Source organism: Melanotaenia boesemani, chromosome 14, assembly GCF_017639745.1.
Source record: "Melanotaenia boesemani isolate fMelBoe1 chromosome 14, fMelBoe1.pri, whole genome shotgun sequence".
NCBI classification, from domain to species: Eukaryota; Metazoa; Chordata; class Actinopteri; order Atheriniformes; family Melanotaeniidae; genus Melanotaenia; species Melanotaenia boesemani.
In genome coordinates, this window is record NC_055695.1 from 3756602 (window position 1) to 3828690 (window position 72089).

The 72089-nt window shown below is 40.4% G+C and overlaps 2 protein-coding genes across 2 annotated transcripts; one reads left to right on the forward strand and one right to left on the reverse strand.

Moving 5' to 3' along the window:
- Window positions 1–1742: 1742 nt before the first annotated feature.
- Window positions 1743–39695, forward strand: rhpn1 (rhophilin, Rho GTPase binding protein 1). The gene is made up of 16 exons (XM_042006445.1): window positions 1743–1940; window positions 2099–2192; window positions 8947–9062; window positions 15587–15715; window positions 17394–17469; window positions 18445–18522; window positions 18673–18797; window positions 20508–20674; window positions 21519–21706; window positions 21909–22065; window positions 22733–22858; window positions 23787–23981; window positions 24070–24146; window positions 32488–32634; window positions 34071–34223; window positions 37006–39695. The coding sequence occupies exons 1-16, from the start codon at window positions 1912–1914 to the stop codon at window positions 37204–37206; spliced, it is 2058 nt and encodes a 685-aa protein (XP_041862379.1). The 5' UTR covers window positions 1743–1911; the 3' UTR covers window positions 37207–39695.
- A 298-nt stretch (window positions 39696–39993) lies between these two features.
- atpaf1 (ATP synthase mitochondrial F1 complex assembly factor 1) lies at window positions 39994–44414 on the reverse strand. Its single transcript, XM_042006446.1, has 9 exons — window positions 44185–44414; window positions 43407–43515; window positions 43057–43119; window positions 42845–42907; window positions 42724–42774; window positions 41657–41704; window positions 41366–41461; window positions 41096–41203; window positions 39994–41010 (listed from the first exon to the last, which is right to left on the reverse strand). The coding sequence occupies exons 1-9, from the start codon at window positions 44397–44399 to the stop codon at window positions 40828–40830; spliced, it is 936 nt and encodes a 311-aa protein (XP_041862380.1). The 5' UTR covers window positions 44400–44414; the 3' UTR covers window positions 39994–40827.
- Window positions 44415–72089: the final 27675 nt, after the last annotated feature.

Sequence of the window (72089 nt, forward strand, 5' to 3'; positions counted from 1 at the left end):
TCTGCTTGAAAAGAGAATATGAAATATAAAATTATGGGCCGTTTGAAAATGTCCCACACAGACATGACCTGATGAGAAGCAAAAAGGACCAAACTGAGGATAACAGGTGAGTTCTGCTCAGAACACTCTGTTGTTTAGCCTGTTTGAAAAAAGCAAATCCATGACTCAGGATAACTGGGATAACTGGGAAACTTTTTTTAACTGAAGGATGTTATATGAAATGCAGTTAAATGTTCATGAATGATAACTGTGTAAAGCTAGTGTAGACTCTTTAACTGATCATGTTTTGGCCAATATATTTATCAATTAAAGTGAAATGGATCATCAATGTGAAACACAATTTATCTATTTTCATTATGAAACATCTTTTATGAATCCTTGGTGTACAATAGTTAAATCTAGTGTAGAAACACATATAAAACCTAGTTATGAAGGTTAAAACTGCCCTCAAGTGGCAAAATAGTTAAATGCAGTTATGAAAAATCCACCAGCATTAAAAAAATCATGTATATATATATATATATATATATATATATTACCAAGTAATTACATCTACAATGATGTATTCATCATGTCATTTCTATGTAATAGTAATAGTTCATTAATAGTTTCAGATCAGTTATTTCCTGATATGTATCATTCAAACTGTGCATTTATGTAATTATGACCTTATTACACTTGTGTGTCATTCATCATGCAGTTTATGTGTAATTACAATTTAATCAAGTTGATGGGTGACACAGTTGACATGTGACACCGTTGACATTTTTTACATCTTTGTGCTTGCTACAGATGTTGAGGATGTCACCACATGACCACGATCAACTCATATTTTATTTGCCCTTTCATTCTTGTGCATTTTTGTATTAAAGCATCTAAAGTAAGCACACATGAAAATATTGATAACACAGTTGATGAACAATTAACCCACTCCATGTGTAGACAATTATTTTGATTAAATTCTGACAAGGAGGTGTTGGAATTTATCACTTTGTCTCCAGAGTTTCCACCAAAAAGGATGTGCCCCCTAGCAATGTGAGTCATGTGAAATTGGAGTAAACCATTGCTGATTTATAGGGGTTTTATCAGTGAGTAACACAGTTGACAAGGATTTCTTTGACATTTCATTTATACTAATGTTTTACATAGATTTGAAAACAGCTTTATAGTGTTTTAAAAATTTTTTGACAATAAATGATATATAAAAACATGTATTCTATTGTTAAGTTTTAAGAGCAAACTTGACATTTATGAAATCGGAGAGCACAAAAACTGCAAATTCCAGTTTATAATTTGCATTGTTTTGCATTGTTTTGCTAAAATACATATATTTGTTTTGCTACATATATATATATATATATATATATATATATATATATATATATATATATATATATATATATATATATATTTATAGCGGCGGTATATATGATACCAAACACAAACAAGGGAAATAGGATTAAATGGGATTAAATAAGGTAATAAAGAAACGTTTCTGTCCCGGAGTACAGAGCTCACACATGAGCCACAGCCCAATCGTTGCCATAACAACGGCCCACGGAGTAAGAGAACGCCTAAGGTAACTTGCAATTGGTCACATTTTGCTGTCCTTCTTTCCCAAACCTCCCTCTGATTTGTCAGATTTCCTGTTGCTGTTAGAAGACGTGCTATGATTGGCTATCTTTCACATTCACGACCCGCCTCTTTGAATGAGCTCTTTCAGCTGCCCCATAAGTCTGAAAACAACGAGAAGGTTGGATCACAGAGGGCTGATATTAGGCTGGCTTGTTTCAGGAGGAAAAAGTTTACTCCATGTTCATTGTTGCTTTATGATTATAGTGTATTTGACTTGACATAAGGTTTGCTGAAAAGCTTGGAAAGATGTAGGGACTTTTTAGTCGTCGGTGTAGTATGTTCACGATGGAGGAACCTGCTTCTAGGCAAGTGTTGCCGTTAGCTAACTTAACGTGCCAGTTTAACGTAGTAAGAGCTGTTTATTTCGCAGTGAGAATTGTATTTTCAGCAGACATGGGTATATGTTAAGTATGTGTAAAGTGGTACATATTTGAGTGAAAACTACTGTCTTTAATTTCCACAGAGAGTTGGAGTTGTCCCTGTCAGACGGTGCTTCGGACGACGACATGCCCTTATCGCTACCCGCGGACAGCTGCCACAGTGGGAGCATCCGAAAGGTGAGACACCTTTAAACCCACACAAACTATAGTCAAACCATAAATTAATTACTATATATAAACAAAACAAAACAGAAAACACGTTTTAATCTTTTCGCATGATGAGCTGTGTGACTTCAGTTTTTTCCTGTCTTATCAGAAAGCATAAGAATTGAATACAGATGATGAAGATGTCAGGACTGATAAATGTGAAGATTTTCGTCTGATTTTTGTCACCTTAAGCACAAGTTTGCAATGTCAAAGGTGATAAACAACAGACACAAACTCCTGGCATTTTATTTTTTTTATATTAGATGCATTTGCCCTAGTCTTAGTTTGTGTTTTGATGGTAAGAACATTTGCGACAAAGGCTTATAGAAGTCATGCAGAGATCTCTGTCAGTGCTGAGTGTTGTTAAATTTGGTGTTAGCCTAAGTTTACCTGTAAAACCACCTGGTGCTTTGTGCAACAACTAAATGCTGCTAACCAATCTGCCACTATTGTGGTTTTCTAATACTTTGTTCATGAAGAGGAAAATTGTGTTGTAATGTTTGTTATAAAGCTTTTGAAACACACTATCTGGAGAATGGCCAAAGTAGGAATCCATTATATTTGGATTTTGTTAGACTATTAAAGTAAAAAGTACAGTATTAACCTGTGCATTTACTCTCAAAGGGTTTTTAAAGATGGAGGTATAAGTTCAGTTTTATTCACTTGCTTTGAGTTTGGATTGTAAAATCTGTGACTTGATACCACCAGTTATTACTGAGAAATGTATATTTTTCTTATTTAGGTAAACCAATCATCTGGTTATGAGTGGACAGGTAGTATTATCTCACTGTTTTGGAGAGGTTTCTGGTTTGACATGAATGCGGAGATAAACAAAACAGTCATTACAGAAAAGACGCTGTACTTTCAGATGCTTCCATTCATGTCTAAACTACTAGAGCGGGCCACCTTCGGTCAGGTCTCAGTCCTTTTACTGCTGGACCTGTCTGTTGCCTTTGACACGGTCAACCATCATATACTGTTCTCCACACTCTTGGAGTTTGGCATCTCAGGATCTGTCCTCTCGTGGTTTATGTCCTACCTCACAGGAAGATCCTTCAAAGTATCTTGGAAAGGGGGAATGTCCAGATCACATAGGCTGACAACAGGCCTCGGTGCTTGGCCCTCTTCTCTTTTCACTATACACCTCCTCACTCGGTGCATCATTAGCTCTCATGGTTTCTCCTACCACTGCTATGCAGATGACACTCAGCTTTTCCTTTCTTTCCCACCTGACGACACAACCGTCTCAATGCGAATATCAGCATGTTGCTGATATCTCTGCATGGATGAAGGATCGCCACCTTCAGCTAAATCTGTCCAAGACCGAGCTTATTGTCTTTCCAGCCAATTCTTCCTTACCGCCACAGATAAGCGTGCAGCTTGATTCCATCACGCTTGTGCCTACATCTTCTACCAGGAATCTTGGTGTCATGGTAGACAACCAGCTGACCTTTAAGGATCAGACCCTACCTGACTGAACACACGGCCCAGCTCCTGGTCCAGGCTCTGGTCATTTCACGCATTGACTACTGCAACTCCTTACTGGCTGGCCTGCCTGCATGCTCAGTTAAACCTCTGCAGATGATCCAGAACGCAGCAGCACGTCTGGTCTTCAACCGGCCCAAAAGAGCTCATGTCACTCCGCTGCTAATCGCTCTTCACTGGCTCCCAGTTGCAGCACACATCAAATTCAAAGCTCTGCCTCTGGCTTACAAAACAATAACCCAAACGGCTCCTGTCTACCTTCACTCCTTAATCCAGAGCTACACTCTGTCTCCACAGTTACGCTCTTCCAGCAAAAAACGCCTAGTGCTCCCACCACAACAAGGTGCAAAATCAGTAGCTAGACTCTTCTCCTCTGTTGTTCCCCGGTGGTGGAACGATCTACCAAACTCCGTCCGATCGGCAGAGTCCTTATCCACTTTTAAAAGCAAGCTAAAGACTCAGTTGTTTAAGGAGCATTTCCACACTTAGCTTAACTCGTCTGCTCAACAGAATGAGTTAGAAAGATTTGTCCAGCTCTTTGGCTCAACCAAGTACTGAATAAGCTGTGTGCACTTATGTCTACGATGATATTGTGTGATGAAATCATGATGTAGTATTTAAACAAAATGACTTACAAAAAACTGCAAAAAAACCAAATTATATGCACTGCCTCTAGCACTACATGACAGCACCTGGGTCCAACTGGACTCAAAGAAGTCTGACTACACCTTAATTATGACGTCCCACCTTGTTTGAATTCTTGCTTGTGTTGTTTTTACTCTCAAATGTAAGTCGCTTTGGATAAATGACTTTGAAACTTTGAATTTGTGCTGAGATGAATTGTCAGTCACCTGGACCTTGAACTTTTGTACTGTTGTCGAGCAGCTTCCATCTTCCTGCTCCCCTGATGGGTTGAGCAGAGGTGGGAGCTCGGCCAGAGGCCTAATCCACGCAAACACACTGAGGATTACTTGATGTGTGCATGCTAAACACACACCGTCACAGGGTGAGAGCAAATCAGAGAGATAAAGAAGGGAAGGGGTGTGAGAAAATGAGATACTTATGAAATACATGCTCTTTACAAGCTGGCTGAGAGCAGGATGGAGAAAGTAATGAAAAAAACCTGTTGGGATAAGAAAAGGGAGTAGTCCCATGTTTACAGCATAGCTCCTCCATGTGTCATGTAACAGTACATGTGCTTACCTTTAAGTTTGAAGCTGAGGTGCTTTGTATGACACAGTGCTGATTGTAGAGAGTAGATATTTAGTAATCAGCTGTGTGGAAAGTTTTTCTTGCAAAATGCCTGTTAGAGTTGGATTTAAGAGGCCATTAAATCATCACAAAGATAAAGAGTTTCGACTTGTTACCAGGTCCTATTAGAGATGGTTCTCCTCATGCTGGAACATGGTAAGTTGCTTTCACGTCATGAATGTCATTCATGCCATGAATGCATATTTATTTTCTTCTCTAATGAGCAAAATCAAATTTCTGTTATCATACACCACCTCGGGAACATCCTGTCCAGCGCAGACTTTTATTCTGAGATAAGCCTTTCAGTAGGCGGTCTTTCTGGCTACACAAAAACTTCCATTAATAAAATCTATATTCATGCTGATGTTCAGAAGTGGGGGCAAATTTACTGTCAACACTAAACTTTGGGCAAAACGACACCTAAAGGTAGTTTGCCTGGTTATGTTCATGTTTACTGGAACTTGGTTAGAAAACACACCAAACAATTTTTTTACATTACTTCATAAGAAGATAAAAAAAAAGAGTGGAAACTTAAAGCATAACCACTGAACAAAGTGCAAAGTAAAGGCTCTTTTCAACATGCACTGCTTTCTTTTATTCTGACTGAGCATCACATTTTGCAGTGGCAATCTGATTCGGTCAGACTTCATAGCACTTTAAACAGCACAAGTCTGACCCCCAGCAGTCGTATTAACAGACAGATGACAGCGGTGGGTTTATTTGTCTTCTGATCAGCTGAATCTGACAGATTGCGTTACTCTTAAGATGAATGCCAGCGCTGTACAAACTTTTCTCTACAATCGGTCTTTGTCAGACATGTGAACTAACTAGGTTGCGTCTCGGATATAAACAAGCAACACAAAGAGCAGTAATTTAGGTAAGTAACCGTTTACTTAGTCGCCAATATGGATAAAAAGAAGAACGATGAGAGGATACTGTACAGGGACAAGCTTATCAAGGAGGCCCGGGATCAGTATTTGGCCAAAAAGTCAACAATCCTTACGACCTCAAAGCTAAGGAATGGAGCTACGATGCTACATGACTACCTCCAACCTCATCGCTGGACATAACAAGCTACCTCGTTTATGGTATCAGTGCTTACACGTATGAACAGTTCAGAAACTACAAATCTCTGGAAGCTCACGGACATTTCAGGAATGTCTGGGTGGAGGATCTGTTCACATTTCCACCGCAGGACTGAACAACAGCGTCTCACTGCAAAGGTAAGCTCACCTGCTGTTAGTGAAGTTATGATGGTGGTTAGGGTTATTTTACTTGTTTTGTCTGATTCTCTTTACTTATTTAAACTCTGAGCATAAATGATTCATGTACATTACAATGTTGTAAAAGAAACAACTTCATATTAATATTACATAACTCACAAAAAGTTTTAAATGATCTAATATTCCTACCACATGTTCATACAACATAATTACTCAGCTAACACGTCAGTCTGGCATCAGCCTGTAAAGCAGAAACTGTAATAATATAGACGTCCTTATAAATGAAGCTAAATAAAGCAAACGGTTGAACACTGGTGTAAACGCTTGTTGCGTGTCTGCCAGTGTGTGTCTACAGGTCCTGCACTCCCAGCACCTGACCGACTCTCCACTGAAGCTCTGGGTCATCATGGAGGTCTACAGCCTGCAGCAGATAAAGAAGAATCTGGATCTGCTCTCATTGGTCCTCTTGTTTACAACTTTGCACATAGTTTGCAGGTTTTAGCACAATTGCACATTATATTGCTCAAGTGTTGAAATTTCCATCCAAAGATGTAAAATTGTCAAGCTTCTCATCTGGTTAACAATCATGTTTTCTATTCAGTGTTTATCTCCACAAGATTTTTTAATGTAATTAAAATTTAATGTAATGAAATTTTCATTATCAAAACTGACACTGGTTATTTATGTACTTAAGATGCAACGAAAAGTCAAAATACTTCAAAAACACATTTTATTATTCATGTTTAAGTCGTGTACAAAAACAAAAAAAGCACATTTTTGCTGAACAAATACTATAAAAAAAACTTCCAACTGTCTGACTGTACACACACATCATCGTCATCATGTGTCTTATCCTCTGATCAGCTGATCACCATCCTCTCCAGCATCAGGTGTTCTCTTCTTGGTCTGTAGCTCTCCAGGGTCTGCATCCTGGTGGACTCCATCTCTGCTGCTCGCAGCTTCTCTTCCCTCAGCTGATCCATCTTCTTAGTCTTGCAGAGCGTGCAGCGTTTGTGGGTGTAACTGATGTGTGTCCTAGAAGCAGGGATGGTGCCCAAACTGACCCTCCATCATTTCATAAGCTGGTTAACCTGCAATCACATGTTTGTTATTAAAAAACTAGTTAACATTGGAAGCTTCCATTACATTTCACAATCTGAACCACTTAATCCAACCAGTTAACCATCACATCAGCTCTCACTGAGCACTCTTAGTATTTACCTGTATCTTTAAAATCATTCCCTCTGTGACGTTTTGATATAAAGATGATTAAATAAAATAAACACAGATCAAACACAAACAGATGAAACGTTTTTATTTCCCTCCCTCTTTGCCTCTAGTTTACAAGTGAAGTTAGCCAATGTGAATATAGACACTTTAAATAGCCAAATAAAGCACATTCATTAACATTACTTACAAAATAAAAACAACAGTAACAACAAAAAACTCTCCTACTGCCCTTTATGAAAACGCCGAGAGCCAACAAGTATCAAGGGAGATGGTGTTGAAAGTGATGTCCTTCTGTCTCACCGCTGCAACCGGGCTGTCCAACGCCTCAGCTACATCCTCAACCTGCTGTCCAAAGCCTCATTTACAAGAGGGAAACCAAAAAAAATCTAACATTGTGGCCTACTTTTCTACCTTTTTTGTCATGTGACTTAGTATGGCAGCCTTTCACACAACACGAGACTCCCATTTTATCAAAGATAATAACGCAGCAAAGACGATGCACAGTCGTTTACAACGAGGATGTAACCAACATGGCCATCGACTACGGCTATTCAGTGACATCACCTGACAAAGACCGATAATAAACCCAAGCACCTGTTTTCACTCCATTCAAATCAAAGGAACAAGACTTAACTTAGTAGTGTTTGAAACAGCCACTACAGCTTCTGCTCTGTATATTATTATATGTATATCAGTGTTTTTAGTTCTGTTTTTTTAGCACACTTAAAAAAATAATAGCATAACATAGCATTGGTGCAGAATGTGATGAATCGGTCATTAACATATCTGAGTATTTGTTTACATTTTGCAAACTATGCTATAATTCCACTAATCAATGATAATATTAAATGCTTTCTTTCCATGCAGCCTTTCTAGTTAAGAGCTCTTTATAACACTGACTGTTCAGTAACCTTTCAGCTGCATCCGTTTACTTTTCGTATGTTTTATATATCAGCTGCAGGTTTGGCACACCAATCTAATTTTTTATGGAAGCGTGGCATGTTGTGAGAAGACTGTTTCTTTTTACTTCTGTCCTAACTTACAGTGAATGCCAAATGTGGCGTACATGTTGTGTCGGGTTGTCACTGCTATAGGGACGTCTGAGTGAAGAACATCACCACAGAAGTGACCAGTCTCTGAGTGGCTGAATGTCTTTGCTCTAACAGACTAATAGAGTCATGTTTTGTCTCTTTTTGAAAATGGCTTAACTTGCCATCACAGAGGTGTGTGTCTTTGGATGTCCTTAGAAAGATGGGATACCCCCCCCTTCCAAAAAAAAAATAACAAAAAAGAAAAATTGGTCTATCATTTCTATGAGAACTTTTGTTGATTATTTCTATAATATGCGACTTTGAAGAAATGGGCTCTTGTTTTACAGTCAGAGTTGCATCATGCTGGGGCACTGCACTACGTCTGGCTCAGCTGACATGGTTAAAAGTTATTTAACAGTTGAATGGTGACCAGTGAGATTTGCTGTTGGAAAGTCATCATCTGTAAATGCTTTTGCTTGTCCCGTTTCCTTATTTCTCCTGCAGGGCTGTGATCCTTTCGCTCAAACTCAGCGGAGTAAACTGCAGCATCGACGGGCTCGCATCAACCAGCAGATCAACAAGGAGATGCGCATGAGAGCTGGAGCGGAGAACCTGTTCAGGTGAGTTGCTGCGATTGCTCACATCATCTTTTTATCTCCACTAGATCTGATGATTAAAGCACAGGTCATTTTCCATTGAAAATGGTTTTAAAAATAGGCAAAATTCTGCAGAGTTTTTTTCTGTGTAACATGTTCTCAACATTTTCATTGGTTGTTTCAGTCAGGTTTTCCACAGACCAGCTCCTTCTCTCTAACATGTAGTGAAAAATGTTATGCAAAACTCTGCTGTGTCTGGTTTTCTTTAACTTTTTGGCTTCATAACATTTGTGGTTCAGTTTGGTGACAGTGATTACTCTCCTCCACAACACAGCCACTCCCGCATCACCCACTTTTATCTCACTGTTTGTGAGGGGAAATTTGTAAGCTTGTCTGCTCACTAAACATGCTTATGTAAGCTTTTGTTTACCCCTTCTTTATTTGTCCTAAAGTGTAAATGAATGCTGCTTACTTTGGCAGCATTAGCACAAACAAGGCTAATGAAAGAAAAAAGCTGTTCTGGCCTCCAGCTGTCATTCACAGAGCAAGCAAGTGTTTTATTAGTGACAAAACTGCCAAAAGTGAAAATGTAAAAGAGCCAAAAACATAAATCTCCCAGGGAACATCATCCAGCTTCTCTTCATTTCTAATTCTCCTGAACTAAATATCTGCCTGTGGATCTTTATCATACATTTAGAGGCAATTAGCGCAGAACTTGACGGTGTTGCTGGGTGTGGATATCTTCCTTCTACTTTTGTGGCTGTTTTCATTTACAGGATGAGTAGGCCACTGTGCAAAACTCCCTGAAAACATGGGGGGGCAGCTGCTGCTCCTTTCCTCATGAAGATTCAACTGTGGAGGAGGAAAAGCAGCAGCAGGAGGAGGAGCCACTTAATTAAAGCAAGGCCTCCTCAGTCGTGCTGTCTGAATCTAATAAGATCAACAAAGAAAACAACAGTGTCTTCAGATTAAGACTCACTTGCTGTTATTTCAGGATTTGTTTGGGATCAATTAATTGTTTGTTTCATAAATATCTCTCAGATGGATGGTGGACAGAAGGACTACAAAGGTGTTAGACATGTTTTTGGATCATTTCATTGCATAAACCTGCAGTAAAAGAGAGGTGACTGTCTTAAACAATGTTACTGACAGACAACTATAATGAAATGAATTGTTATGCTGAGCATGTTTTTATGACACCAGAAAACATTGATTAACACTTTAGTTTATCAGATCAAAGACCCAAACACGTTAGTCTGCACTCATCTAGACTCAAAGGTGGTCTTAGTGCTCCACACAGTCCTTTTCATTTGCATCCTTTTAGAGAAATAGTAAAGTGTAAGTTAATACTAAGCTTGTGTCACATATTTGTCATTTTTTATGTAGAAGCAGCTCATTAAGACTATTTGCCAGTTCTGGGTTGTATAAAGCTTTTCCAAACTGTTGCTCTGTTCTAATCCTGATCCTGATCTTTGGACCAAATCACCATTCAAGTAACTCAAAAATAAGATCAGTGCAGTCAGTTCAGCTTATTCTCCTGCAGAGAAAGTTAGAGGCATGAGAGTGTCTTAAACTCTGTTATTTCACAGCATCGCGATGTTGAGCTGGATTCCCTCCCTGCATGCATACAGGGACAAGAATGATGGTCTGATTAAATGGTCAGACCAAGTTTCAGTTACTTTAACAATTATATTATTATTATTATATTAAATATCCAAGCCAACAAAATGTATAATATTTTAATGCAAATGTCTTATCTTTTATCAGCTACCTGTTGGGCATAAAATTACCTTCATAATTCAATCAAAACATCAACATGAGCACATTAATTTTAATTTAGATCATTTATCCAAGGTGATTTCCCAAACTTTTTGAGCCACAACCCCCAAGACATCATACGTTCACTCTCCTTCACAACAACTGTGTGGTTAATTGTGTGATAAATGAAACGGGGTCATCCTGCAGCCATCCTCTAAACGCAAGGCCTGAAAACGTCAGTAAGTAGGGCTGGGAATCACCGTTAATTTCCTGCAACAGCCTGATTAGATTTCATTTAAATCTGATTTGATATCGATTAATTTACAGATATTTATGTAACCGCACCAGTTCTTGAATATTAAAAACATTCTCAGAAGACTATTTTCATACAGCACTGAGCCTGTGACAAAGCACCACTAAAAAACAGCTTCTCTCACCAGGATGATACCAAATTCAGACTTTTAAATGTCACCTGCAGGTACTTTTGTTTCTGGACACCCGATGATAAAAATACTAAATGTGAGGGTTGGAAATAATCAGAAATGTCATAATAAGGAGGATAAAGTGGTTTTGGGTGGATTCGGTTCACCTACATGCCCCAAATCAGCTTCTCTTGCCAAGATGAATTCAGAATTTTAATATTGCATGAATAAAAACTTTTTTGTTTATGCATCATTGTGTTAAAGAATTTAGGCGTTAATTTCATGTTAATGCAATAATTTTGACAGCTCTAATAAAAATCCCACACTTATTTGATAAATGTCAATTTTTCTGTGGACCCCCATTTTGGGAAAGGCTGGTTTAATGAGATGATAACCTGAAGCAGCAAATTCTGACTATTTTGTATGATAAATGTTTTAAATGATCATTTATCAGAGCTAACGGTAAATTTATCAAGCTTAGTAAGTTTTCTTTCTTTCTTTAGATCTCTTGATCAAACTTTTTTTTTAAACCTGATTCAGACTGTTTTCATAAAAGGTGATGACTCAGTTTAGTGCCAGTAAAAAACTATTCCTGTCCTTTTTCTGGGACACTTGTCCACAGAGACAAAGAGGACCCCCACACAGTCTGCCGGCCTGTAATCAGCCGGCTTTGTTTCCACCTCCCGTCCTGTTCCCATGCAGAGACTCTCAGTTCCAGCAAGCTCATCCCCCACTTATTTGTCTGGCAACGTCAGACCTTTTTTTTTTTTTTTGCCCTCCCCCTCCCTTGTCCATTGGAATAGTCACACACACACACACGCACACACAGACTTCTAGCTTTTATTTCCTCTTCACTCACTGTGAAACTGTTGTGGAATGAGAGCTGGTGTGTGGGAGGTGTTCATGGGTTTGTGATGTTAAACGCACACGGCTGATGAAGATGTTATTCTGCGTGCTGCAGGGTGTGTTTCTCTGCAGAAATTCAGCTGAGGAGCAATAAATAGTTAAATTCTTCACACTTTACCAGTTTACAGAAATATTAAAGCCACTTTTTTGGCTTTAAGAAAGAGTTGCGGTTGCCTGCAGCCTGCCCTGCGTGCAAGTGGGTGTGTATGAAGGGGATACTTGGCAGCCCTTTTAAAGCTGACTAATCAGATTGACTTTGGCTTGATCCTCGATATAGGTGTGTGTTTGTGTGCATGTGGGACTGAGAAAGAGAGTTACCAGTGAGTAGCTGGGTAAAGGTGAAATGTTGTAAGTGATGGCTTAACATTGTTAGAGAGGTTGTAAAGAGAGCTTCAGTCCTGTTTTTAGGTTAAAAAAAGGTTCAAAGTGATCTCTTTAAATGGGTAGTGCACCCTAAAATGTGTTTTTTGAGCTGTAAACAACATAATATTACTTAATTGTGATGGAAACCACCTATACTGTTGATAAAAATTGTTATTTTTTCATTTCTTTAAAAAATGGGTATTTGTGGGTATAAAATGGCTCATAACGCCTCCTACAGGGTAAAACCAGGTTTTGTTTCCATACAGAAAATTTTAAAAACCTCACAGCCCCTCCCTGCAGTTGCAAATAGGCGGATCCTCGTCTTGCAGGTGAAGAAAACCACGCCCATCAACTCAAATGAAGGGGACCTGAGGGGATTCTGGTGGATAGAGATGGGATTTATGGCTCTCTGAAAGGAGCCGGATCTGAGAGAACGGTTCCTTTCAAAGAGCCATTCAAAAGACTCGCTCGTTCTTACAATATCTCACAAAATTTCACAATATATAAGAATGACAAACAATCAAAATATGTACCTATATAAAATCTACTATATAAGATTAAAAAGAAATATAGGAAAGATGTAGATAAAAAAGGAAAGAAATAGATAAAAAAGAAGGATAAACCTGAGCAGTCAGTGCAAATTCTAGTAAATGTTTTGGATAAAACTCAGTATTTGTTTCCGAACGAGCGTGTTGTTCATCAGTCTTCTATGATGTCATAAATGTGATGAAGGCAGTGTGGAAAATTTGTATATAAAAAGAATGGCTCACAAATGAACGGCTCACAGCTGTGAGTCGGTTCCCATCATTCATTTCAAAGAACTGTTCAAAAGAATTGATTCGTTCTGGAACGTCACATCTCTACTGGTGGAGAAGGGTCTTCCACCTCAAAGATCGCTCTGTGGCGAAGGTGCTTTGTGAATCTGGCTTTCTATCTATCTAGTGCCCGCTGAGCTGCTGTCTGTCAATCATTTCTGCCTGTGCATCCCGACCCGCCCACTCTCCGCTCCCCACACCTCCCACTCCAACCCTTGCAGTTTCAGGTATTTTTCAAAATTTGGCGGTGGGTGGAGTCACGCCAAAAGTAGGAGGTGTCGTTACACTTTAAATATGTTTTAAATGATCATTGATGCTCAAGATCCACAGATTTTAACCTAACATGTATAAAGGAAAAGAAAACACCCAAACACGAGTCTTTTTCCTGCTTCCCCTTCTCATTCCTGTAAACTGAGCAGGAAGTGCATGGAAAGGAGGACAAACTGATATGGTGGTTTGGATAAAATTATTAATTTTGTTCTTTTGATAGGTTATCTCACTAGCCGTGAAACTCAGCCACCGTGTAACCGGTACTAACAGAGACTTAAACATATGATGTACATATATCTGTCAGACTTGCTAGTTTGGAAACAGACGCCTGTAGATGTCTGCAGTTGAGATTTATTAGATTGAAATTGCAACCAGACCACAGCTAGATGCCTCAGCAAGTTCCTGTCAGCAGTACTACAAAAAATGAATTTTTTTACTTTGCTTTTTATAAGAGTATGTCTGAGCACAAATGCAACATTAAGTACCAATAACCAGGTTTGAAGGTTTATATGTTTTATATACAGTTAAAAAGAAACTCCATACAGTATCAAACACGTCAACGTGCTGCTCTTTCTTCCGCAGAATATTCTAGAATCTAAAACCAGCCTAACAAAGTTGGATCAGCTGAGCTGGGAACATTAGTGGTTCACAGCCTTTGACCACAACATTTTCATGGCCTTTTTCAGAAGAGGGTAACTTAAAGTCTTGTTTCTACTTCAATAAACCAAAAGTGTGTTAAAACTTCTTCACTTCTGGGCCACCTCTTGCTCTGTTTTGTAAAATGCTGCAGATTTGTGTTATAAGAACAAAGAGGGAGAGCTTCTTTTATAGTGGGGAATAAACTGAAAGCATTTTCAATGTTGACATCAGCAGTGATTCTGCATGTGGCATATCCATTAAAATAACAGCTGTAATTTAACCGATGCTGCACTGAGGAGAGCAATAAGACGCTGTGCAGGTCGTACTCTGATGATTATCTACAGGTGACATGTGTTCACCTCAGGCTTTTGCTGTAGTTTTACTGGGTTATTTGAGCTCAAACAGAAAGAAAAATGAGAGAATGTAGTTTTCCCAGTGGGATTACGTGAAGAAGCTTATCCTATCGGACAGTCGGATGAAAAGGAAAAGCTTTGTGATCAAAGTGGAGGATAATTGTGCATGTACATCTTCATCTCATCAAACACTGTTTCATAGTGTACTTGTCTACACACATAATACTTATTATTTCAACGAATCTATCACCATTTCTTCTTTCCTGTTCTTTTTTCTCTAGACAAAATGTTTGACTTGATTCTGATGACTTTGTGAATACTTAGCTGCCTTTCTCATCACCCTCTGACTAGTCTAATTACTGAACCGGGGAGACGCAAAGGTTGCGTTATTACAGGGATTTTCCATTGAGTGTGTACCATTGGTCACCATAGCAACGTAGTGATGCCTCAGACTTCCTGGAGCAGCACTGTGAACGGGCTTTGCTCAGTACTTGAAGTCCCTTCTTTGTTTGAAGGAGGAATGGAGAGACTTGGACTAAATAGACAGTGGATGATGGAGGAGAGGGTGGAGGAGGATCTCTATAAATTAAAGACAGATTCATACTCGGACTTGTTTACATCCACTATTTTTTTTGGTGTGTGCTAACATTGACGGCCAATTTATTTCTGTTGCATTGCTGAACGTAAACGATATTAAATATACCCACGGTGAAAAGACCAAGAAGATGATGAGAAAACTTTGCCTGTGGACAAGAATGGATTTTAATTCTTAAACACAAGGCCTGTTACGTAACTTATGGCAATAATGGACACGTTTATTGAGTTTCTTATATTTTTCAGTTAAAATGAACAAATTTAGTTATTATTTACTGAAATTCAGAGTTAGAACAATCTGTTGAAGCTTGGAGTAAAATGGTCAAACTCTTTTCTTCAGTCACTCTGGAAATGAATTATACCACAGGATGTTTGTTGTACATCATATTAAGGATGAATTTGTGTGTGTGTGTGTTATTATTTTGCAGGGCGACAACCAACAACAAGGTGAAGGAGACGGTGGCTCTAGAGCTCAGCTTCGTCAACTCCAACCTGCAGCTGCTTAAAGAAGAGCTGGAGGAGCTTAACAGCAACATGGAGCCCTACCAGACAGACAGGTAGCTCTGACACACACACATACACACACACATTTGATGGTCTACTCAGTTTTTGTTCCACAAATTCTGGGTCACAGTCATTAAACTAATGAGAATCATAATTAGTGAAAACAAGCATCCTTTATATCTGGTGAGCCCGCTGTGTTCTGGCTGCTTTTCCACCTGTACTGCAGTTTTTTCTGAGAATTGGTTTGTTTTGTAGAACTTGTCCAAACAAAGCTTATTTTAAGTTTAGATGTAGGTTTCAATCAAGGTCTTGGAGCAGGGCATCTAGGCAACGCAAGGCAAATTTATTTGTATAGCACATTTCATATGCAAGACAATTCAAAGTGCTTCACATAAAACATTTCAGCAGGGCGCAGAAAGCAGTACAAGTACATTAAAGATTAAAAGAAATTCAATTAATGAAATAAAAACAGAACAAAGATGCTAAAATAAAATAGATAAAATGCAAGAAATAAAATTCCAGTGTGGGGAAAGACACTATTAAAACATGATTCCAGCTTAAAAGAACCAGATGTAGATTTTGACTTCTAAACAAAAACTATTGAAATGCAGCAGAGAACAGGTGGGTCTGTAACCTGGATTTAAATTAACTGTTTCAGCTGATCTGAGGCTTTCTGGGAGTTTGTTCCAGACATGTGGAGCATAGAAGCTGAATGCAGCTTCTCCATGTCTGGTTCTGACTCTGGGGACTGATAAGAAACTGGATCCAGATGACCTGAGGGTTCTGGTAGGTTCATACAGGGTCAAGAGGTCACTGATGTATTTTGGTCCTAAACCATTCAGAGCTTCTAGACCAGCAGCAGAACTTTAAAGTCTATCCTCTGACAAACAGGCAGCCAGTGTAAAGACCTCAGAGCTGGACTGATGTGGTCCACTTTCTTGGTCTTAGTGAGGACTGGAGCAGCAGAGTTCTGAAAAAGCTGCAGGTGTCTAATTGATGTTTTAGGTAGAACCTGTAAAAACACTGTTACAATAATCAAGCCGACTAAAGATGAAGGCTGGACTAGTTTTTCCAGGTCCTGCTGAGACATCAGATCTTTTACCCTTGATATGTTCTTAAGGTGATAGTAGGCTGATTTTGTAATTCCCTTAATGTGTTTCTAAAAGTTAAGGTCTGGGTCCATGAATACACCCAGATTTTTGGCCTGGTTGGTGTTTTTTTTTAATTTTATTTTAGCAAGGATTTCCATATGTACAGAGATGAAAATGAGGGGACTTCTGAAGCCGGGGTTGTGGGCAGATAAATCCCCTGATTAGAGCGTCTTTGATGACCATCTAGCGTGCACCACACAATTACGCTAATTGTTAAAGGAGGGGGTAGCTGGGGGCTTGAGAGAGCCTGAAAGGTTAATACTTAGCTTTAACTTATTAGCAGGATGAAGCACAGAGCAGAGTGGGTTTTAAGACAAGCAGATGGCACTGCTGACTGGTCTGTGTTTCAATTCAATTCAACTTTATTCGTATGGCGCCACTTCACAACAGTGTCATCTCAGGGGTTTACAGACAAATCAATTCAAGCCAATTCATAATAATAGACTAGTTAAGGAAAACCAACATATTGCATCGAATCTCGGCTCTTTGACTCCTCAGACATTTTAACTCTTAGTTTATATGTTTATATGTAGCCGAAAGTACACACACACACACAACTTCTCTTTGTGTCTTCTAACAGTGAAACTGTCAATGTTCCCATGATCCCACTCGGTTTAAAAGAAACCAAAGAGGTGGACTTCACTGTTCCCATCCAGGTAAGGATTGAATCTGCATACACAGTTTTTAACATTTGCTTTATTCACTTCTATAGAAGAGATTTGTGGTCTTCTGTACTTCAAGTTTACATAGAAAAGATGGATGTAGTCAGACGTCTGAAGACATCAGAAGTTTCCATCAGTTCTTTATGTTCCAGCATTCAATGCACTGACCTTCAAATGGGATGCTTCAGCTGGTTTAATGAATGAATAAACAAACAAACAAACAAGCAAGGAGGTCATTGGAAAAGAGCATCTGTCCATGAGCTGCTAATGCTGAATGTTGTTGCCCCTGAAAGCCGCCCATAGTTGACTGGTCTGAACTGTTAGCTTGAAGCCTGGGAGATTTCTTCTCTGTGGATCGTGGTCTTTGTAGAGTCACCTCTGGCTCTGGTTGCAGAGCAGCAGCATCCCTCCACAGGTCCAGATCTTGTCATGTTTCATATTCCTTCCAGTAAATGTTTGTTAGTTTCTTCATGCAACATTCACAAAACTGTGTCTGCAAAAGCATCTATACATTTTCACGTTTTATTAATATCGGCTTATGTTTATCAACTACGATCGTAACAGATTTCATGAAGCTGTTTTTGCTTTTCCAGGATTACAGAGGTAACGTCTTTGGATTTCAGCATTTATAAAGACAGATTTTTAAACGCAGCGGCTGCATCCGCCTTCCTGTGCAGTTCATGCACATTGTACAAGCAGCTTTTAAAAGATGGGAGGACATGCATCAGTTTGTGTGGCTTCTGGAGGAATAAATCACCCACATCTGGAAGCATTTTCCAGACTTAGAAAAAGTTTCAGTGGAATGAATGAATATAAAAGAAAGTAAAATTGTAGGTGAGGGTTGGATGACAATATCAGTTTCTGACATTTCTTCAGGCATCGAGTGTGTTTTCTGTTCAAGGAGTGTTGATTAAACACATGTGTGCATGTAACACATACTTCATCTGCTATATTTGCCTCCCCTTGTAGGACTTCATCTGTGAGCACTACGGAGAGGACAGCTCTGTCTATGACAAGGAAATCAAAGAGCTCATGGAGCTCAGACAGGTCAGTAACTTCACACACAATTTAATAAAACAAATCCTTTCACATCTCGCGTGTCACTCTGTTTATCAGCATCCTCCTGTCAAGTTACCTGAACTTGCTCGCACCTTGAAGTTAGCTGTGACATTTCATGTGTATGTTGTTGGCTTCCAGGCCATGCGCACACCCAGTCGGAACCAGGCTGGCTTGGAGCTACTCATGGAGTACTACAACCAGCTGTACTATCTGGACCAGCGCTTCTTTTCAGCGCACAAGAACCTGGGCGTGCACTTTCACTGGTATGACTCGAACACTGTTCCCTTTAAGAAACTGTGACTCCCTTACAATCACAACTCTCTGACGACATGCTTGGTCAGCACTGAGTCATGTCCTCGGCATCTGCTTTGGATTATCAAGAAAAAAAAATCCACAGATGTGAAAAGTTTGGGAAAGGTGGTTATTTGATTTATTTATTTAATTTATTTTATTTACCATTTGCAGGTTATTGTTTATGCTGGTTCCCAGGCCGCTGCTGTTGGCAGTTTTAGTTACTTATTTTCTTCTAGCTGGATATATATACAGTAACATTAATTTCATTAATGAATTTAGCCAACAGTAGCTCCTTCAGTCAGATTAGTGTAGAATAATCATACAGCATGATGCCAACACACAAGCATTGAAATGCCAAGAAATATATAAAAATCTCATGAAACATCAGTGTTTAAAACATAAAGATAGTTCAGACAGAGCGAAAGTAAAGAAAAACATTTGTAAACATGAGCATTCTGTAATATTTGAAAGTCCTAGTGTGTTGTCATGATGCTGTAAAATCTTTAGCCAAGATTTAAATGTCCAGTGTGTAGGATACACTGACATTTATTTCTACTTTAATGAAAATGGTTTGGAATGTTTATTCCATTTCTGCTAATAGATCCTTGTTTTTGCATCAAGATTTTTTTTTGTCATAAAATATGTTGTTGTCGACCCCTCCTGGCTCCAGCCTGCTGATGGCTGATTAGGATAAACTACGCGCAAAGTCCACGACTCTTTAAAAAAAGAGAAAGTTATGCCTCAGCGTGCAGACATAGGGCTGTTTACTGTGCTGTGTTAAAAGATCAGCATGACCCCTTTAAGGTCGAGCTGGGGGGGGGGGATGCACCAGGGAACGTTAGCTGTGAGAAACTGCTACCAGCTTTAGCAATAAACACCACAGAGTTCTTCTGCTGAGAAAGGTCTATGATAGGAGGCGGAAAGTTTAGCAGCTGTTTCTGTCTGAGTTTTTACCGATAGTGGAAGCAACAGATCAGAGCAGCACAGTTACTAAACCCTCACAGAAATGTTGCTTTAGGAGCAAAAAGACCAGATGGAAAGACGAGGAAAATAACTGGCTTTGTTGTTGTTTGACGCTCCTGTGCGTGCGGTGTTTAGTTCACCTGGTAAAGCAGCCGCCCCATAAACGTAGCCCGCCCACGTTCAATTTCGATGTCTTCCTGACCTCTTTCTCATCTACTTACTGTTCAATAAAGAACTCACAATGTTAGAAATAATACAAACAAAATAAACTTTAAATAAAAATAACTTTTTTTCAGATGAAAAAATGGCCGTCTGTGAAGCCCGGGGGCGGTATCCAGATAACTTTGTGATGGTATAAAACAAAAAAGGCATTCCAAGAATAAGGAGTTCGACAGCTCTGAGGGAGCAAAGGGGGCTTGTTGGTGTACAAAAGTGTAAAGAGCTCAGGTCCCTGCATGGCCTGGCAGGTTAAATGACAAACTTTAAAGATCAGCTCTACCTTAAACTGCTTCAAAATGTATAAATGCACCCCCTATACAAATTTGACTTCTGAATTACAAACATCTGGACTACATGATGCAGGTTCACGTTCACCACTAATGTTTGAGTAATCTTATCCTAACCTTGTATTCATTCTCTGTTTTTGCACTGAAATAGGCATTTTTCCAAAAATGTGATTTTCTCTTCCTTTCTCACCTCCTTTTCTCTCCCTTCAGGTACGACTCTCTGACAGGCGTCCCGTCGTCTCAGCGTGCGCTGGCCTTTGAGAAGGGAAGTGTTTTGTTCAACATCGGAGCTCTTTACACACAGATCGGAGCACGGCAGGACCGCTCTGCAGCTGCCGGCATCGACACAGCCATCGATGCCTTTCAGCGAGCTGCAGGTGGTAACACTGTACACCTACACACACCTACACACACCTACACACACCTATGCTCACCTAGACACACTCATGCATACCTACACAAACCTAGGCACATCTACACACACCTAGGCACATCTACACACACCTACACACACCTATGCTCACCTAGACACACCCATGCTCACCTAGACACACCTAGGCACATCTACACACATCTATGCACACCTACACACACCTATGCACACCTAGACACACCCATGCACATCTACACACACCTATGCACACCAACACACCTAGGCACATCTACACACACCTATGCTCACCTAGACACACCCATGCACACCTACACACACCTATGCTCACCTAGACACCCCTATGCTCACCTAGACACACCCATGCACATCTACACACACCTATGCACACCTACACACACCTATGCACACCAACACACCTAGGCACATCTACACATACCTATGCACACCCATGCACACCTACACACACCTATGCTCACCTAGACACACCCATGCACACCTACACACACCTATGCTCACCTAGACACACACATGCTCACCTAGACACACCTAGGCACATCTACACACATCTATGCACACCTACACACACCTATGAACACCTAGACACACCCATGCACATCTACACACACCTATGCACACCTACACACACCTAGGCACACCAACACACCTAGGCACATCTACACACACCTATGCTCACCTAGACACACCCATGCACACCTACACACACCTATGCTCACCTAGACACCCCTATGCTTACCTAGACACACCCATGCACACCTGCACACACCTACACACACCTAATCTTGCTCTTCTGTCTGTACATATGTTAGGTGCATTTAATTACCTTAAAGAGAATTTCTCCAACGCTCCGAGTCTGGACATGAGTGGTCCGTCCCTCAGCATGCTGGTCCGGCTGATGGTCGCTCAGGTGCAGGAGTGTGTATTTGAACGCATCACGCTCGCTGCACAGGACACACACTTCACTTCCCAGCTCTGCCTGGCTCAAGAAGCTGCACGGGTGAGTTATCATGGCTCCAGTGAAAGGTTTCAAGGTTCAAGGAATCTTTATTATCCCGTGAGGGCAGTAAAAACAATCAGTCACAAACACACAAATAACACAACATATTTAAAAGGACTATAGTAAAAATAATAAATTAAGATGTTTGTGCTGTTGACACACTGTAATACACACTGTGTGTGTGTGCTTGTGTGTGGTGTAGGTGTCAGATGTTTACTTCCTGGTGCAGCAGACCATGACGCAGCCTCTGATGAAAGATTATGTGCCATTTTCATGGGCGTCTATGGTTCAGGTCAAATCTGAACACTTCCGTGCGCTCTCACACTACTATGCTGCTGTCGCACTCTGTGACCACGTATGTAAGTAAAATGTTTTTAATTAAATATTACAGTTTACACACCCTGTTTTGTATCATACCTTCAGCCTCAGCACATTCAGTTTTTATATTTTATTATTTCATCATCTGATAGGAAGAAAGTTGTCTTAAAATGGGTCTTTGCACGTTTTATAAGTAGTTTTAAGTTATTTTTTGTGTACAGTTAAAGCCTTTAAATGCTTCTCATGTTGTCTAAATTTGATTTTATAAGCTCTAAAAAAGGCCTCAGACATGTTGGATGACTTTTAGGTTTTCTATTTGTAGTGAAGATCAGAGATAAAAGCATATGTGGAATAACAAACATTAACAATGACCCAGAAAACTGCAGAAAACCAACATTTACTATATGAAACACTGGACCTAGTTTCCTATACATGTTCTCTGACCAATATGTATTTCTCACATCAAACATGGGACATGTTTTTATTTTGGGCCAGAATTGTCATTTTAATGACTCTGCACTTACATCGTCCAGCTGGATGTTAAATATCTGCTTTGAAAGAAAAAAGAATTTTTAGAAAAGCGTTTTTAGTGTTTTCAGTTAATTTAATCTGGAAATTTGTTAAATGATAAACCTGAATGAGACTTAGTTCATTTTCATGTTTAAGATTCTCTGTGGTTATCCTGTGATTTTCCATCTTTCCTGCTAGTGTCTGCTGACGGGGAAGATTGTGAAGAGGAAGCAGAGAAGGCCTTCCTCAAGTTCTACGTCAATGTTCCAGCAGGACAACCTCTCAGCCAAATTCTCCAAGATCCGGAAAAAAGACGGAAGCTTGGTGAGTTCATGCAGATCAGGAAGATGCTGCCGGTGGGAATTACATCACTGTGAAAGTCTCCTGCTAACTTCATGGAAATCATGGATGAAGGGCTTAATTTAATGGATGTGAAAGATTTCAGTCAAGCTACGTTCACAGTGCAGGTCTCTGTGCTCAAATCGGATTTTTTTATTGAAATCTGATTTTTTTGCGCGATCCTTCACATTATTACTTCAGAGAAACCTTCATCACACTGAAGTGTGAACGGTGTGTGGCCCTGAATGACACACATGCGCAGAGGATAACGCGTCACGCAGTGTGTCGTGTTTACGGATGTAATGGCTGCTTCACGTCTGTTAAACTATGTGGAAGTACTTGTCCACGCTGAGCCGCTAAAATTATGCCCAATTGATGAATGAAAGAAGGAGCCTGAGAAAAGGCCGAGTTCGTCTGTGCAGAGTCCTGCACGGGTCCAGTTTTACCAACGCACACCCCTCTGAACCCGTTAGGATGACTAACAAACCCGACCTGTGAATATCTTTCAGTAAAATCTGGACCCGACTCGACGATGTAGGATATAAACACAACCCGACCCGACACGTTAACACAGTCTTAATTGTAAACAATCCCTCCCTTCATTGTGTTACTTTGCTTTATTCGTTCATATATTGAAAGTGTTGTTTTGTTGTCGCTCAGAACAGTAAATGATGTGAAAGAGCAGAGTTGTGACGTTTGTCTGACTTCTGTGACGTCAAAGTTGGATGAAATGTGGTATGACCGTACGTCATGTCAATAAAAAATCCAATGTGAGTCATATATGGGCAGAAAATTCGGAATTTAGCTTCAGTGTGAACGGACTCTTAGTTATCCTTCATTCCTTTTCACATTTTTGTCTTATTAATGCTGATGGCGTTTTCATGCCTGTGTATCTATCCCTGCTCATATAAAGGTAAAGCCCACCTCCGGCGTGCAGTAATCAGACATGAGGAGGCCATGCGTGTCCACAGTCTGTGTAAGATCCTGAGGAAGATGGACATCCTGCAGGACGTGCTGTCCCTCACACACAAACGCTCTTTGTACAAATATTCAGAGCTGGATCGAGAGGATGACTTTGATGAAACCGCAGAGGCTCCAGAGATACAGTGTAAGAATGTCTGTGGTGTTACAGTGGGTTATTACAGCTGATTTATTATTAAATCCCAGTTAGTGACGGTGTCTTCTTCTGTTGGCAGCTCATACTCAGCAGAAACCAGACATCACTCCACCAAACTTCTCAAAAGTCCAAGTTACTGATATCTTCCAGAGACTGGTAAGCCTCACAGGGAGGAAACAACACTGGTGCATTCAGACAAGTTAGAGGAAGAACCAGACACAGATTTGCAGTAAACACATAAGTTAATTTTCTTTTAGTAAATATCAATTCAGAAACATAGAGAAGCTGTTTGGCATCATTTTGCTCAAGGTAATAAACATCAGTAAAAGAAGAGCATGATGTAATCATGCTGGATTAAAGCCAATCTGAAATCCCAAGGCCGGTAAGAAGACGCGATTAAAAACAAGACAATGCAAGTACAGATGAAAGAAAATACAAAAAGACAGAATTAAAAGAAAAGAAATGAATATTTAACACCAGAATAAAAGTGACCACAGGCTTGATTTTCCTTCAGTCATTGTTTAAATGAGACTTAATCCAAGCATGTGCCTCCTTTCGCTGACAGTCTGAACATACTGTACATCTTCTAAAAGTAATGGAAACTCCCTCTTGTGGTGGCTCGGGACCTCATCAGGCCTCTGTTTAAAAATTAAGGAGCAGCAAGTCCACGGAGAACCGTGTAAATATAAAACCAGACAATTTCAGATTTATAAAATCTAGAAAGCTAAGAATGTTTTTCTTGTCACAGAGATAAAATGTTTCTTATCAAGAATTTGTAAAGCTTTTAAAAAGTGATTTTATTATTTTAAAGTTTGTTTCTGTAAATGTAAACTGCTGATTTAATACGTGATTATGAGTCAAAATCACTGACTGTAAATACAGCTTAGCAACAATGACTACTTATTTTAAGTTCTGTAATTTAATATAAACAATTAAAGCTTCTTTTATAATCTCTAAAAGACAACATTAGGATGTTAGCTAATGAAGACAATGTTATTTTTAAAATAACATTTACACATAAAGTGAGTTAGAATTAAACATTTGCTCCTACTTTTTTAAAGTATTATTGTTTGATAGGTGATGACTGTAATCCTGATCACCATGCTCACAAGTCAAACGTTTTCCCAGTGTTATAAATCAGGGAATAAATGGGGACAAAGTTTATTAGAAACCACAATAAAGAGGTAAATGTGTGTCCTCAAAACATTTTTCTCTCTATAACAACTCTTACTCATTACAAACCCGCTTATAAACAACCAGATTGCTGATTGGCTTCGTCACCGCCTTAACTTTGCTGACTAATCCTGTTAATTTCCTGTTAACTTTTCTGTTTTCATTCATAGAAAGTGGGTCACAGTGTAAATATCAGAAACCAGATTCTTGGTCAGACATTCATTTCTTTGGTTTAAGATTTTTTATTAAGTTGTTAAAATCCCTGTAGAAATCTACAGCCTTTATTTTAAGATTACAGATCTTCTTGTTCACTTGTTCTCCCATTTCCATGATATTCTGCCTCTCAGGGTGTCTATGTGTTATTTAAACAGTGATATTCATAGTGTATAGTCACAGTTGCCTTTTAACAACATTTCAGGCTGGAATCACAACTGATCTCTGATTTGCTTACGTGTACTTGTAAGGGTTTTATTAGATTTACAGTAATGAGTTTAGTTTTCATCCACTCAAGATAAACATCATCTGTCACTTCCCCAGAGGCACAGCGTCATTTATCAAGCGAATGTGGAAATGAGCGCACATCTGATCTCAGGAATGGTCTTACGATTGGATCCAGGTGTGATTTATGAAACGTCCGTATCTGACCGATCTCAGCGTTGAATGATTGGGCCTTGGTAAATGCGGCGGCTGAAATCCGTCGTCATTTACATGTTACGCCCTTAATTATTCGTGGTCCAGAGGCCACGCCCAGTGAGGTCAAACTGTGGAGATGAGACGATCTACAAAAACAAAATAAACTTTAGGAGGCTGAGATAAAAATCCTCACTTGTGTGGTGGAACAGTATAAAGAGGTGATGTTTGACAGCCTGAAAACCGGAGTCAAAGGCATGAACAAAAACGCTGCATGGAAGACGATCACGGAGGCCATCAGAAGCCTCGTTGTTGTTACTCTGACTCCGGCTGAGGTATGAATTCAATAAAAGGCATTCTATTCTATTCATTCTATTCGAATACATTTCTCAATAAGTAGCATTTAATTATGATTGTTTTCTTTGTCTTATTCATTTTTAATTTGAATAATAGCCCATGCCTGGTACCTGACAGTCACAATTCTTCACTTTTCCCACTTGAAAATATAAACGATGCTAAGACAAAAATAAAAACATTAAAACACGGTGGATAAAACTTTATCAAACTGCTAAACATCTGTGTTTACCTGCATTAGTTAAACATTATTGTGTTTAAGGTTCTGTTAAATGAAGCCACTTGTTAAAGCCTGCAAAAGAGAAAACTGGTCGCCTCCAGCATTTCCACCTGTCCAGTAAAGAACTGCACAGTTTAGTGCACAGCATGGGAAACATTAGCCTACTGATTAAATAGAGTCGTTCTACAACTTTATGGTCTGGACTACGTTACTTGTTAGAAAAGATCGGCTCCCGTCTTCTCCCTGTTACTCCCAGTGGAGGCCGTGCTGGGCTCGGTTCCCTGGGTGTCCTCTGGCTGCACCAGGGCACCGTTAGCCAGTGCATGGCGTGCAGGACTGCACAGGACAGGATTATGTTTCAGACTTTCTCCGGAGAGTACAGCAGCATCTACGGGGGTATTTTCCTCTCTTTAATCAAGAGTGTGATTGCTCTTAATCAGTCTGACTCTGACCCAATCTCAAACTCTTTATTGTGGGAATCCTTAAAAGCTTTTCTTCGAGGTCAGATCATCTCCTACTCAGCTTACCTGAAAAAGGATCGGCTGGGCAAGATGCAAAAGCTCTCTTCTGACTTGGCTGAGATAGACCAGCAGCTTGCAGCTGCCCCTACCTCTGTTGCTTTAAAGCGCAGGGTTGCCTTGCAGACCGAGTTTGATCTTATAACAACTGGTGATGCTGAACGTCTCCTACTGCACTCTAGATCTACATACTATGAACACGGTGACAAGGCTGGGAGACTACTTGCTCACCAACTACGTCGCCAAGCTTCCTTACGTCTCATCTCCTTCATTAGAGATAAGTCCGGTAGGTGTGTGGTGTGTGTGTGTGTGGGAGGATGGGGTACATGAAGGTGGATGTTTGGTGTAGGAGAGGGAGGACGGTGTATGTGTAGGAGAATGATGTATGTGTGGGAGGATGGGTAGTGGAAGGATGGTGTGTGTGTGTGTGTGTGTGGGAGGTGTGAAGGTGGAGGATGGTGTATGTGTGGGAGGATGAGTGGTGGAGGGATGATGTGTGTGTGGGAGGATGGGGTAGGTGTGGGAGAGTGTATGGTGGAAGGATGGTGAGTGTGTGGGAGGATGGATGGTGGAAGGATGGATGGTGGAAGGATGGTGTGTGTGTGTGGGAGGACAGAGTATGTGAGGGTTGGATGGTGTATGTGTGGGAGGATGAATGGAGGAGTGGAAGGAGAGTGTGTGTGTTTGTGTGTGTTGGTCTGGGGGGGGGGGCAGGACTGGTTCTCGGGGTGTGCGGCTGGGCGCTGGGGTGTGGGGCTGGCCTCTGGCGGTGGCCGTCTGGGCGGGCCGGGTCCCCCCGGGTGGCGTGCTGGCCCTTGGCCTGTGGGGGTGGGGGGTGTCCCTGCGCTCCTGGGCCCGGGCCCTCTGCCCTGTCTGTCCCGGGCGGCCGGTGCCCGGGGGGGGTCGGGGACTGCTGGCCTCGGCCTGCCGGGGCCGGTGCCCTGTGTCCGCGGGGCGGCTCCTGCTGGGGTCTCCTGCTGCTGCCTTCCTGGGCGGGCGAGTGGTCGTCTCTGTGGACCGGTCGGGATCTGTAGCCTACGGGGGGGCTGGTGGCCTGGGTCTCGGGACCGCTGGCCTGACTCTGGCCTCTGTTCAAGTGAGGTGGCATCTGCATGATCACTCTGCATGGTCACTCCTTCCTGAACGTCTCCACACAGTCTTTGCGTCGCCGTGTGGCCGAGTTCTCCAGCATATCCACACAGGTTTCTCTGCGCGTGTTCTTGAATACAGCAGTTTCACTTATATCTATTATCATATTTTTTTTCTTTTTTTTTATTATTTCTGTTCTTATTATTATTATTATTACTCTTACTCTTATTATTATTACTACTACTATTATTATTATTACTATTATTGTGATTATTATTATTGTTACTATTATCAACTAGTTGTGTAATGACCTACTGGCCAGGATGATCTTAGCTATATATGTTGCAAGTAGTATGGATTACATGGTTTTCTGTATAATGTTTTAAGTCCCCACCCGCACTCCCCACACCCTTTCTGTCCCTCTCTCTCCCCTCCCTCTTCTCTCTACTTTCTTTTCTATCTCTCTCTCTCTCTGTCCCCTCCGGTCGAGTCCAGCATTAAGAGTCTGATTTAATAAAGTTTTTCATGTCATCAAGAGGGACTTTATACATGTAGTATAAATCCCTGCTTGATAGAGTAAAATTGCCCAGCACCAGACAGCAGCCAGACAATCATTCTGTTTGCAACGATGCTGGACAAGACAGGTTAAAAAAAAAAAAAAAAAAAAAAAAAAAAAAAAGAGATAAGTCCGGTACGCTGCAGGATCATCCACTTTCCATCAATTCGGTCTTCAAAAAATTTTACTCCACATTATATAGGTCCGAATCTCCACCAGATAACACTGATATGAATAACTTTCTGGACAACCTGGACTTTCCAACACTTAGCCAGGATGCTTCGAATATGCTTGATCAGCCACTTTCCAGAGAAGAACTAATCCTGGCCCTGCAGGACATGCAGAACAACAAAGCTCCTGGCCCGGACGGGTTTTGCACGGAATTCTATAGAGCATTCTCCGGTAAATTGATCCCATTGTTGCACTCTGTTTATACTGAATCTTTGACTAATGGCTCTCTTCCCTGTACATTGAGGCAAGCTTCAATTTCCCTCCTGTTGAAAAAGGACAAGGATCCAGAACTTACCACCTCTTATAGACCACTCTCTTTAATTAATGTGGACACCAAGATCCTTGCAAAAGCTCTAGCTCGCCGTTTGGATAAGGTTCTCCCCCTGATTATTTCAGAAGAACAAACCGGATTTATAAAGGGGCGTCAGCTCTTTTCCAACATTCGCACTCTTTTCAACATCATCTACTCCTGTGAGAACACTCTCGTACCAGAAGTCGTAATCTCAGCTGACGCTGAGAAGGCTTTTGATAGGGTGGAGTGGGATTATTTGATTTCAGTTCTCACTAAGTTTGGGCTTGGAAATGGGTTCATATCTTGGATTCGTCTGCTTTATACTTCACCGTGTGCCAGCATCATTATTAATGGGGTGCAGTCAGATTATTTCCTTTTGAACAGAGGTTGTCGTCAAGGCTGCCCCTTGTCCCCGCTTCTATTTGCACTTGCAATTGAGCCTTTATCTATTTATTTAAGAACATCTAACATATTCAATGGAATAACACGTTTTCATAAGGAGTATAAATTGTCCTTATATGCCGATGACTTATTACTGTATGTGTCAGATCCTACTAAAGCCTTCCCAGCTCTTCTCTCATTCTTTCGAATGTTTGGTTCGTTTTCTGGGTACAAGATCAACATCGCTAAGAGTGAATGCTTTCCTATTAATACATTATCTACAAAATTGCTGCAATCGGATGTTCCCTTTAAATTAAGTGTTGCTGGGTTTAGATATCTGGGGGTTAATGTAACAAGGACCTGGAACTCTCTCCTCACCGCAAATTTTTCTCCATTACTAGTGGAGGTCAAGGCAGATTTTCTAAGATGGCGTTCCCTCCCCTTATCCTTGATTGGAAGAATTAATGCTGTTAAGATGAATATCCTTCCTAAGTTTTTGTTCTTGTTTCAGTGCCTGCCTGTTTTTTTGACCCAAACATTCTTCAAATCAATTAATTCAATGATATCAGAATTCTTATGGAAAGGTAAAGTACCTAGGATTAGTAGGACGGTACTGGAAAGTTGTAAATTTGATGGAGGACTTTGCTTACCCAACTTTCAATTCTATTACTGGGCACTTAATATCTCCAAAATCCTGTTCTGGTTCAACTCTATTGGGACTCCTTGGTGCCAATTGGAGGCACAATCCTGCCCCCGGTCATCTCTTGTAGCTCTTTTAACTGGCCCTATTATGCCCAACCCCTCTCACTTCACCAGTTACCCAGTAGTTAGCTCCACTCTAAAAATATGGTTTCAGTTTAGAAAATTTTTTAAGTCTACAACAGCCTCATCTCTCACCCGTTACTTAAAAACCATTTGTTTCTACCAGCATTCTCTGACTTGACCTTCACCTTGTGGCATAATAAAGGAATTAAATGTTTCAGAGATCTTTATAGGAATGGGATTTTTGGTACCTTCACAGACATCTCAAAGGAATACGATATTCCCCCCTCTCATCTGTTTAGATATTTTCAGGTGAGAAACTGTGCTAAATCCTTGTTTACAAAATTTCCTAATCTCGATGAATCCAATCTAGACGATTTTCTCAAATTAAACCCCAGACAACGATCACTTACATCCAAAATTTACAGCATCATTTCCTCCTTTAAAGCTCATCATACAACACGGATCAAAGACACCTGGGAGCGGGAGCTGGGTCTGTCGCTTACGGATGATTGGTGGAATATTGCTATTATCACAATTCACAAAACTTCCATATGTGCCCGTTTGACACTTATTCAGTTCAAGGTTTTTTTTCGATGCCATTATTCCAAGGCTAAATTGGCAAGGATTTTCCCAGCCTCTGTTGATGCCTGCGTCCGATGTGGTGGCTCGCCCTGTCATCTCACACACATGTTTTTCTCCTGTCCTACGCTAGTGAATTTTTGGCGGGTTTATTTTGACACAATGTCAAAAGTGCTCTCTAAATCTGTTGCTGTCTCCCCACATGTAGCAATCTTTGGAGTCCCGGTGAATTATAAACAGTGCTCAGTGTTAGAATTGGAAGTCATTGCATTTACCTCCTTAATAGCTAGACGCCATTTACTTCTGCATTGGAAGTCACCCCAACCCCCATCTACTACCCACTGGGTCAACGAAGTTATGTCTCTTCTGAAAATAGAGAAAATTAGATACTCAAGATGTGGTTTACCAAATCGGTTTTATAAGAAATGGCAGGGTTTCTTAGACTTTGCAACAACCTGAAGCCAGACTGGCCGGCCCCCCCCCCCCCCCCCCCCCCCCCCCCCCCCCAAGCCCCCCCCCCCCCCCCCTTCTTAACCCTCCTCCCACCCCCCCTTTTTTTTTTTTTTTTTTTTTTTTTTTCCCTTTGTGTGTGTTCAAGATAAACCACCAGGACTTTTCATTTAGCACTGTCCTATTGCCTATACACCTGATCTATTGAGATACTTTTCTGGCAGAAGACCTTGTCTCTGTGGACAGATTTCAGTCCCCTTGCTGGGGACTGTGTCGTATGGCTCAGTGCTTGATCTTATAAGTTGTTTACCTTTTACTTTATTTATTTATTTATTTATTTATTTTTATTCTATTTCATTGTTTTGTGTTCTAGTTATGGGTATGGATGGATGTGTTCAAAAAAAAAATTCAACGAAGGATGTGTAAATTCTTGCCATATACTGTTTCTGTTTTTATGCCTTCAACTCTTGAATAAAAATATTAAACAGAAGAGTGTGATTGTTTGATTTGAGAGAAAGATTTCCTGTTTTCATGCTCAAATATATTGCTCTCTCTCAAATCTCTGCTCTCACACCCAACAAGTCTCTTCTTGCTCTCAGATAAATCGTTCTTCCTTTCAAAAGTCTGCTTCTCTTCTCAAGTTTAGTGCTGCAGGTTCAGATCTTCTGCGCTCAGACTTGATCTCGTTCCCTCACACTCAGACTCGTTCTCTGCTCTCTCAAATCTTCTGTTCTTGGAAATGTTTTCCTCGCTCTTGGGTTGCTGAAAGAGCTGTCTGTGAAACCTCCTCCTTGGGCCTATTAAATGAATGGGCCTATTCATTCAATTTGAACTATTATAATTGTCATGTGTGGGCTTAGGCTGTTTATCATCGGAGCATTACTGGAAGTTTATTATTATTTTCATTCAGTCCACCTGTAGAGAAGAATCAGCATTTTTTCCACCCATTTATTCAGGTTTGTCCTTTACTTTTAAAATCAAATCAAATTTATTTATTTGACAGGGACAAGTATGTTTCATGAGTCATGTCACACACTACAGCATTTTAGCCAAGGCTAATTCTCATTGCCCATCCCTAGTTAGGCTTTTACAAAAAACAGACAACAGTGACTCAACATAATACATTACAATGCAAAACAATAAAACATCACAAATACAACATGTGATGTGACCTCTCTATAAAACACTATCACTATTTTTTCACTGCTCTGCAGAAAAAGTTGTGACACTGTAAAACTTGTGTGTTTCTGGTGCTGCAGGGGCCCCTGTCGGTGTTCTGTGCGAGGGCCCGGTGGGGCCCCGTACGTGTGATCTGTCTGCAGAAGACAGAAGGTGGACTGGGTCTCACGCTCAGGGGAGACTCCCCCGTCCTGGTGGCCGGTGTGGTGCCTGGAGGCTGCGCAGAGGTGAGGGGGAAAGTATCTACTGTTTATGGTAAATGTTTGGAAGTAAATTCGGAAATCCACAGACATTTTTTTCCTGCAAGCTTTACAGATGTTGTGAGAAAAATTTAATTAGTTCAGTTCAAACTGAAGCTGCAGAAAACGATGATTTTCTAGTTTGTTAGAACCAAAAATGCAGCCAGTGAACAGAGAATTTTTAGTTTTATTTAAACTTGTGCTGGGCAACAATTTAAAATTTTAATCGTGTTTATTCACATGAAATATTAAGATTAATCTTATTGTTACTGCTATATGAAGAAAATGCACTAAATTTGGGTTTACAAACACTAAACCAGGGGTGTTCAACCTGCAGCTCCAGGGCAGCAAATGGTTCTCTGGACGTTCCACAATGGCTCTTAATACATGGCTGAAAATGCAAAAAACTCATGTTTTTAGCTATAGATATAATAACAAATGAGTTTTTGTGTCATTAGGTTGAAAACAATGGATTTTTTTACACCATTTTCCACAAATATCCACATCCTATAGGTGAAACTCTGTTTATCCTTTTTTTGCGAAAGTTTTATGTTGTTTTAAAACCTAAAAATAGAAATAAAAATGTGAATCTTAAAACATGACAACAAATTTCCTATAGTTGACATTTATCAACAATTATAAGTTGTTCTTTTTTAAAAGGTCTCGTACCAGCTGCGTCTCTAAAGGAGTTTTATTTAGCTGGCTGAGGGAAAAATGGCTCTGTGAATTGTAAAGGCTGCAGACCCCCTGCACGAAACACATGCACAGAGTTAGCAGCAGTTTTCTCTTTAAACAGCAACAGTTAAAATATTTTTAATATATATAAAAACATGTATTTCTATTTAGGATTTACTAACTAAAAGGTAAAAAATCAGCAGTATGAATTTAAAGCTGTGAAGCTGCTTCTTTCTAAACACAGAAGGAACAATATGTGATGAATATCAGCATCAGGTGAACAGACAGAAAGCAGGATTAGAATCTCACAGCTTTTAGATCAGGGGTGCCCAAAGTCGGTCCTCAAGGGCCGCTGTCCTGCAGATTTTCCAAAGTTTCCTGCTTCAACACACCTGACTCAAATGAAATAGATCCAACAGTGACTCATCATTTTGAGCTGGTGGTTTTGGAGCAGGGACACATCAAAAACTTGCAGGATTGTGACCCTTGAGGTCCGGATCTGGACACCCCTGTTCTAGATGGTGAGGAGAGAGAAATATTCACAATATGTTCAAAAACTTCCATCCATGCACCTTTAGTGCTTCATTATCCAGATTTCTGGCCTGATGTTAAATGTTATCTCATATCAGTTAAGATACTGATATGATTAATTATTAAGACAGGTAGTTAAAGTGAAGAAAAAGGCAGAAAAAGGATGATGGCGATATGAATGAATGATTTCAGTCTCTTGTTTTTATTGTTGTGTGCAGGAGGCAGGACTCAGAGAAGGAGACTACATAGTTGCAGTGGACGGGCAGGACTGTAAGTGGGCCAAACATGGTGAGGTGGTCCACATGTTGAAGAACTGCAGCGACAGAGCCATAGAGATCAGTGTGGTCACGCTACACTCGCATGATACACAGGTAAGTGTGTGTGTGTGTGTGTGTGCTTCGAATGCTAGCAGCTGCAGTGATGAATGTGTACTTACATAATGTATGTGTACAAAAAACACACCTTGACCCCTCTGTGCTGTCCAATTTTAGGCCTTCCATCTGTCTCTTCTTTCCAAGCTTTTAAGAAAAGTTGTATTTATGCAGTTACAGACATTTTTAGAGGTAAAGCCGGTTCTGGATAAATTCCAGTCCGCATTCAAACCCCGACATAGCACTGGATCAGCACTGTTAAAGGTGCACGGTGGATCGGCACTGTTAAAGGTGCACAGTGCATCAGCACTGTTAAAGATTCACAGTGCATCGGCACTGTTAAAGATTCACAGTGCATCAGCACTGTTAAAGATTCACAGTGGAACAGCACGGTTAAAGGTGCACACTGGATCGGCACTGTTAAAGATTCACAGTGGATCGGCACTGTTAAAGGTGCACGGTGGATCGGCACCGATAAAGGTGCACGGTGGATCGGCACCGTTAAAGGTGCACGGTGGATTGGCACTGTTAAAGGTGCACGGTGGATCAGCACTGTTAACAGTACTGTTAAAGGTGCACGGTGGCACTGTTAAAGGTGCACGGTGGATCGGCACCGTTAAAGGTGCACGGTGGATTGGCACTGTTAAAGGTGCACGGTGAATCGGCACTGTTAACTGTACTGTTAAAGGTGCACAGTGGATCGGCACTGTTAAAGGTGCACGGTGGATCGGCACCGTTAAAGGTGCACGGTGGATCGGCACTGTTAAAGGTGCATGGTGGATTGGCACTGTTAAAGGTGCACGGTGGATCGGCACTGTTAACAGTACTGTTAAAGGTGCACGGTGGCACTGTTAAAGGTGCACGGTGGATCGGCACTGTTAAAGGTGCACGGTGGATTGGCACTGTTAAAGGTGCACGGTGAATTGGCACTGTTAAAGGTGCACGGTGGATTGGCACTGTTAAAGGTGCACGGTGGATCGGCACCGTTAAAGGTGCACGGTGGATCGGCACTGTTAAAGGTGCACGGTGGATTGGCACTGTTAAAGGTGCACGGTGAATCGGCACTGTTAACTGTACTGTTAAAGGTGCACAGTGGATCGGCACTGTTAAAGGTGCACGGTGGATCGGCACTGTTAAAGGTGCGTGGTGGATCGGCACTGTTAAAGGTTCACGGTGGCACTGTTAAAGGTGCACGGTGGATCGGCACTGTTAAAGGTGCACGGTGGATTGGCACTGTTAAAGGTGCACGGTGAATCGGCACTGTTAACAGTACTGTTAAAGGTGCACAGTGGATCGGCACTGTTAAAGGTGCGCGGTGGATCGGCGCTGTTAAAGGTGCGCGGTGGATCGGCGCTGTTAAAGGTGCACAGTGACATTGCCTTGCCTGTGGATGCTGGGGACCCTGCTGTGATGGTGCTGCTGGAACTTACAGTGGCCTTTGATACAGTTGACCATGCAGTCCTTGTTTCTCGCCTGGAGCAGTATGTTGGTATCCGTGGCAACGCTCTCCAACGGTTTAAGTCATACCTGGCAATAGGAGCTTTTGTGTAATGATTGGTGATCTCTGCTCTTCACATGCACCCCTCTCATGTGGGGTACCACAGGGGTCTGTCCTCTGCCCTATTTTCTTTTCATTGTATTTGCTACCTTTGGGGTCAATTATGAGAAAACATAATCTGTCTTTTCATGGGTAGGGGACGATTTGCAGATATACTTGGCCATGAGACCAAAATGCTGCACTTACTAACCTACTGGATTGAATAAATGATGTAAAGCAGTGGTTGGTACAGGACTTTTTGCACTTGAATGACAGCAAAACTGAATGTTTCTTGTTTGGCACGTCACCTATGTCCAATAATTTTACAAACTCTAGAACTCTGGTCCCCAAATTTGATAAACAGGTTAGTTCTGCTGAACAAGCTCTCTTCAGCTCTGTCTTTCGGCCAAAGTGAAGCCCTTTCTCAGTCGGCAGGATCTTAGAAGGCAGTCCATGCATTTATAAGTTCAAGACTATACTACTGTAATGCCCTTATGTTGGTTTTTGACCAGCACATCCAGACGTGAACTCATAACTCTAGCGCTGTCGACCCTCCACTGCTTTCCAGTTGGATTTAGAATCATCCGTAATCGTGGCAGGGCCCTGCATTCTTCAGATCAGCTTCTGCCAGAAGTTCCAAGGTCCAGATACAAACAGTAGGGTGATCGTTCCATTGTGGACCCTGACATTTGCATCACTACTGATCTCCACCTTTTTAAATCGAAGCTGAAGACACTTTTTTAGATTGGCTTTTAATTCCCACTAGGCTGTCTTGTTTTTATGTGTAATTTATTATTTGTTCATTTTATGCACTTGGAAGGTTCTTAAAGTGGACATATGCTTTTAAAGCCTTCCTTTTCCCATGTAAATCATTAATTTATGGTCTATATAAAGTAGAACCGCAATGCTTTGGTCTGAATTCCTGGTTATTCTAGCTCCACACAGTACAGTTATATCCTCAGGTAGGATAAACACTAATAGTGCAGAAAAAACATGTATTTAGGGGCTAAAAAAGTGGATTTTCTATGATATATTCCCTTAAATACCCTGCAGCACTGTAACACTTTCCAGTTGTTTCTGTGTTTTAATTATTTATGTTTCTGTGGATTGTTTTTACGTACCTTATATGACTCTGTTGTAAATCACTTTTAAGGACCTTTTGGTTATTGTAAAGGGCAATACAAATAAGAATTGATTCATTGATTGATTGATTGATTGATTGTTTGTTTGTTTGTTTGTTTGCAGCTGGAGAGAAAGTCCATCATGCTTTCCCACAACAGCGATAAAGAAAACACTCGGCAGCGTCTGCTGGGCGGGGCTAAAGGCCAGAGCTCCGCCTCCTTGTTGAACTGGAACAGAAAGAAAAAGAGGGAAGGGGCAAAGAAACTGGGAAGCACTTTCAGTTTGTCATTTGGAAGCATCAGGGACACCGAGGCCATGTACTGAGCCATGACTGCATAGGAACCACTCAGGGACTCAGCAGTGGAGCACATGGACCCCCAGGACCAACGGTACCATCAGGACCAATGTTTGAGGTTGCACAAAACAAACACAACCTCCTGAGTTGGTGGAGGTGAGTAAAAATGTAAAACCCTCAACAAAAGGTTTTTAGTTTTAAATGTTTTGAATGTTGCTCCTGCCTCTTAACACGTGGAAGCACATCAACTAGGAGGAAACCATGGAAGGATGAAGGCTGATCCATTTCTGAGGAACCATTACAGAAGGAGGAGGAAGGAAAGAAGGATTTCCATCTGTGGATTGTAACTGTGTTTCCACAGGCTAACACACTGCAGTGTTCAGACAAATTTCTGGGTAAATGTAGGATGTAGCTTTAGTGTAGAGAAGAGTGTCCCAAGAGGACCAGAAAAATAGACTGGAGGGTCCTCTTTGTTTGAGGCTACAAGGCGGAGCCATGAAGCCTCCCTGTGCCATGAAGGTGGGGAGATCATCGTGGAGCTTTCTTGGAGGGCTGAAAATAGTTCACTGATTCTTTTCTTTACAACATTCCCAGTGAGCTGTAGAGATTAATCTGTCATTACCACAGAATAAACTCCAGAGTCGCAGTAAAGCTAACCGTGTCACGTTGCCACAGAAACCTGAGTGCATCCAGCTGGAGATGCAGAAAATGTGACATGTTTTCGACTGCTGGTCTGCACACACGTTGTGGGTAAATTAACATAATGAATTATTCTCTCCTACCTTATTTATTGTATCAGTGTTGCTTTTTGCCATCTCTCAGCCCTCTGTTACATCAGTCTGCGCCTCGTGTGTGAAGTAGGCGAGAATATTGTAACTACAGCTGGGACATGTTATCTCGGCTTGGAGTTTTATGTTTAGTTAAGCAGCTGAAGCAACCTGCCTACATGGAGCATGCTCCACCTCTCTGCCCTAGTTTTTATATGCACAGCCCGTATTTGTCTGGACACATCTAGAATCTGAGCTCTGATTGCAGTGATGGTGGTAGACCCTCACCACTGGTGCTGCTTGTGTTTTCTGATGCACATCTGTGAGACTTCTATGAAACTCTGAGCCATGAACAGTGAAAATCCTGAATAATGAACTGAAACTGTGATCCCACCATTTCTAAAAAGTCATTCAAAACAAGTCGTGATTGGTAATTAGTCAAGCCAACAAACTGCAAAGTGGATATTAAGAACTTTTTCTTTTTTTTCTTAGATTACAGATGTAAAATCGGGTTTATCATGAACACATAAGGTTTCTTCATAATTCTATGTAGTGTTGATTAAACAGACCTGAGTACACCAGGCAGGACTACGTTTGGTCTTATTAGTCACCACAGTGTGGTTGGTCCTTAGCTGAGAGAAAACACTCCATCAGGTCTGCATAAATATTTTAGTTTCACCTTTTCTAGAAGTTTTAAAGCACTTGAAGTTTGATCTAAAGTCTTGACGTAGTTTAGTCCTTTTTAATGCACTGTGACCATTTTTTTTATTATTAGTATATTTTAATGTTGCAATAATGAACTTGCAGTGAGAGGTGTGTGTGTGTTAGAAACGAAACGTGATGCGTGAGTGCAGGTGAAGCTCGACATGTGGCGTGATTACCCCAAAGTCCACAGTGTTGTGTTGTTTTTCTACCGTGTGTCTGATGTTCATCGTGTTGTTGAGCCAGTCGGCTGATCACATGATCTGTAGCCGAGAACATTGGTGAGAAAATGTTTCCAACGTTTGGTTTTGTAAGATTTTGATACAACTAGAACTGAAGCACATTTCTGCATTAATGTTTCATTTTAGTCTTTTTGTTTGGTACGTTCATCTTAACAGTGGTCCATAAGTACGGAAAGCCAGGAGGGACATAAAGCTTTTTACAGGAGATTTTTGTTTTTCTGAAAACAGTCTGGAATAACCAAAAACAATGTGCTCATGTCCTGTTTGGGTTCTTGTGTCTCTTTGTGATTGTGTGTAAATATGAGGGTCCACTGTTGCTAGGTTACGTCACACTGCAGGTAGAAGTGGCCCACCTCTGACTTTTTGGTCCATATATGACCCATATCTGATTATTTTTCTATAACAGTCTGAACTGGCTATTTTCATACGTGGGTGCATTTTATCCAACTTTTACATCATTGAAGGGGGACAGACGTCTCAGTCCTGTGCTGGACGAGGCGAGATGCAGCAAGAATGTCTTCACTTCAGGTCCGGAGACTGTTCACACTGGAGTCTGATGGAGGTCACGTTTAAATTATAAAGTCAACAACCACGCAAACAAAACGGATCTCAGCAAAAAATCAGAGTTGAGCTTCACAACCTGCAGTGTAAACATAGTGGTAGAGTCTGAATATCGGACCATATTTAGGAATTTGCACTGTATTTTCTCTGTACAATACAATAAAACTGCATAATGAACCGCTTTGCTTCAGTGCAACAGGAAACAAAGAAGCTCTAATAAAATGGCTGTGATGGTGCTCTTCTTTATGCCGCTGTACTTGCGTTTTCATGCTCGCTAATACTCTGAAATGAACCCATTTAATCTGAATAAGATGCTGCCATGTAAACAGCATTTTCAGATCACCTTACTTTATCAGAGTCATTTTCTAAATAATCTAGTGGAATATCTCTCTTACATTGTAAACACCTTAACTGTAATACTGCAGCCGACAAGAGTTTTCTTGGAGTCTTGCAACATGTACCTGATTTTGGGTTTATTTGCTGGAATTTTGGAATTTTTCAGATTTTGTTGTTAAAAAAAAAAAAAAAATTGAGGGGAGACAGATGAGATTGATGCTTCTTGTTTTATGGATTAAATAAAGACTTAAAATATGCAGATAAACCTCCTTTGTTCAGGGTGACAGTGGGACTGCTCCATCACATGTTAACAGGAATGAAGTATCCTAAACGGAGCTCATGTAAACAGCTTAATCAGATTATTACCTTGTTAAATACGCCAGCAGCTGGAATCCTGCTGTGCATGTTCAGGTTTTTCAACAATTCAATCCAAAGACTCTGAAAGCTGAGACACCAGCTGTTCATTTAAAGACCAAGTAGATCACACATGTGTGTGTGTATACACACTCTTACAAAAACAGCGCTTAAAATGACAGAACACGTGTTTAACGTTTAACATGAGCAATAATTAGTTATCAGAACTGAATTTTGCTGGTCCGGTCCAGCTGAGATCAAATTGTGCTGAATGTAGCCCCTGAAATAAAATGAGTTTAATATTCCTGCTCCGGGGCCAGTGAGGCAAGGCTCCTGGCTAAACCAAACAAAGGTTTTTTTCCAACATGAGAAGATCAAAAGTGTGGTACAGTGTTATGATCTGGTACATTTTAGTATTAGATAGTTTAACTGTGTAATTTATGGTTTTTTGGAGTTTATACAGTGGGCTAACAGTCCCTGTGATCTGGTCTGAAGCAGGAGATGCAGCAACATACAGAACGTCCACACTGACTGGATGATCGTCCCACTTCATGAGAAGCTGCTGGAGCTTCTTTCAGTTCATGTTTCTAAATTCTGGATGCACACAGGAGAAGCAGGTGTGTCCACATGAAGGTGGCGAATGAAAACGATGCCTGTCTGAAACGTTCCCGACCACCTTCAGTCTGTCTCAGGAACTCCCCGGAGCGGCCGGAGAACCCAGCCCACTCTGCTCCAGCTCAGCTATCACTGACATGTGTTTAAAGTTTGTCGGGTCGTGGTTAAACGTCTCCACCAGCCGGTACGTCTCCTGCCTCTGCGTGCCGTAGAACAGCTGCACCTGATTGGCCAAACACTGCGCCTGGTGGACAGTCTGCAGAGGAGAGGACAGATCATGGCATCCCAGTCTTCCAACATGTATCATCCAGGTACGTTCATTAATTTGGGCTTTTTCTTACTATGAACTTGGGGTCCATCTCCGCGGTCATCAGCACAACGCCCTTCTCCTGCTGTAGGTCGGGGTAATGATAGAGGATCAGCTGACTGGGAGCATTTTCACCCAGCGTCTGGACAAAGACAGAAAAAACATCTCAGTACTGAAACCGACATGAGCTGCAGCTTCACACACTAAAAGAACCAGCTTTAACTGGCTGCTGCAGCTCGTAAAAAGGAGAGAGTTGAACTTTCCCAGCAGCACGTGAAGGCATCACAAGTCTGAAGCAGTTTACCTGGACATTTATGAGGGAGGTGAAGTGGAGCTCGTGTCTGGACCACTGACCCACGAAGAACTCATAACCCTCCTTCTGAGGCAGAGCGTAAAGAAACTGATGAGAAAGAAAACCACACAGACAGGGGTTACCATGGAAACCAGTTGGAAAAATAAAGAGGAATTCAGCTGGTATGTTGGAGGCTAAAAAACATCATGGGAGTGGACTATGCAGCAAGTTAAATTAAACATGACAGGTGGTCAGAAAATTAATTAAATAACCAACGTATCATCATCATCATCTTCATCTTACCATGGAGCAGGACTTTGATCTGCTGAGAATCACCTCATAGATGTGAGACTGTAAATAAAACATAAGGCAGCTTTTAAAACTGATGGAGCTATAAAAGTCATTTAAGTTCATTTATATAGCACCTTTTCTGCAACAGAACAAATAGAACACAGTTGAAAATAAAACGCTACACAATAAAAATGAATAAAAATAAAATGATGACATTGGAATAAAAAGTAAAACACACGAACGTTAAGCTCAATTTTGTTCAAACACCAGTGCGAAGAAGTGAAGACTGAGCAGCTCTGACGTGAAGTGGCAAGCCGAGAAAGTGCTGCCACCCCTGGATTTGAGAAGCAGACGGGACCTTCAGAAAGAGCTGTGACGAGGACCTCGGAGTCCTGGCTGGAGCAACAAATACGGGGGAGCCAAACCATTTAAGGCTTCAAAGACGAGTAATAAAATCTTGAATTTAAAAAAATATTGGAATTGAAACAAACACACAGCAGAAACTATTTCCATATTTCCACCTTTTCCTTAATTTCAGTTATTTCTGCTATTTACCTGCTATCCTCACTAAACCAACGCATGTCCAGGTCTTAATAGAGGTCTCTTAGCAACATAGTAGTGACGGTGAGTCTCTGAATAAACACTACATGTTGTGGCTGGATTGTGAACCTCCTGGTCGGGATAGAAATGGCTGGAAAACGTCCGTAAATCACCTAAAGGATTAGCTATCCATCACAATTCCCCCCACAGAGCTACACACTACCACTCCTGAGTAACTGTTAATGATATAGCTGATAGCTCTCAGGAGTGCTGTAGTTTTAAGGGTTAAAATGAACCTTTTTCTCTCCTCACTGTGTAAACATGGAGGTTGTTATTAAATTATGTTAGCGGTGCTAAAGGAAATAAAAAAACAAAAACAGGGCTGAAGGGGAAAGACATCAGGGACTGAAATGACTAGTGTTGGGGTGGAGCTTTACGAACAAGTATCCCTAGACAGTTAAAGAGGACAAGGTGCAGAACATTACTGACTATAATCTGAGTTTAGAGATAAATGACAGACTTCTCAGTGATGAACTCACCGGGATGACGGCGCTGATCGTGTCTTTAGTTGAAAAATATTTCATCCAAAGCTGAAAGAACATAAAAACTATTTAGATGATAAAAGTGCTAAACACAAATTAAGTCACCGAGGAAACTCACCTCAGCAATCTCCTCACCCGTCTTCTCCTTCACCATCTCCAGGTTGAGGATGGAACCTAACGTCTGAAAGACACCATGTTATAGTCTGTTCACACTTGAACATAATATAATAAAAACAATTAATTTGTCTTCAACATTAAAGACCCGACGGGGGGGCTAATCAGCTAAAAATCCTGCTGTATTCTGGATTTGTGCTCCTTCACACTGCTCACCTTGTTCTTAGTGAAGCCTCCTGATGCTCCATCACCAGCAGCCATCTTGTCTCTTTTCTCAAACTGCAAAGATTCCCACAGCTCAAGTTTCAAACCAGTTCAGCCCCAAAGGTGGAGCAAGAAGTTATCATTTATAACAACGATAAAGGCAAACACATCACATCCATTTTCCTCCAGCTGCAACTACACTCAGCTGCTGTAACCAGTTTCATCTTGGTTGTTTCACAATGTTATGGCAAAGAAAGGCTAAATCTGCTTAAAATGTGTCTAAATTTAAGTGTCTGAATATCTGTAGTTTTTCATGGTTTTTGGGTTGTTCCACGCTGCACTGAATCCAGCGGATACTTCACCTCCTCCTCCATGAGTCGGACAAACTCCGCCTGCTTGGATTGTCCAAGGACTTCTTTCTTGGAATCATGCCGGTTCTCAAATCGGGCCTTGTACTCCTGAGGTTTGACACTGAAAAGACCAAAGACCAAAATCAGTTAAACACCCAATACACTAATTCCAATTCACTGCTGTACACCCTTGTAGAATGAGATGAGTAGATGAAGAGGCATTAATATGAACGATACACTTCAATAAGTTACTAACGTTATACCTTTAGCCATTAAAAAATAATTTTTATAATGTTTCTTGTTATGAAATTTATTCTTCTCTTACTTACTCCTATATAATTTGATTATATAGAAGTGAGAATTTCACCTGCTCATAGCTGCTTTAAAATAAACAATGTTCGGAGGGTTTCATTTTTATAAATATACACCCCTGAATAAAATAATTACCATCGCATTTTCCCTCTTCAAAGGGTTAAAAAGTCTAAAGTCTTCAAATGAACTCGGCAGCAATTTCATGCTTTAAGCCACATTTATCTGAAATCTCTACAGGTATGTTATACTACATTTTTGACGTGATTTTTTAAGCTGATGTTTATAAGGATAAGAAAATAAGTTTTAGATTACTTAAACATTAGCCGAAATTATCGCTTGAAAATCGTCCTTTCAGTGGCATTTTCGGCGATATCAGAAAATGCAGGATAAACTTGTCAACGATCAAATAAAAGGTAAAATAACAGACTCTGTAAAGGGAATTCGCATATGTCACTGCTAGCTTATTTAGCCAGCTGACCTGCGCAGCTTCTGGATCTTGTCCTGGTACTTGTTGTAAAACGGGTTCTCCTCCAGTTCCGGTTCCTTTCGCACTGAAAAGGCCCGGAACTGCACCGGGACCAGCCCGGGAATCAGCGTCCTAATGCCGGTTGCTCTGACCGCTATCATCCCCCGGTACATGCATGACATTTGTATCATAGCCACCGCCATCTTTCCATCGCAGCCGTCCCACATCTATAATGTTCCGATGGGAGGTGGATGCTACATATATTTGGTTCCGACAGAATACAAGTGATGCGGTTTAAACGGTGAGATTCTCCATAGAAAACTCCCATTTAAAATGTGGTATTTTTCTGTAGCAAAACCGTATATTTAGAGAATTGTAAAACATTTCCCATAAATGCAAAACAACTATAAACAATTAAGTATAATTAATAATTAATATATAATCAAAAATAATAAATTAAAACAAGTAATAAAATAAAGAAAAATAGCATTTTAACTTTATATTTACATATTGGCAAATGTAAAAAGATAATAACAATAACAAAATAAATAAAAGGACAAATATGGGAACTGAAATGATAATTTGAGTTTCTAAAAGCCAAAAGATAATAAAATTTCTTCAAAAAGACTTTGTCAGTGTACACATCATAACACGTTTAGGAAACTTACAAGCATTAATAGGTAAACAGGCGAAAACAGACTTAAACAAATAAATAACACAGAAATAAAACCATAGAAAATAAAACGGAAGTAACTAATATTCTCTGGTCTTTCTTTTAAGGTCAGGCTAGTTTTCCGACTAATGAGTAGTTTTTAGACCAGCTGCCTGAATGTTGCCGTGAGCCACTGTGACCTGTAGAGGTCGCTACAGACTTTCTGTGAACCTCCTTAAACGTCTCATCCCACATCTGTGGTAGGTAGTTTCACTGCTGTCTGAGCTCCGTTGACCATTACAACTCAGAAATAATCTGCTCCAGCTCCACCGTCAGTCACAGCTCTGATACTTGCATTTTCCCATCAGTGTGTGTGTGCAAACCCCCTCATTGGTCATGGGTGTGTATGTGTGTGTGTTCATATGCTTACTTACAGACGCAATGCTGGCAGTAAATGTAATGAGATGTGTGATTCCCTGATGACTGTCTGAGTGCTTTTGTGTTTACTCTTTGCTGCCAATCATTTTTTTTTTATCCCTAATCAATAAACAAAGCAGCTGGAAGCAGTTCACTGTGTAGGTCTAAGCGCCAGCTGATGATGATGACGATGATGATGAAGGTGTTTCTGCATGAAAACTGCAAGTGTTTTGATCCAGTAAACTACAGCTAAATCATATCAAATCAAATGTCATTATAAAGCATATTTAAAACAACAGTCCACTAAAGTGTTTAGTTTTTTCCAGGTTACAACTTTTAAAGAAAAACTTTCACATTTTAAAATATAAAAGAGTTTGTTGTGGTTCACTCGCTTTTGTGCCTCATTTTGAACACATGTATCATCAGTGTGCTGCAGCACGAGTTAATCAGATCTGTGATCAGTTCATCCAGCTGTGTTTGAGCAACTAGAACCAGAACTTGGTGAATAAGTGATGCTGTTATTCAGCAGTGGGAGATGTGTATGGCCTGTAAACAGACACAATACCTCAACTACTATCATTTTTTGTGTTTAAAAACCTTCCTGTGTTGTGGCAACACTTGTTCATTTGCATTTTTTTAAATGTCATAATCTCATATCAGATGCATCTGTTCATGTGCGTGTGTGTGTGTGTGTGCGTGTGTGAGTGTGTGTGTGTGTTCTGGAGGGTGGCCTAAACAGCCCGTCAAAAAGATTTTAAGATGACTTTTTCTATTTAATGCAAATGAAAATCATATCACTGTTCTGTTTAAGCTAAATGTCTGGTATTCCAGTAAAAGTGGGTTCCTGTTTGTACCTGGAACACGAACCATCAGGGTCTGTATGTTTACATCCATAGTTCAGCGGCTGTGTTTGGAGTTATTAGTTTTAATATAAAATCTATTTACCTACTGTTATACTCATCTCTGGGTCAGATGAAAACTCTCAAACCAAACTGAGTGAAACAGACAGACTCCAGCCTTCAGGATGCAACATGGTCTCACCAACGGTTGTGAAACTGTAAAAACCTCGGACATTATTCTCTTGTTTGCAGACACAAAATGAACAAGATTCTGTCAGAAAATTACAGCATCAACAATAAAAGGCTAAAAACTAATCCACGTTTTCAAAGGCTGGATGATTTCAGGGAGTGGAGATCTGTCAGGAACTTTCTTACTTTTGTTTTAAAAAAAATGATGCAAGATGTTGAATTTTAAGACTATATTTTCAAACAAATAAAAATTTTTCGAATGTACATGCAGATATATAACCCTTAAATTATGTTATTATTTCTACTCTTATTGGTCCATATTTATGTCAGGGGTCACAGGGTCGCTGCCATATTTCCCTCTATTTGACATATCAGAACAAACCTTTATCCTAATTTAATTATTATAATAATCCCCTCCAGCACCAACCAGGCCAAATCTGACCTTATTGTCAGAACTGAGCTTTGGCCAACGTGTCTGTGTTAACGCATCATGGCAGAACGTCTCAGCTTTGTACTTTCCGTGTACCCACAACGGCCGCTTGGTTTTATTTTTGCATCCTGCTGCATGATGTGCACAGTTTGCTTTATAGAAGTAACAGGAGGATGGCGTTGGTCTGCTGACTCAAGAACCCCAGATCGAAACCGATCTGACACGTTCTGCACAGCTTTTCACTTTCTACTCGGTAAATGATCAGGACGAAAATGCCTGGTTGAGTTTGAATATTGAAAAAAGCTTAGATTAGAAAAATATCACCAACTCCTCTCTTCTAATGTGAATTTGTTTTCTCCTCTTAAAATAAGCCACTGACTTAAAGGTTAAGAAAAACAGGAAAACTTGTGTCCTACTGGCTGTCATGTGACATCTGCAGTGGTTTAACTATTATTAAAGAAAATAATCCCAAATCTCACAGTGCAAATACAAATAAATAATCTAAAAAATGTCTGGAAATGTTAGTGACTGTGAACACATCTCCATCCTCTGTGCTGTCTGTAATTTACTCTCAGCTTCTCTTTTTCTTCCTCTCCTCTCACTGACCCGCTGCCCCCTCCTCCTCCTCCTCCTCCTCCTCTTCCTCTTTGCATTCTCTCGCTCTCTTTGTTATGGGGGTCCTGCATGGAGGATGTATATTTCATGTGCAGCTCTGGAGGCTTTTACCATTAATTATAGAGAAACACTAAGCTCTCCATTTGCCGGACAGATGTTATTTTTTACTTAAGAAGAAAAAGGGGACTGTTCCATAATTCAGAGGTAATCCCGCTCACCAGAGAACAAATAAATAAATGAATAAATAAATAAAGCAAAAGCAAAAAACACAAATATTTGGTACCTGCTACTGTGCTCTCAGACATGTAACACACTCACAGATTTCCACCCAAGTGTTCAGCCTTTAAGTGCCCTCCACGTAATAAATATGGAACAGCTGCTCCGTCATTTCATTTCTTATTCAATCTCTCAAAGTATTTCACAAAATCAAACACTCACACATAATGCAGACTTTTCCCTTTTACTTCACACAACAGATCTGTCAAGACTGAGCAGAAATCATCATTTTTGTACTTTACAAACCAAAAGCATCGTGCAGAGATGAATCTGTCTGCAGAAGCAGGAAGAAATATCATTTACCAAAATATTATGATTTTATAAAAACCCTTAAAATTCACAACACTAACTGGTTATTTTAAGAATGTTAAGCAATGACCTGTTTTAGTAAATACTAAAGAAAATTCTGCTTATTAATCCAGGTAAACTCACTGAGCCACAGTCACTCCTCAGCAGAGACCGGTTTCAAACAAACAGTCAGTAAACAAAAATGAGTCACAACAACATTTAAGTTCAAGTTAAAGCAGGAAAAAGATGTTTTAAAAGAAAAAGCCTCAATGGGAAACCGGACAAGTTCAGATCCTGTTTTAAAATGATCCAAGTTAAAGAAGCCGAGAAGGAAAACACTTTATTAAAGTTAACACATACATCTGGGCAACAATGAGGAGCTGAGCAGCGAGTGAAACCGGATCGCCCTGTTTGATCTTCAAATACTCCCCATGATCAACCATCTGCAGCTGATCTTTCATTAAAAAAGAAAAACACTCTGATCAGTGTGTGATTAATAAGACATGTCAGGTGAACCTTTTATTAAGAGGAAGTAAAGTAAATAAAATTAAATGTTTTTTAACTTAAATAATTGTGATTAAAAGCTTTTTTAGCAGTGAAGTTGGCTCATCTCTCTGTTGGCTGAAGCTTCTTCCTGCATGCAAAAAGAAATCTTGTTTTTCTATCAAATCAACCATAATATCAATTAAAGAGAGAAGAAGTTGAGCAAACACCAGACATGCTGTTTCTTTCCACATTTCTGCTGCTGTGTCTATATTACTGAAGAAAGTGACAGATTATATGTTGTGCTAAACTTTGCATCCTCTTTTAATCAGAACCCCATGAGAAGTGGACCAACTGCTGAAGATCAGGCATCCTCTGAACATGGAATTTTAACCATTAAACCATTTTTGCTCAGAAACACTGAAAGATATTTATTTAGATATAGATATATATTTATTTATTTTCTTCTGCAGGTCACAGATGAAGGAGGTTCTCCGCCGGAGACGCCCGGCACGGCTGATCGTATCCTCCTATCAGAGGTCTGCAACCCTTACAGTCCAACAAGCCATTTTCCATCAGCCCAGCTAAACTTGTTTAGAGCTGCAAATGTTACAAGACCTTTTGAAAAAATACTAATTATAATTTTTTATAAATAGGAAACCACAGGAAACTTGTCATTTTTAATGAACCATGTTTTTATTTCTATTTTTAAGTTTTAAAATAAAGAAAAACATAAAACTTTTGCAAAATGAGGATAGACAGACTTTCTTCTGTAGAATGTAGATATTTGTTAAAAATGATATATATAAAAAAAGAAAATGCCACTTTAAGTTTCCAACATAATGACAAAAAACAAAAAAAAAAAAAGATAAAAAAAAGGCATTACTGGTACTTTTAGTGTCATTGTGTTGTGGAAATTCAATGCAATTATTACATAAAAAACTGAAAACTTGTTAAAAACCTCGATTTATTACTATATCTGTATTTAAAATCATTACTTAGTTCTTTAGCATGTTTAACTGTGTATTTGGAGCCATTGTGGAACGACCAGAGATCCTCTTGCGGCTCCAGAGCCGCAGGTTGAACATCCCTGTCCTAGATGCAGTGATGAGTATCTGTAACGCAGAATTCACCAAATACATCAGCAGGGAGGAAAATGATCACAATCAATAGACACAAGTCCTCCGAAGGAGTCGCTTCTCCAGTCACGCCTGCTCTGTCGGCTGGATCGCACTTTCATCCAAGTCCTTCCGGAAAATGTCTGAAACTGTTCAGGCTGCAGAGCAAATATGAGAAATGACTTTTATTACACGAGTCAGGAGTAATCCAATCAAAAACTCCTTTTTGCTTTTTGCATTTTATTGAATGATGATATTTTGTGAATTGTTTTTGTTCCGTTTTAATAAATTTTATCATCTGATTTAAGATGTTTTGTGTTATAGTGGAGATTTTATTTTATCTGTAAACTAGGTTTTCCATTAGTGACAATAAATAAATAAAAAAATGTTATGCAACTTATTAATAATTACTTTATAAGAAAAACAATCGGTTAAAAATGAACCGGTTGAAGATTCCTGAAAGTTCATATTTGGCAGGATTTCTCTTCCTTTTTTTAACACAGCTTTTAAAGTTTTCTGAGTGAACTACCTCACTGTGTTTTTTATTTGTTTTTTAAAGACATTATTAAAAACTCGAAGGCTTTTTGTTCCTTTGGAGCGCTGCTGACTCACATCTGTCACAGTGGAGGCTAAAAATGGTTTCCACATCTGATTCAGTCATCCCCAAATTTGCCAGTTTACTCCAGACAGAGAGGAGGTTTAAATATGAAGCAATTTAATAAAACAAACAACAAAATACAACAACGTTATAAATGAGCTTTTAATGGCAGGAGGAAAATAAGACATCAGGTGGACCTGATGTCCAGTTTTTAGAGCAATTTTTAGATTTTGTCCAGTTTGTAGCAGCATTAAAATGAGAACCTGGTAGCACTAACAGGGTTTATATTTATGGAGCAGCTAAGCCAGAAAGAAAGTGTGTTAGAAACTTCTCCAAAGAAGCAAACCCAGACGTGTCGTGCTGCCATGCAGAGATGATTTATTTCATTAGAAGAGTCATGAAGTGGAGGCTGGAGGTGAAGGAGGGCTGGACATGGCTGCTGCATGTCAGAGGAGCTCGCTGGGATCTGTGGTCTCAGGCGGCTGCAGCCGGTTGACTGTATAACCTTTGCCATGAGGCTTCATTTCAAACCTTGGGGTTTTCAGGGGTCTAGGGACCACTCACGTTCTCTCCCTCTGGCAAACTAAAAGCACACCCCTGGGTCGGTGGATAACCCTCATTCACACCCTCCCGCACACACACAAACACACAGTTAAGCACTCACACACTGGATGAAAGAAAGCTGGACTTGGCAAAGGATTCCCATCGTTTTAGAGAGGGATCCCATTAAAAGTGCATGAGTGTGTCTGTCTAGGAATCAAGACACCAGCTCTGCTGCTCAGCCGATAGCTCTCTCTCTGTGCGTCTGTTATTTATTCATGTACACAGTTATTAGGGCATCTTGTGGCAGGCGTCAGTCTCTGTGAGGAAAGTGAATGAAAGCAGAACATGTGGCTGTTCTATCCCCACATTTCACATTGCAGGTCTTCAAGGGATCATTAGCAGGACCTCTGACCCCGGATCAGACATCCTGCGAACACGCAATCTGTGCAGCTTCAGCTCATCTTCAAATGCAGAAAATAAATGACAAATGGAGGTTAAAGGCAGTCTTAAAGGCGAGAAGCTTAAGCACCTAATTTTCACATTTAAATTTAACAGCACTGATCAATCGCTGCAGGAACCGCTGGCTTTGGACTTTTTCCTGGCACACGTCTGAAATGAAGCATTTTCCTCTTACGTTAAATCTCAGCAAGAAGCAGCGTGGAGAGAAGGGTAAAATTAAAACGATAAAAGGGACAATAATGCAATATTTTGTCAGGTTAAAACTCCTTTCCTGGCCCTTTTTTTAAAAATAGATGCAAACACTTAGGCTATACATTCATTTGCTGCAAAGATTAAATAATAAACGGCAGGATGATGAACTAAAACTGTACAAATGTGAAAATCAGGTGTCAAAAACAACCTGTGCATGATTAAATAATCAAAAAACTCATCTCTGGAACTTGTAGCAAGGATGAAAAAAAAAGAAAAACCAAACAAACAAACAAACAAACAAACAAAAAAAAAAAACAAACAAAAAAAAAAACAGAAAAAAACAGAAAAAAACAACAGTAAATCAAGTTCCAAGTGACAATTTAAGACCAATAAATGAAAATAAATAACAACAACAACAACAACAACAATAATAATAATAATAATAATAATAATAATAATAATAATAATAAGAAGAAGAATTCCTCTTTTTTTTTTTTTTATTAAAACATGACTTGGTGAATGTTAATATAATTATCCATCAGTTACACACTTTGCATTTTGATCACAGCATGCAAACAAAGAATCACTAATAAGTTTAATTTATTGTTTTTACTCTGATCTAATCTAATAAACTCCTCTTTGATCCGTTTTTACCGCGTGCAGGTCAATATTACAGCAATAAATTTAATTTAATCTATCTTGTAAAGAGAAATGAATCATGCTCACAGTAAGGAAACAGTCCAGGTTTGTTGGCTCACCTCGACGAGCAGCCGTCTCGTGTCTGTGCCTCCACAGTTGCGGTAAACTGAGCGGTGTGATGATCTGCGGAGCGCCGCGTGCGGAGCGCTGACTGCGGGTGGATGCCGCAGCTCCACCTCCGGCCAGCAGGCGGCGCTGCTCGCACACAAACCAGGCGGAGCTGCGAGGCCACAGAGAGACTAGAGAGGGGCCCAAAGATGATGAGCAGGACACTACAGAGGTCAGGATGAGAGAAAAAACCCGAACGCGGCTCAGTTTGACATTTTTAAAAAATGCTTCTGTTAGAATAATTTACTGTTTATCGTTTTTTTTTGCTACTCTTGTCTCACCGCTCAAGTCTTGTCTTTGATGTTTCCTTTCCTCGCTTCCTTCCCTCATTCCTTTTCTTTCCTGCTACTTTTCTGTCCTCATCCATTTACTTTCCTCCTAATCTCCCACCTTTTCCTTATTTCCTTCTTCTCCTCTGCTCTCCTTTCATCTTGTCTTCTTTTATCTATTTCCTACTTTTATTGGATTTTTGCTGCTTTAACTTTTATCCTTCCTTCACTACTTTTATTTCTACAATCCTCCTCATCCCTTCACTTTGACCCCCTTCCTTTACTTCATTTTCTTTCCTACATCATGTCCTTTCTTTTGACCAAAAATTCTCAATTTTATTAAACTTTCTTACATTTATTTTACCTCCTCTCCTCTCCTCTCCTCTCCTCTCCTCTCCTCTCCTCTCCTCTCCTCTCCTTCGTCCTGGCCCCGCTCCAAGGACGGATGGAGGGGGAGCATCCGGAGCGTGCTCAGTGCCGCTGACAGCTGTCACTTTGGCTGGTGCTAATGCAGACGGGCTAACCTGAAATGAGCAGGGACAGGCCTGAATCTCTGTGCGTCACTGACAGCCTCCTCCTCCCCTTCCTCCACCTCCTCCTTCTCCACAGGGAGAGGCACCAGCAGGGTACATATCGGGGCTGAGGTGTAGGGCGCTGTGGTGGTGGAGAGATAAGGCACAGGATATAAGATGGGTCAGCGAGGTCATGGTGTTGTTAGCACTGACAACAGGGCTCACCAGTTTAAAAAAAGAGGCCAAAAACAAGACATGGAAGAAGGGAGGAGGAGGAGCACGGGTGTTGGAGTAAGATGCAAACTAATTGACCCCTTAATCAGTCCACAAAAAGTTACAAATCAATGTCAAACTCTTTTGGGATAAAAAAATATTTTTCTTTTTAAATCAAATAAAAATTTTCTCTTGAGCTGCACCCAGTGAAACTTATCACGGCCAAAATAGAAATATGGATGTGTTCATCCAAAGCTCCTGAACCATGCAACTTACAGCTCTCAGTTGTCTACAAAAGACAGTAATGAAGCATCAACAAGTAGTTATGAGACTGTCCTGATAAAAGTCTGAATTTATGTCTGAAACACAGGAAAAAGTTTGAAGAAAAACCCAAAACCTGATTATTATCCAGATGCAAATCAGTAGAAAAATAAATATATAAAAGCCTGTCTACCAACAGTTTGTGTTTAAGTCATACCTGGAGGAGAGGAAGCAGCAGGAAAGAATTTTAAACGTCTTCATGGTCATTAAAACCAACAAGTGCACTCAGAGTTTCCTCCGTCAGGCCCAACGCTGCACTTCTCCATCTGAACCATCAAGGAATTTTTCCAAGTCTCTGTCAGTTGATGTACAGCATGAAACCCATCCATGAAGCATTTTTACTGGCATACAGCATACAGAAAGCAGTTAGGAACAACAGATAAACTCTTTATGTAGACTGAGACAGAAATCTTTCACCTTTAAATTTTCTACATTTTGGAAAGTTGCATGCATTGTTAACCCAGGACTGGGTCATGAGTCTGAGTGGACAATCCTCAGCCTCCTCCTCTTTTCTCTTCATGGGAAACACCAAACCCCCCAGCCAGCCTTGGTTCTGATTCAAAGTCTCCTCTCCAAAACTTGTCTTCTAGGAGACATCTGGAAGACATCCTGACCTGACCAACTCCACTCTGAGCCCTGTAAAGGTCAGCCCAGCTCCACCTCCCATATTCATGATCTAATTCTTTTACTCAGGACTGAATGGCCCATAAGAAGGAGCCCGATTGCACCGATACCATCGATGCCACGGTTCTGGAGAGGAGACAGAATGAACGGGAGATGCTGAGGAAAAAGAGAAGCAGTGCAGGGATGAAACAGTGACAGGACTCCTGCTCATTATAAAGACTCAGTCTTTCCTCCCGTTTTTCTGTGTATGTCAGATACATGCTCTCTTTAATGGTCTCTGTGTGTGTTTGTGTGTGTATGTGTGTGTCCCACTCTGCGTATCCACAGTGCGTGCTGATTCAGCTCGTTATCTGATGGAGCCGCAGACAGAATGAGTTTAAATCTCTGCATCGCCAAGAGCTCTCGCAGCGCTTCATCACAGTATCGCTGCACAGGTATCACCGCGAGCGGAGAAGGCATCGCAGAAGTAAGAGAGAGAACCAGGATGGGCAGGAGCCTTACGCTCTGAAGCTTCAGCAGCTGTGACTCAGACAGTTAACAGAACAGAGGAGCCGTACCAGCATCCAGTCTGGTTTCATACAGGAACAAGGAGTCAGTTTACTTGTTTTAGATCTTAGTGCTGCTTTCAACACCGTTGATCATGACAAGTATTAGAATCAAGGCAACTGTGCTTGAATGGTTCAGATCTTATCTCATGAAGTTTCTCTGTGAATGTTGGCTTGTTTTCCTCTTCCTCAGCCCCCCGTACCTGCAGGGTTCCCCAGGGGTCCATTCTGGGTCAAATTTTATTCTTTATATGCTTCCTCTGGGTTCTATCCTGAAAAACAATGCTTTCTTACCATTGCTATGCAGATGACACTCAGATATGCATTCCTCTGAAGAAAAAGCCTAAACTCCCCTAAACACCCTGGTAATTGTTTGAGGATATATAGTCCTGGATGACCCTTAACTTCCTTAATATAAACAAAAACAGGACTGAAGTTGTATGTTTGAGCCCCCAGAAAATTGATCTTGTTTCCTTACTCCCTTACAATAAAGCTTTCTTCAGGAATGTTGATAATGTCTTTTTATCTGATGAACATATGAACTCTGTGGTGAGAGCAGCTTCTTCTAGCTTAGAATCCTCTCTATGGTCAAACATTTTCTTTCCTTCTCTGATTTTGAGAAGGTTGACGTCCATTTTTCTTGGAGTCCTGCTGCATCCTGAGGCTGTGAAACTAAACTTCACACCTTATTTTTTCCAGGCAGAGCATCATATGCCATCACATCAACAATGACACACTGATTAAGACCTGGACTAAAAAATGGATCTCATTGGCACATTTTTGCAGCTGTTTCTAAGCTGGACAGGTGTGGACCTTTGTACAGACCAAGCAACCAAAGTATCAAAATATCCACGTCAGTTTAACACAGTTTATAACATTAACTGATATTTTATCTATGACAGCAGGAAATCTCATATAGAACCTACTTTACATCCAAGGTTGTTATAATCAGTGTCTTTATGTTTCAGCTAATAGGAGATAAAACCGCACAACAACAACAGAATGAAGTTTTGACAGGAAGTAGTACCAGGGTCATTATGACAGCTACATAAAGAGGCTCATGAAGAATCTCATTATGTGATGTTCACATATGAATCTACAGCTCGTCCCCAGCCGTCTCACCTGTATCACGCATTAATTAACCTGCCTGTTGCTGCTGCAGACGGGAAACATCAGAACGTTTCCTCATCCTGACGTGCACTTTCCTCTTCTTTCCAAGTCCATTTGTGCCACCATGCTCCTCATCCTCTCAGCTGTTCCGCCTCCGTCTGCTTTGTTCGTTTTGATTAATCTTTAAAAAATCGTGATTAGGCTTCTGACCAATCAACATTAGCCTTTTAGTGACAAGTTGTTTAGTCTGGGGGTGGATGCCAGTACCAGGCAGGCCAATCAGCTGCACCAAAGTAGAGTGTTTTGACTTTTTCCTTTTTTTTTTTTTTTTTTTACAAGCAGGCCAGTCAAGCCACTTAAGACCCAGGCCACCGGGAATTGTCCCGCTCCTCCCGTGGGCCAGTCCGGGCCTGAATACACATGAATCAAATTAATGGGTCATTGTGCAGAATTTGACAACAAGCTGTTGGATCCATTTAATTTCAATCAGGTGTGTTGGAGCAGGAAAACATCTAAAATCAAACATCCTGCAGGACACCAGCCTTAGAGGACCAGGACTGATGATTCCTAGGTTAGTGTGTATTTCATCTGTCAGAATATGTTTCAGAAAGTTAAAGATTTTTTAAAAATGTGTAAATATGAAGTGGAATTTTATGTTTGTGGGTTCCTCGTTATGAATAAAAACAGCTGTGAGCTTTCAGAAATACCTCACAGGTTCACACGTTATCCATGGAGTAGAAGATTAATCCTCTACTCTGCATGCATCTTAAGTTGATTCAACTTAATGATGGAGAAATGATTTCACCTGAAACTTGGCTAAATTATGATTATTTCTAAAAGAAACGATGAAGGGAGTGGTCTTTTAAAAACCACTGAACTGTAGCAGATTTTGACATCTTAGCGCCTGCTAACAATGACTACATTTGCATCTGTCTCTTCTCTGAGATCTCTCCAGTCAATCAGTCCAATGTCGACTCTTGTCTTATCGCTTGCTGTGTCAATTCTTGCATTTCTTTGCAGAATCAGCCTCCGTGTGTGTGCAGTTGGTTGCTAAGCCTCGGGACAATGTAGGGCAACGATAGCTCCAAGAATGTACAAAGAGAGTCTATATTATAGATATAAACTACAAAGAATAAGAGTAGTAGTTGTGGGAGAGGCAACAGAACGTGCTGCTTCTAGACTGCCGAAGGGAAAGGAAGAAGACAGATACAGTAATGCTGACCCAGAATGAAATCAGGTAATAAAAAGTTAATGTATCTGGATATTTAAATACTCTGATCTTCATACAATGTTGGTTTTGGAAACCAGCACAAATAATGGTAAATGTATGAAGTGTGTTAGTGCAGTGGTGTAAAAGGGTTCATGCAGACCCCGATGACAGGTTTTAGGGTTGATTCTTTGCTTGAATCAGGTGTATTGGAGCAGGGAAATATAAACCACCAAAGGGCATTTCACTGGTTTGCAGATTTTTATTGGTTCCTGAAACCAACACTGTTGGGAGATTGACGTATGATTTAAATGAGCTCCATAACTTGTAGCCAGATGTTTCACGTTATCTGATTTCATTGCAATGGAAAGACCTCATGAATACATCCATGGTCTGATTTGCTAATTTACTTCACCTGTGTCTGTTTTGTCCTTCAGCGTATTTACGTCCATTGGTTTCTGTTCTTCCTTGCCAGTCCATTGTTACTTCTATTTACTGTCAGTTGATGTAGGTCATTCCATATTTAGTTTAGTCTTTATACCATGTTTTAAAGCACTTTGGATAGGATTCATAGGATTTTTGAACTACCGGTAGGTGGGGTTAATATATAAAAGCAGCCAGCCTGGTGCATTGCTCTTCACTCTTGATGTATCTTGATCAGGAGATGTGGAAAAATTGGCTTTCAGGCAAAAACGTCTCTGGACGCTGACTTGAATAATAAAAAGAAGTTTATTACAAAAGTTCAGACATCAAAACAGATTTCTGCAGCAAAATCTGGAGGTCCCAAAGCCGGAACGAAGACCTAAAGACCTGATGTGTCGTTCTGTCTTATATAGGGTTTAAACAAAGAAAATTCCTCAGTCCTGTGTCCTCCAATCATAGAGTTTGCCTATAGGATGCTCATTTGCATGGAATGCATGTTCTTGTGTCAATCCAGTCTGTGGGACAGAGAACCTTATATGGTAAAGACTTAAGTGTGTACCATACAAATGCTATGCTTAGATACCTCACTCTTGCTCCATGTCCTTCCAGGAGGAAGCGATGAGGAACAGCCAGATTGTTGGGAACGCTGTCTGGTCTGACCCTGTTAGGTAAACAACTTCTTCCTTCCAGGGAACGCTTGCTGGTCTGACTGTGGTTTTCTCCAGATCCAGGCCCAGATGAAGAAAAGCTCAGCATCCAGTGGTGTCAGGAGGTCGCCATCGAGCTCAAACAGACGCTCCGACGAGATGTTCTCCTCTACCAGCAGGTCAGTTTGCTGCAGCAAGAAGTACTCCGTATCCATGGAAACGGCAGCCATGTTTTTCCTGTATTTTCCGCTGCTGTTTGGGTCTGACTGCTCAGCTTGGAGATATTTTTCACACATATGTTTCTTTCAAAAATGGTTTTATGTTTAATAAACTCCATGTTGGTCCAGATCCTCAATTATCCAGGTCCCGGTGATCCTCAGAGCAAGAATGAAGTCCATTGTACTAATAAACTACTTTCTAACAGCAGGATTTTCTTTATACAACAGCACTTATATTTCTAATAAATCTCAATGTAAACACTGTAATAAAATTAAATGTACATGACAAGAAAAAAATAAAATTTCAGGATTTATTGGGTGAAAGGTCACCAGTCATCAGGATTTAATATCAAATTATACGATTATAATCTCCGAACAGATGCATACAAAGGTACGACAGAGTGTTAGGGCCACATAAAGAAATAGTTTTTCGCAGGCTCTCAAAGTAAAGTTTGAGAAAAAAGTTGTAATTTTACCAGAAAAAATGCAATTTTACAAGAAAAAAAAAGCCGTAAAATTCCAAGAATAAAGCCTTAATTTGACAAGAAAAAGTCGTAATTGTGCCACTTGCAACCATTTCCCTCCACAAAAGCAGCAATTTCCAACAAAGTCTGTCTTCTTCTTTCTGCAGAATACAAGTCCTGATATTACAGTAATTAAAAACGTGAATATCAAATTAAATTTAGTTAAAAAAATCAACATAAAGGCCTGGATCAGCATACTAACACTGAGCCTGCCTGAGTAGACACCTGAACATGACAAGCTTTTTCTCGTTATTGAGCTTCCCCTCTCTGAATGAATACTCCTCTGTTTTGCCTTTCCCCCTCCCACCATCTGTTCCTCTCCCACCACATTCCTCCCCATCTCTCCATCTCTCTCTCCGTCTCACGCTGCCTCTGACACCTTGATCAATTCCCCATCAAATCCTAATGCTGCGGTTTAACTCAAGTGTGGCATCTTAATTAGAACGATAACTGCACACTGTCAGGGTCATCGACTACACCGACCGCCAACCAATGCCTCCCATCGACAGGCTGCCAGCGCTCAGAAAGGCTCGAAAGCAGGGGACAGATAGACAGAGGGGGGACAGAGAGGGATGGATGGACAGAGCTGAGGAGGGGGAGACCAAAAGGGAAGGGAGCACCTGAAAACATGACCAGAAGAGAAAAGAAAATCTGGAAACGTCTCATTGTTCTGTCAACCTTGAGTCCTCGTTACCCTCCAACCATTTTGGAACGAATGATGCTCTAATTGGCTTCAAATAACATTTAAATAAATGTGTTTTCAAGGTCTTGTGGGTGCAGGATGAGAGTGAACAGCAGACAGGGAATCCCCTCTCCTCCAACCTGTCAATATGAGATTTGTTCTCTTTTTCTTCTCTGAGAGGTAAATCGGGGGAAGAGGAAGAGGTGAGGGAAAGAGAGATAAAAGACAGAGACAGTGGGAACAACTTTCCCTTTTTATGTGACAAATGAAGAAATCAATAAATCATTGTGGGCCTTTGATGGTTTGTGGTGAGGAGGAGCGGCTGGTTCCTCATAGACTATTTATGAAGCTGTCGCCGCCGTCTCCGTCTCTCAGAGTGTTGGCTGGCCGCTTGCTTGGCTGGTCGGAGAGGGAGAGTACCGCCTGAAATATTTAAATGTTTGCGTGCATTTCACACCGGACCCGTGGCCCCCACCGAGGGGACGATGGCTACATGAGGGGAAGGAGGAGGTGAGGCAAAGGTTCAGTGTGTTTGTCAACATGTGATGCGTGTGTTTATCATAGACGTGACCAACGGCACTCATACAGTTATAAATAAAGCCACCTCCATGTTGTTCCCCAGTCACCTTTGGGCCAATTCACCGGGAAACAGTTGGGTTTCTCTCGTCATTACAGGATCATATTGTGACCCTGACATGACGAACAGCATTTTGTTCTCTTCTGACACATAACTTAGTTTATTTGCACAATTACAATTTGATGTTGGTGCTTCTATATTTATATTTTTGCTTCAAAGAGTTGCTGCTCCTCCCCATCGAGAGGAGCCGGATAAGATGGCCCGGGCACCTTGGATGCTTCCTAGTTGTCTTCTTGGGAAGACCCAGGACATGCCGGAGGGGCACTACTGGCCTGGCAACACCTCGGGATGCCTCCAGATGAGCTGGAAGAAGTAACCGGGAGAGGGAGGTCTTGGCTTCTCTGCTGAGGCAGATGCCCCCATGACCTGACCCCGGATAAGTGGAGGAAAATCAAGGTCAAGGTAACTTCATTTATACCCAAAAGTTGATTTGATTTGCAGTAAAAAAAAAAAAAAAAGAGGCCATCATTTATACAAAAAACAACAACAACAAAAAAGAAAAACAACAACAACAACAAAACAAACAAACACAACAAAAGGACAATAAAAACATATAAACATGAAAAAGTGGGTACTCATCACAAAGACCAGGCTATAAATAAATGCATAAAAAACTTTTACCTGGTCACAATAGGTCAAAACCTAAGATAAGAGAACAAGAAGGAGTCAAACTGTAATAAATAAAAACAAGCAATAAAAAAAATAGATAGAAATTGACTTTAGTAAATGATTAGAAAGTGTTTACAGTCTTTTTTAAAAAGAACTCATCTGCAGGAACAAAGCTGTTCCTGTTCACTGCATGTGTCTGGTATACAGCAACTCCAAGAACAAAGCTGTTCCTGTTCACCGCATGCGTCTGGTACACAGCAACTTCAGAAACAAAGCTGTTCCTGTTCACCGCATACGTCTGGTATAGAGCAACTCCAGGAACAAAGCTGTTCCTGTTCACCGCATGCGTCTGGTATACAGCAACTTCAGGAACAAAGCTGTTCCTGTTCACCTCATGCGTCTGGTACACAGCAACTTCAGAAACAAAGCTGTTCCTGTTCACCGCATACGTCTGGTATAGAGCAACTCCAGGAACAAAGCTGTTCCTGTTCACCGCATGCGTCTGGTATACAGCAACTTCAGGAACAAAGCTGTTACTGTTCACTGCATGCGTCTGGTATACAGCAACTTCAGGAACAAAGCTGTTACTGTTCACTGCATGCGTCTGGTATACAGCAACTTCAGGAACAAAGCTGTTCCTGTTCACCGCATGCGTCTGGTATACAGCAACTTCAGGAACAAAGCTGTTACTGTAGTGTGTGGTGTTTGATCATGGGAGTAAATCTCCCACCTGATGGCATGAGCTGGAACTCACTCACTCGGGGAAGGGAGTCATTGTCTAAAATGGAGCTGGCCATTCAGTCCATGTACGTTCGGGCAATTCGTTTTCTCGATTTAAACCAAAATTGGAAAAACAGAAGTACCGTCGTTTTTCTGTTTTTTCATTTACTATAAAAATTGGAAAAACAGAAAAACAGAACTGATTTTCCTTTCCTATTCCCAGAATTCAAAGACGAAAAATAAGAAGAACGGAATTAAAAATCCGTCCCGTTTTTGGATTTTGGTAATTCCTTTTTTTATTTTTCCTTCTGAATTGAAAGATGAAGACATGTTAACAGGCGGCCCGGAAGTCAGAAAAATTCTTTCAAAATAAAAGCCTAGATTAACAGGTAGCATCGTGCAAGCACATACTGCGTTGACTCATACAAAACAACATTAATATGTTCTTCCGGGCAGACAGCGACCCCAAGATGATGATAATAATAATAATAATAAACTATAGAAATGAAAGCATAGTGGGTAACAAGTAACCAGGATTACAATGATTGTTCACAGTGATCACAGTGCTGTGAACTTTTCATAGCAATTATTCTTTGCTGGCTAAGTTACGTTGAACGTCTATGCCAAGCCGTCATACTACATGGTTACAACTTAATCTGCCAAAGCAAAAAATCAGAATTTTCAAACTTCCGGGCCTCCTGTTAACATGTCTTCATCTTTCAATTCAGATAGATGGATGGATGGATGGATGGATGGATGGATGGATGGATGGATGGATGGATGGGCGGATGGATGGATGATAGATGAATGGATGGGTGGACGGATGGATGGATGGATGGATGGATGGATGGATGGATGGATGGATGGATGGATGGATGAATGATAGATGGATGGATGAATGATGGATGGATGGATGGATGAATGATAGATGAATGGATGGGTGGACGGACGGATGGATGGATGGATGGATGGATGATAGATGGATGGATGGATGGATGGATGGATGAATGATGGATGGATGGATGGATGGATGGATGGATGAATGATAGATGGATGGATGGATGGATGGATGGATGGATGATAGATGGATGGATGGATGGATGGATGGATGGATGGATGATAGATGGATGGATGGATGGATGGATGGATGGATGATAGATGGATGGATGGATGGATGGATGGATGGATGGATGGATGGATAGATGGATGGATGGATGGATGAATGATGGATGGATGGATGGATGGATGAATGATAGATGGATGGATGGACGGATGGATGGATGATAGATGGATGGATGGATGGAAGGATGGATGGATGGATGGATGATAGATGGACGGACGGACGGACAGACGGACGGACGGATGGATGGCTTTTTTTAGTTTTGTTTTAAAATTATTTAATTGTAAGAACTTCTTGGATGAGTGTAGGACTGAAAGTCTCATAAAGAAGAGGTCACAATGGACTGAAATGTGGATTTACACATTCTTCATTTTGATCTCTTCCTAGGACTTGTAGAAAAAAAAAAAACCCCACCAGCTCCACCATTAAAACCAGGTTTGTGTATATAATGCGTAATGAAGGAACTACGGTAGTGGCGGACTGAGGCTCCCTCAGAGTCCTGCTTCCACTCTGAACAGGCCATGAATGGGTATTAGTTGATTAATGAATTAGAGTGTAGAGCCAGAAATGGGGGCTGTGCCAAATAGTCTCCCTAACCTGCTGTAATCCTTCTATTACAGGCAGATTATCCTGATTATTACAGCAGTACAGGCTCAACAGACCCTGAGCTCAAATTATCAAGAGGGGCCAGTTAAAATTTTTGCCAGTTTTTATTGAGGATAATCCCTAAATGAGAGTGACTACCCTGTGAAAGCTCCTCTGAGTTTTTGTGTTTAATGTTAGGCCATTATTACATTCAGCACCACACATTTGATTTAAACATGGCTAATTATTATGTAAAATTTAAAATAAAGACTCCAAAATGACTGTTTTCTTTCTGAGAAAACAAAGTTCTTGACAGATTCAGCTGATATCTCTGTATGTCCATCATGTGAATGTTTAGTAACATTTACTCCACACGTATCACCACCCACATCATCACCTCCATTTTCCACAGCCTCCTACATGTTATGCACTTTTGATTTGGCCAGGAAAGGATTATTATGATGGGAAATGTTGATCCATAAAGGCCCAATCCTACAAAATGTTTTCCACATAGTCCTTTCTTCTTCTTTTTTTTTTTTTTTTTTGTTTTTTTTCCCTTCCTCACATGCGTTTCCCCTCTAACTAGCTAATTGTTAGGATTAGGCTTAAAATAAATAAATGTGGTTAGGTTTAGAGTTAAAATGAATGAACATGGTTAGGATTAGGCTTAAAATGAGTAAACATAGTTAAGATTTGACAAAATAAGTAAACATAGTTAGGATTAGAGTTAAAATGAATAAACATGGTTAGAATTAGGTATTAAACATACATGGAACAGGACAGAAAATCTACATTTAGGATTTACACATTTTACCCATTCCAATCCCTATCATACCACATGAATTTTAGGCTGATGGGGTTTTGTGGAAGTGTTGCAGTCATCATCAACATCATCATCATCCAGATTTCTTCCTTTTTCGATCTAATACTTTACACTCTTATATTCATTTTAAACCTTATTTCTGTTTTTAGTTTTTAGCTATTCTGTTGTCATTTGCTCTTCCTTCTTCGAAGGCCATGGTCCTGCAGGTTTTGGATGTTTTCCAGCTCCAACATACATGATTGAAATTAAATGGACCGCTTGTTGTCAGATTCTGCACAATGACCCATTAATACGATTCAGGTGTGTTCAGCCCCGGACTAGCCCACGGGAGGAGAGGGACAATTCCTGGTGGCCTAGGTCTTAAGTGGCCTGACTGGCCTGCTTGTAAAAAAAAAAGAAAAAAAAAAAGAAAAAGGTTTTCCTCCTGGGAATCGGGCCCTTGAGGACCAGGATTGAGGATCCCTACATTAACCCTTTTAAGTGATTTCACTGATAAGAGAATTGACATATTTTTTATTTATGTGTATTTATCTGTTTGTACACACACACATCTCTTTTGACTGTAGCTTTACTTCACAGATTTCTTTGTATTATAATCTTAGTGTGTTCATTTATTTTCTGTCCCTAAGAAACAAATGCTACCTTCCATGATTCTCACTGTAACGGAGCCTCCTGTATGTTTCCAGGGAGGGATTTCAGGGCGAAGGTTAAGATAATCCTCGATTCCACTTGATCGACAAGTCAATATCCTCAATGACAGGAGCTGAGCGTGAGTGAAAGTGTGTGTGTGTTCATTCTCTACACATTAGCCTGACATTGAAAACTTTGATAGGTTCTTATTGTCTCAGTCTCTTGGGATTTCACTTTAACCACGTGGTCAAATTAAGAAGCAGTTTCTTCATACAGAACTCCAACAGTAAGAAGGCTCAGACAAACTGTTTGCAAACACCTGAAACAACAAGAGTAAACACAGCGAGCTGCTGCACCGGTGGGCTGCTTCAGATTAGAAACCGGAGCGCACGGTTACCTGCAGTGGAACAGCTGGATGCATGCATGTGTGGCAGATAAATATGAATGAGCCACACAGGCTTCATGCATTAACGTGGGTGCGGCCATGCATATCTGCTCAGCTCACTGCACACATTCACATGCATTTTAGACACAGGACTTTACAAACAATTCTGCACGCACAACATGGTGCAGGAGCTGGCTGAAGTTTGAACCAGAGGCCAGCTGAGAAGTTTTCTAGACATGCAAACACGTTTCCTTTTAAATCAGGCAAAGCATAGTGCCGCTAGTAAAACTGAGTCAAAAAGTGATGTAAAAAAGTCAAAGATATTTTTAAAAACATGAAAATAAATAACAGAAAATGAATAGAGGTTTAAAGATGAAGTAATTTAAACATAATCAACACAATAATCACAAGAAAACACAACTAGAAATGAAACATTAACAGTCATCAGCATTTAGCACGAGTCATATTATTTGTTTTCTACTAAAGCCAATTAAAAACTGGATTTATAGATTAAGATACTAACCTGAATCACTTCCCACAGCTCCAGATGTTCCCAGTTTATAGATCCATCGTTTTTGGCAGAATGTCATCTTTTGTGAACAGAAACAAACAAACAAAACAAATAAACAAAAACAGATTCCAGAAGAGTTTATGTTTCAACATGCAATTTGTAAAGAAGAGAAGGGGCTATGGTAGAAATTCACCAGGTTAAATCTGCCTTGATATTCTACTTTTAAACAAACAAGCTGTAAATAGCGAGGGGAAAGTAATCCTGTGCACCCAGAAACAGGAGCGCCAGAAAATGCACCCGCTAGTAAATTGGACCCTGTTGGTCCCAGTTTTTTTTTTTTTTTTTTACTTTTGATAGTACAGTCAGAACATGTACTGTACTTACAATGTAATTATTACTGTTACCTTTTTATTTTAATTTTTAAAAACCCATTATCAGCAGGCTGTTGGTAAATCCTCAAGGTTAGTAAACATGAATGTATGTCATCTACAGACGACTGTCACTGCTTGAGAGAGGGTGCTTTTCACACCAGGGGGGCTTTTTTCAGCACAACACCAGCAGCTTGTCATTCCGATGAGAACTGCCAGTCAAACAACGTATAGTATAGTACATATTTTAGAAAAAAAGCAAAGGAAAATTAAATAATACACAATGAAATTTACTGTGTCAAAGAAATTTAATTTAAGAAAATAAATTACAGTTTGTCAAGGAGCTAGATAAAGTAAATTACTTAGATATTACTGACCCCCCTTAACAATCGCACTGTGTCAAACCACATTAGTCTTCAAGAAATCAAAATAAGTACAAGAAAAGAGGTAATATAAGTAATTTTGCATAGAGATATTGCACACTCTTATGCACATACCTGTACATAGTAACATATTTACTAATACTCCTCTATGCTATCCATATTCTACATATATACACCTACATACACATATTCATACACACACATACATAGCCAGATACCCCTATATACGTATACATACACATACAACATTAAATGAAAATATTCACATGTTCACTTTCTTCATACCTTTTACAAATCATTTTTTAAAATTTTTCTTAAACTGGATGATGTTTGGAAATTGCTTGAATTCTTCTTTAAGTTTATTCAACAGTTTACCGTACACCATAATGCACATGCTTTACAAAGTAGTTCTCACTTTTAAAATCTTCAAATTGAAATCTTATTTACTGCTGCTTTTAATTAAGATAGAGAGGTTTTCTTTTTACTTTTTATATATTTACTTGCATTATGTACACTGACAGTGATGGTGATCGTGATGATAATAATGTATTTTCCACTGACATCAGTTTATGTCACATGTACCTCACTGTATATTCAGTTTGTTTCTCTTTATTTTGGTTTGTTCTGTTTTTATTTGCTTTTATTTTGTTTCATTCCCCTTTTTAATGTTTCTTTTGCACCCTGCTGTAATGCTTTTAATGTCTCATGTAAAGCACTTTGAGTTGTCCTGGACATCAAATGTGCTACACACATAATTGCCTGCATCGACACACCTCCTTGCGTGGGCGTAGTAGTGGGTGTTCACTGGTGTTGGTGTCAGGTCTGGTCAATCACAAGCCTTTTTTCGAGCAGCTGTTAGCAGCAGGCAGCCTTTGAGTCCGGCCGTGCGTCAGGTGTCATTCATGTGTCCCGTCAGCGTTGATGACCGGCTCGTCCCTCAGGTGCTTCACGTCACCGTGTCCTTCCTCCGCTCAGACAGCAGACTTATGAGAACAGACAACCCACGCCCGTCTTGATGTGGACTGACAGCTCATAAGTATCTTTTACCGCTTTTCCTCCAGCTGCAGCTGCTTCTCCCCCAGCAATGTTTTCCAATCATGTGACACGACCCACAAACATTGTGTGCCTGTATGCTTTCCTTTGAATTGACAAGTGGTCTGAAGAGTTTAATTTTGTTAGTTTTTAGCACTGCCAGATTAGCTGCAGCAAGATGAACGGTGGCAAACCAATTCTTCTACCCTCTACAAAACAAAATGAGACAAACAAAAAGAAGAAAGCTAATTTTAACGACCATTACAGAGGGAAAAAGATGAAGTGGCAATGTGACCCGTCATCTTGTCTTACAAGGCTGTTACAACCAACCTAACAGCTGAAATGTTCTCAGTAACATTTAAGCCCCTCAAGGCTATTCCATTCATTGATTACCACTGATGGTGATCATTTACATAAGTATGGGAATGTTCAAGGTTAGTTCATGCTAAAATGATTTTCTGAGGCCATTTCAGGTAATCTTCAAAAATAATGCATTTCCATAGAATCAAGGTCCATGCATGGCGCTCTCCATGCTCTCCTCCTCTATCTCTGACGACCGAGAAGAGCTATCGACTAACCATCAAATCTTCTATCTGCACGGCAGGCCATTTCTCCTTGTCTCAGCACTCCACACCTCCTCCATTATAGCTCATAATCTCATCTGAACAGGCAAATGACCCTCTGAGACGTACAGAGCAAGAGGGAGGGAAAAGAATGGATGCAAAACATGTGCACGGTGAGGTTTTAATAACATCCACCTGCATCCAGGGAAAATAGAATAGGTATGCATGTGTCCCACCGGAAAAACATTAAAGTTCCAGTTCAAAAACAACACATTCATGTAACAGTAGAACTTATAATTTAAAAGATCTGTTGTAAATTTTTACTTATTAAGTCTTTTTCTTTTAAATTTTTCTGACTTTCTGACACCTTAAATGATTCTTTACCGCCAAACCAGTCAGCACCTTTTCTTTAAGCAAAATCCACATGAATGTAAGAAATAACGCATTTGTTAGGCTACTTTAGTCAGTTTTGGAAAGACGAGTCTAGTTTGTCATGCACAGTCATTTTTTATTAAAGCCACAAACTATAGATTCAACAATGTGGTACATCTGAGAAGCAAAGCCAATAAAGACGAGCTGTAAACATGCATTCTGTCTAATGACCAGCAGGGGCAACTCACACAGTTGCATTAGGGCTTTTCCATTTCGATTAAATTGTGTTTTTGAACATTATTTGGACTGAGATCTTCCACAATGTAAATTTGAGTAATTTTGACTGAAGGAATAATGAGTTTGCGTGTTCCCAACAGCCAGCCAGTCTCTGCAAGACCAAGCCAATTGTTGTTATGAATTGCTATGAATTGCTTTTAAAGGGTAATTTTAAATAATACTTGACTGTTTAAACAGATTATGTCTTCATACTACTTCTGTAAGGAACCTCAATGTCATAGTGCATTTTACCATCACAGCTAAATGCCTAATCCCAACCTTAAGACCAACCTGAACCTGGCTATTACCCGTAAAATCAAGAAGGAGTCCTTTGAAGATGCCTCACAAACTCAGGACCAGCCAAAATTCTTAAAATGTGTAAAAGTCAAACTGTTCCTCATCTTCAAAGGACTTCACGCTCCCCCGGACTGTATCTGTCCCTCTCCATGTCTAATTTGTGATGTAACCTTAAACCATTTTAAATGCTAACGAGGTTATGGGGAAACCTTTTGATCCTAAAGGTGAGAGTGACTGGGTTCCCACAAAATATCTAATGTAATGCTTACACACACACAAAAAAATAATAAAATAACTGAGGAGAAAAAAGAGAATTTTCTGGAACATGAATTTAAAAACCCAGCTTGTAATCTGTGCTTGTGAGTTGTTTCTGGCTCTTGTGAGCCGATGGAACATGGCCTGTGAGGACAGTTGGAGAATGTTAAGGAAAATACTCTCCTTCTGAGTTATCATCATGGCAAGCGGAGTTTGCCTTTGGAGGAAGGCTACTTGAAGCTGGAACACTGTCATGGCCGCGTACAATAAAAATGTTGACAAGCAGACATCAGTGTGCAGGTATATTTGTGCAGCCCTGTTTGTGTGTGTGCTGACTAGACGACCCGCTGTGTTTGTTCTGGATGCTCAGCAGCAGCCTGCTTATGTGGCAGTTGTTAATTTTGCCCTGAATTCAACCTTAGTAGCTTTGCACTCCTTCAAAAAATCCCTTCTGATGCAAAAACAGATCCTGCTTCGTCATGTTTGTACTTTCCCACTCCTTCTTTCTGAGCCTGCTTCATCTCTTACTGTCATGTGGAAATGAAAGTACACCATCTTTCAGTCCGAAGGTGTTATGCATGGGAAAATAATAAAATAAACATAATCTTGTCCTCTCCAGGTCTTTAAATGAGTCAAATACAACCTGAGATGAACAACGTGGGGCATTACACTGTGTCAGTATTTATTTAACAAAAACTTAAAGGGGTAGTGCACCCTAAAATGTTTTTGAGCTATAAACAACACAGTATTACTTAATTGTGATGAAAACTATACTGTTGATAAAATTTGTATTTTGTTAGTTTATTTTAAAAACGCGATTTTAAGGGGTAAAAAATTGCTCATAACGCCCTCTACGGGGTAAAACCAGGTTATGTTTTTTGTGACATAGAGAGGTTATCTACATCATAAGAAAATTTTAAAAAACCTCAAGGCCCCTCCCTCCAGATACAGATAGGCGGGTCCTCGCCTAGCAGGCATAGAAAACCACGCCCACCGACACATATGAAGGGATGTGAGTTGAGCTGCTGTCTGTCAATCATTTCTGCCTGTGTAACCCGTCCCGCCCACTCTCTGCTCCCACCATAGACAAATATATGTAAACGCCTCATAAACTTATGCTGCCTATTGGAGCTGACGATTAACGCGGCCGCCATCTTGGATAGGTGTCCCATTTGCTTCCAGTGCATTTATTTCTAAGGTGTATGCCCAACTACAATCATCGCAATGATCCATGAATTTTCTCGCACTTTGCTTTGTTACAAACAGCAGAGATGTAGTTATGTGTAACAGGTCACTGTTACTCATTAAAAATACCTGCTTTCATGCTGAAATCAGTTTTATTATGCTCTTTAACAAAGACATGGTAAATTATTAATGAAAGTATAAATCAATCAGTCAAACCTTATAAATGACACTTTAATAAACAAGTTTAAACATTTGAATTGTCTTTGTTACATGCATGCACACGGATCTAAAACCCTTGAAAAAGAACAGTTTTCTGCAGCTTCTTGTGTGTGCTGGCAGTCTGTAACTCCAGGGTAGTCGATTTTGCAATGTTGTGCAGTCTTACTTTAAGAAATACAGAAACAACAAGGGACAAAAGCATGAAATGGTGGTTCTCAATTCCGAATTGGGTTGCAGTAATGTGGGACCATCAGCCCACCATTGTTTTTCAGCTGAAGCAGGTGGTAGCTCTGGTCAATGACGAGGGTGCAGCAGCTTGCACGGCACACAGAATTCCTTTTAGTACATTTTTGACAACAAATCCTGAAATGTAGACCAGGGCGTTGTCCACAAGACCACCAAGGGCAGGTAACTGTGGTCACATATGATGGCAGAAATGCTTGCAAATGGGGATGGGACCTCTTCCTCTGCCATTGAAGTAGAGTGAATGTCTGCAGCTTATCGGGACACAGTCTCATCTTGTGTTGCCACATTGCCTGACCCACTTGATGTGACACCACAATGGACCATCAGACGGCAAAAAATCCCTGGAAAAGTCCTGCAGTGGGATTGTTATTCCAGCCTCTTAAATAATTATATTATATTATATTATATTATATTATATTGTATTATATTATATTATATTATATTATATTATATTATATGTAATACACAATAAATCAATAATTCCTAGACATGCAGAAAGAACTGACGGTTAAAAAAAAATAATAAAAAAAAAATCTTAGCCTACTTGTGAAAGGTAATGCCATGTGATCGGCTTTTAATGTTGCGCTGGTTATTGCAACCATAGGCTGCACAAAATACGAGTATAGTTGCTGGAACTGTCCTGACTCCGGTTAGTTCTAAAGCTAACCTGGAATGCGGACACCCATCCAATATGGCGGCGACACTGCATCACGCTCCAGCGTGTAATGAGGCGTCTACGTATATATGTCTATGGCTCCAAGATCACCCCACACCTCCCCCCCAACCCTTGCAGTTTCAGGCATTTTTAAACTCAGCAGTGGGTGGAGTTATACAAAAAGTAGTGTAATTACACTTTCAGTTTATGTTTTATTTAAAAGGCTGATAGAAATTCATCTAGCTGCAATAACTTGAAGTACTGGTCTTCTGGATGATGTTATCAGGAATTTTTTCTCTGCTCTTCTTTACAACACTGCTTCTTTTAAATGAGGTTGGCAGTATTGGATTCAGCGTGTGGTTGAACTTTTCTATACAAATAAACTTGCCGTGCCTAGAGGGCAGTACAGAGCTCAGAGTTCACCTCCTGAGTTCCAACGTAAGTTTCAGACAACAGCAAACATGACAGTGATGGAGGAGATCACGATAATGTATTCTCAGAGAGAAATGAAAGAAGGCAGTAGACGGCGGCCAGCTATACTGGTCAATGCTGCCCCCCCCGGTTTCCAGTGGCACTGCTCAGTTTGCTCTGTCAGGGTCTGCATCTGCATGCATTTAAAGGACGCAGAAGACCGATGAAAAACTCTGTCTTTAGCGTAGGGCATAAATGGGCCTGCGCTTGATTAAAGGGCAGTATGAAACCAATAATTTTTTCATAATTCTTAGCCCAATCAAACCATGACCCCCGGGCTGATTGCCCAAAGACTCAAAGATCATTGCTGATGTCTGTCCTACTTGGCATTGTGTTAACTCACATATAAACAGCAAACAGACAAAACCTCACCT

Coding starts and splice junctions, on each gene's coding strand:
- rhpn1 (XM_042006445.1), top strand. CDS start 1,912: ATGTTCACGATGGAGGAACCTGCTTCTAG. Junction 2,193..8,946: donor ACAGTGGGAGCATCCGAAAG/GTGAGACACCTT, acceptor TTTCTCCTGCAG/GGCTGTGATCCTTTCGCTCA. Junction 17,470..18,444: donor ACTTCACTGTTCCCATCCAG/GTAAGGATTGAA, acceptor CTCCCCTTGTAG/GACTTCATCTGTGAGCACTA.
- atpaf1 (XM_042006446.1), bottom strand. CDS start 44,399: ATGTGGGACGGCTGCGATGGAAAGATGGCGGTGGCTATGATACAAATG. Junction 43,120..43,406: donor TCCGACTCATGGAGGAGGAG/GTGAAGTATCCG, acceptor GAATCTTTGCAG/TTTGAGAAAAGAGACAAGAT. Junction 41,462..41,656: donor GATCAAAGTCCTGCTCCATG/GTAAGATGAAGA, acceptor CTTTCTCATCAG/TTTCTTTACGCTCTGCCTCA.